This window comes from Vipera ursinii, assembly GCF_947247035.1.
Source record: "Vipera ursinii genome assembly, chromosome: 2".
Classification (NCBI taxonomy): Eukaryota; Metazoa; Chordata; class Lepidosauria; order Squamata; family Viperidae; genus Vipera; species Vipera ursinii.
The window spans coordinates 99,811,084-99,883,172 of record NC_139513.1 but is presented as its reverse complement, the minus strand read 5'-3'; the positions used below and the strand labels follow the sequence as shown (position 1 = coordinate 99,883,172).

At 37.4% G+C, this 72,089-nt stretch overlaps 1 protein-coding gene across 1 annotated transcript; it reads right to left on the bottom strand.

Annotated features, from left to right (window-relative positions):
* Positions 1 to 17,348: 17,348 nt before the first annotated feature.
* LCP2 (lymphocyte cytosolic protein 2) lies at positions 17,349 to 69,293 on the bottom strand. The gene is made up of 21 exons (XM_083351108.1): positions 69,073 to 69,293; positions 62,191 to 62,253; positions 61,749 to 61,795; positions 51,975 to 52,040; positions 49,826 to 49,857; positions 44,683 to 44,720; positions 43,515 to 43,710; positions 41,945 to 42,051; positions 39,117 to 39,183; positions 38,223 to 38,297; positions 36,299 to 36,321; positions 36,179 to 36,198; positions 35,976 to 36,080; positions 33,896 to 33,926; positions 31,605 to 31,617; positions 29,812 to 29,935; positions 25,703 to 25,743; positions 22,553 to 22,674; positions 20,397 to 20,474; positions 19,814 to 19,969; positions 17,349 to 19,436 (listed from the first exon to the last, which is right to left on the bottom strand). The coding sequence occupies exons 1-21, from the start codon at positions 69,148 to 69,150 to the stop codon at positions 19,314 to 19,316; spliced, it is 1,605 nt and encodes a 534-aa protein (XP_083207234.1). The 5' UTR covers positions 69,151 to 69,293; the 3' UTR covers positions 17,349 to 19,313.
* Positions 69,294 to 72,089: the final 2,796 nt, after the last annotated feature.

The window sequence follows — 72,089 nt, the reverse complement described above, 5'->3', positions numbered from 1 at the left end:
GGAAAGGCCCGATCGCTTTGTGTTGAGCTGGTTCAGCTCAGCCGGACTAGGCAGGGCTGCGGCTCCCAGCTGATGCCGCTGCCGCCATCCAAGTCCGGCCGGCAAGAACTTTTTTTCTCCCCGCCCCGCAGTGACGAGTAAAGCGCGACTTACTTCCTCCTCCATGCCCACGTCGCCTTCTCGCCCAACAATCCCAAGTAAGGGGCGGCCTCAGAAAGGGGCTCTAACTTTCCCCTACCGCTCGAACTTATCTTGGAGAGGAAGGCAAAATCGGGAGAGGGAAGAAGAGCGAGGACTGGAGCAGCGCTTGCCCGGCTTCTCTCCCCTGCAGGGAGCGGCGGGGTCGGTTCCGCCTCCACCATGTTCTCTCTCGAGAGCCTTGTCCCACCCGCAAAACGCCAGCGCCGCTGCCGCCGCCCCCTTCCTAGCCAGCCCTCAGCCACTTCACAAGCACCCGTTGCCGGCCCAGTTCTATCAGACCCGCGCGGCGCCGCACGTACTCCGTTTACATGGCCCCTGTACTTCCCCCACACATCCCTTCTCCCGCCTCCTTCCCATAACGGCCTCTACCTACCGGACGGCGCCTCAGCTCCCCGTGTCCGCCGCCGCCGCCGCCGCCACCCTGACCAAACCCTCTCTGCCTGCGTGCGCCCTCCCTCCCTCCCTCCTTCCTCTCTGTCTAAAGCAGCGCGCCGAGTCCCGGCCAAGGCGACGCTTTTGTTCTCCTCGCCTGGATGCGCTTCCAAAAGTGAAAGGAAAGAGGCTTCACCCAAAACTTGCTTCCCGTTTTCCTCCCCCTCCCCCCTTTTCCCTTTCTCCCTCCTCCCAGCGCGGCGCTTTGAGTAGTAGCCCTTCCACTCCCCGGCTCCCATCCCGGGTTCTTGAAAGCCCCGGTTTTCGTCCTTGGGTACGGGAAGAGGACTCCCGGCGCCCACCCGGCCGAATTGCGAGGGGAGATCGTTCTCCGCGCCTGTCAAAGGGGACCCAAACAAAGAGGTGCATTTGCCGGAAACAACGATCGGAGGGATTCTCCTTGCCTCCTCCGCCTCCATGAAGATTTGTTTTTCTGGGAGGCTCACTTAGAGGGAAGTTTTGAACTGGAAGCCAGGGATGAGGCGAAAAAGCAACAGCCTGCGTCCGTCTCTCTCTTTATGTATATTTCTGTATATATCTTATCTCGGGATCTAGACCTTTCGAAGGAGAAGGGGCGGCTGGAGTTCGTGAGTTGCTGTGGGACCCAAGGGTTGGGGGAAGAGAGATGGGAGGGAAAAGGGGAGAAACCTGCCGCTGGCTAGTTCTTTGTCTGATCGGGGAGCCTGAACAAAAGAGGAAACTCGGTTGAACTCTTCATCTCCCTGTCTGCCTTATCTGGTCTTTCAAGAGGAGGGTATTCCTTTCACTTCTTGAACTTTCCCAAAGACTTGCAAACTTTTCCAACCATTACTTCCAAGGATCTTTGATTTTTATTTTTCCCCTTGCAACCTAGAGGAAAAGGAAGGTGAGCTGTTGATCTAAGTTTCTCTCTTCTTCCTTTGTAATTAAACTGGAAGTTTTACGTGTGGAAGGGGTAATCTGATTTTTCCTTCTCCAGGCCTCTGCCGCCCAGAGCGTTGTTTCTCCCCCTCGTGCGTGCGTGTGTGTGTGTGTGTCAGACAGAAACAGGCGGCAGAGGCCTGGAGAAGGAAAAATCGGCCGCAGCCTCAGGGTAGGCTTCTCCAGGGGCGCCGCCGCGATTCTGCAGGGGCCAGGTAGGGAAAACTCGCCGGGGAAAACGGGTGCCGTTGCAGCGCCCGGGGAAGCGTAGCCTGCTTGACCCACGGCCTCTGAAATGTTCAAAATCCAACTTTTCTGCTTTTTGAAACGCACCACCGGCTGCTCCGTCCAGAAGCCCAGATTCGGGAGGGCTGCTTGGCTTCCACTTGAGCCCATCTATGTCCGCGACCCCCCCCCCACTACCCCTAGACCTCAGCCTCGGTCCCCTGTCCGACCCGGAGGAGTATTTTTTTTAAAAAAAACTTCCATCGGGATTTGTTCCTGGAGTTTAAATCCTTGCAGTCCAAAGCAAGAGAGAAAGCCGCGACCTCCTCCTGCGGGAGATTCTCTGCCGGCTCCGAAGAGCTCGACCACCAACGCCGGGGCGGCAGAGGCTTGCAGGGCTGGCGGCAGTCCAGCGTTGTTTCTCCCCCTCGTGCTCCCCCTCGTGCGTGTGTGTGTGTGTGTTTGTGTGTGTGTGTGTGTGTGTGTGTATGTCAGACCCGCAGGAATGGCTAGTAAAGGTGGCGGCAGTCCGGCATTTGCGTTTCTCTGTGTGTCAAGCCCCGTGGGCTCGACACACAGGAAGGGGGGGAATGCCGGAATGCCGCTTCCCTACCAGCCATTCCCATGGGTCTGACACACACACGCACGCACGAGGGGGAGAAACAACGCTGGACTGCCGCCAGCTCTGCAAGGTTCTGCCGCTCCCTTCTCTCAGCAGCCTGTTCCGAACGAAGGGACAGTTCTTTTTTTTTGTTGACTGGAGTATAAGCCGAAGTGGAGTTTTTCAGCCCGAAAAGTGGGCTGAAAAATTCGGCTTATACTCAAGTATATACGGTATCCTCATTTTTGGTGACCTGAAAATCCCCAAGCTATTAACAACATATGCCAATTATTTTTTCCAACTGACCAACCAATTTGAAAACAAAGATGAACTAATCTAGTATGGCACAAGCACTATAGAACAGATGACCAACATTTTACCTTTAAAAACTCATCAACATCTGGAAGGTAGATAGAATAGGGAAAATGGTAAGTTCAGTTATGAAATGTCAGCCCTTCCCAAAGCCCCCCGCCCTCCACGCACACACATAGACACACACACTTATACAAATATGGTTTGAAGCCCTAAGTGTTAAAACATTAAATATGGACAGTGCTACTCAAACACACATGGACAGACATAGGGCTCAATTTGCTGCAGTATATCACACTAGAAGCTTGATAATTTCCCTCTCATACTGTAATATACAAAAGTTAAGGACTGGGTCATCTTGAAATGTGTAGTCAAATAATCCCAAAGTGGAGCTTTCAGAGTTCCAGTCATCAGTCTTTATCTTTCCTTTTATCCTGACGGTACAGTGAAAAAGCTATTTTTTTTATAATGTAGTGATTATGGAGGAAAAGTCTCCCTCTATTACAGGGGTCCCCAACCCCTAGGCTGCAGCCCACTACTGGCCCTTGAGCCATTCAGAATTGGGCCACGGAAGTGGCAGGAGAGCAGGACATGCAACTCCATTTGCATGAGCAGTGGGCGAGCGCATGCCCACGTGCGCCATTTGCAAGAGCAGATACACTCACACTCTATTTGTGTGAGCACAAATGGAGCTACATATGCCCTCTGTTCACCCTGAACCGTCCCCTCTTCCTCCTCCACCACCACCCACCAGGCCACAAAGCTGAAAACTTTGGGGAACTCTGCTCTATTATCACAACATTACCAAAAAAAAAACCAAAACAGTTTGGGTAGGATGGGAACTTCATCAAAGTCAACAGAAATTTGCACACTCTGGCTGTACTGAAAAATAAGCACATAATGTCTTAGAAAAACACGATTGTCTTCCTTCCCATAAGTTTGATTGTCAGTGATATTTTGAAAGCAGAACACAATGATACATCCAGTAAGCAGTGCTTGTACCTAAATCCCTGGTACCGCCTCATGAAAATATGATGTTTGGATTTATATCAGAAGGATACCAGCTCCGTGTTTTCCTAATATCTCTGTCGGGATGAAATTGTGTTTTTGTGCACTGCATTTTTACATGAAATAAAATGTTTTCTCAAAACCATCACTGACATTTAAGAAAACAACTCTTGGAAGAACATCCTCTCTCATTTTAAAATAATCTACTCTGAATCAAAGTGCAGCAAAACTGTAATGTGATCTCATATAAGCTTTGTGTTTACAAGAAACATTGGTTCATGCTTTTATGTGCTTCTAAATGGTAATGCAGCACAGACTATTTTTAAAAAAGAGCCAGAACATACGAACAGTATCAAGCAGAGAGAAAATTTCATCTGAATCTTCGAGATTTTGTAGTTATTTCATTTTCTTTATTTATTCAGTAAATGCTATTTTCATAAACAGTGAAGTAACTTGATCCTTCATTTATTAAAAAGAATTCAGTAGCCCTAGAACAGAAATGATGATATTGACATTGCCAGGATATGCCACAAAATATTTTCTCTCTGTAGGTCTGCATTGTTTAATTTTCTGTCTATATAGAAAATATTCAATAATTCAAAGTTCATTTCTTTTAAGAAACCAAAATATGCCATTTTTAGAAATGAAAATTATTATTGGTAATTCACTGTTTTTTTTCTAATAAACCAACCTGTTATATGAATATATTCAAACTGTGACTAGTTTTGAATTGTATTTTGGCTGATATATCAGAAAAGTTTGAATAATTAATGTTCAGCACTTTGTTTTTCATGTGTTCTTTTCTGTTTTCTTAATTTTCTCTCCTTATTAGCTTTTCTAATTCTATTAAGTACATTGGCATTTTTTGGGACTTTGATTCCTTTCCCAATCTGTGCTACATATTACGTTCTTAATACAGGGGTTTGAAAAAGTTTTCAGAGGCCCGAAAAGAGTTCTGGATTTTTTGCTCTAATTGTTTAGCATATCTTAATGATGTGTAATCACAGAGATTTGTTTGGAAATTTCTTAAGTCGATTGAAAAAAATATGTGTTGAATCAGAATAGAAAACTTTAGAAAAAACCTCTTTAAATTTAATAAATACATGTATTAAATAAATAAATACAATGCTCAAACTGACTTTTTAATTCACTTGAGTGTAGGAGGGAGGAAAAAGAAAATTCAGTCAAGCTTTCAAGGTTATATTAAGGTAAAGTTTCCCCCGCACATGAGTGCTAGTCGTTTCCGACTCTAGGGGCTGGTGCTCATCTCCGTTTCAAAGCCGAAGAGCCAGCGCTTGTCCAAGGACGTCTCCGTGGTCATGTGGCCAGCATGACTAGACGCCAAAGGCACACAGAACGCTGTTACCTTCCCGCCGTAGTGGTCCCTATTTTTCTACTTGCATTTTTACGTGCTTTCGAACTGCTAGGTTGGCAGAAGCTGGGACGAGTAACAGGCGCTCACTCTGTTACACGGCACTCGGGATTCGACCCGCCAAACTGCCGACCTTCTGATCGACAAGCTCAGCGTCCTAACCCACTGAGCCACTGCGTCCCTTTTAAGGTTATATTACTATACTCTATAATCAATAAAGTGTACAGTATTTCCATTCAGACCTGTGGAGTCTATTGCCAGACTTAACCTATCTTCAAGGGCTAACACTATCTCCCTTTAAAAATGATATTTTAATTAAAAGATTTAATGTAATTAAAACACATAGATTCTGATATTTGCCTTTCCAACTGAAAAAAAAAGATTATCTGAGAAAATATCTCCTAATGTAGTAGAATGATTCTGTGCCAATATGTCAAACACCTTATGTTTATATTTTTACACATTAAAAAATGAGCAAACATTTTAAAGTATTTCTTATCTCAACAAATAAAGTACTATCCTTTTTCATTCGAGCTTATGCTGGCACTGAAGCCTGAGTGCTGGTTTTGACCAATTCTTGGAATTTTGGACATCCCAGCACCCTCTAGTCACTTGATCATGATCTGGGTGCTTGACATCCAGCTCATACTTACGGCGGTTGCAACACCCTGCAATCTTCATTTGCAACCTTTCTTGCCGGCTTTCCCAGAAAGTCAATGGAGAAGCTGGCAAGGAATGTGGCAAGTTACTGGGTTATGTCTCCTCGACCTGTACAACCTCCCCATGCCTCCTGCACTCACATGCCAGCCACTCACACACTCATATTGTTCCAGAACCTCTCCTCACCTCTCTTGCATACATCCACACACCTTCCCCAAACCTTGTGCTCCATCTTACACCTACCAGAGTCTGGCCACACCTTGCTCTTACACTCGCACTCTTCCTCATTCAGCAGCAGCCACTTATCTACCTGCCAGCATGCTTGAGAACAACCTGAAACTTGCAACCTCAGAGTCACTTCAGCTGACATGATTGTGGGAGGAAGCTGGCAAGAAGCTGCATTGCCTTGCTTTATGACCGCATTGCTTAGCGACAGAAATTTGTCAAGGTCTATTTGTATTAGCTGCTTGAATGTCATCAGGTTGAGAGCCACCCAGATTCCTGAGAGGATATCATTCTGGAGGACAAGCACCATGCCAGATAAGCCACCCTGGATGCTGCATGATGCTTAATAGATGGCATTCAAAGTGTGCTCACCATGCCCAATCTCACTGGACAGGCAGAAACAATGGAGACAGCTGGTCCCTCAAACAAAGCCCAAGGAAAGATTTTATAGGTGATAACCAGCATCTTGAATTCTATCCAGAAGTTAATGCTAAACAGTGCACTCATGGCACAGTGGGTCTCATGGGTATGCAGTGTTGAAGGAAATAATTATAAATTTCTTAGTAGCTTTCCAACAATTTTTTTTTAAAAAAATCTGGCTTTCAATGTAAAGTAAGTAACTTCTTGTTAATAGTTTGTACTTATATTTTTTAGACTTTTTTGTTGATAGTATTTTTAAAGAAAATACCTTGGGAGTTTCTTTGCAATTAAAAAAGATAGAAGATATTAGAGCTATTAAATAATATTAATTTTTCCTACACCAAAACTTGTACCCAAACTTGATACATTTTGTAAATACCAGAAAGCTGTATGCCTCTGCTGGTTTCTTAAATAACTTTCTAAAAATAAACATAGGTGCATAAGAAAAACTTTTCTGGATCAAACCAAGAATCCATCTAATTCTGCTTGTTCTTCATAACGACAAATCTTTCACATATACTGTATCTACTTCCCAGCAACTGGCATTCATAAAATGTTGTTTTTGAACCAGAAGGCAGCTTATACCCATTATACCTCATTAGATAATGGTTGTATTAATAAAATATGAGTCGGTACTTCATCTTTCTTAAATGCTGCCATAGAGAGTTTTCTCTTTTGTGGACTTCACATAGATACAATATAAGGGAGATTCAATTAAATATTCATAATTGAAGTGAACCTTATGTTGTTACTTTTTTTTGTTCCCTAACAATTTTAAGAAAACATTGCATTTGAAATCATTCACCCATCTGTCCACTTATAATCATCTTTTTCTAAGACTTTACATCCCTATGAGATATGATATGTGATAGTTCGATAATATTACCAAAGCAAAAATAGGCTATAACAATTTTAAGATCTGGGAAGAAAATCTATTTTCTAAGAATAAATCCAGAAATAATTGGCTGCTCCATAATCCCTCCAAACAATAGTAAATAGATAAGCTTTATTCCTATCACAAACAAAATAATATTTTGCAGGCTTTTATATATCCACAATTGTGAGTATAATCCTGTTGGTAAATCTAGCTGGACAATAATGATACAAAAGCTATTCACACATTCAATTATTTGTCTGGGTAAAGACAAGAATGAAGAAAACTACAACTTGTGTATGGTCTCTGATTACCTTAAGGCACATAAATGATAATTTTTTGTGAAGATTTCAGAAATTAAGCATTATAAACTGTCTTTTCTATTGCCAGTAATTAATTAGTAACTGATACTAATGGTTAAATCCAGTGCTTTTTTTGTAAAAGAAAAAGTTGCCGGAACTCACACGTCATACAACCCACCTTGCCTACCCTACAGGGTTCCATCCAAAAAAGGTGCTGGAACTCCTTGGAGCTAAGTTCCATGCAGCTGGATATATTCATATGAAAGGACTGCATGCCTGGATAAGACAACATGGGTATTTTCTTAATACGTGTTCACATAAATCAAAGAGCTAACATATCAAATATTGTTTTCTTAGGGTTCCCACAGTAGCTTTCTGCTCATTCTACATTATATAATGTTTCAATAGTATCCTATTTTATTTTGAAGAAGTGCATTAGACATGATATATTTTCTATAGTGTGCTTATTACTGAAGAAATAAAAGGCATAAATACGTATACAGGACTTTCACATCAGTTTCTGCTTCCTTCAGGTCAGAAGTCTTTCAATCATCATATAGTGCCAGTTCAAGCATGTATCTACACTAGTAAAGTTATCCTTGATACTTTGCTCTCTAGTAACAAATGTCAGCTAATGTTATTCGCCAGCCAACTTATTTACATTAAACTTTAATAGAAAAGGAATATTACAATAAAGGGTGCTCTGATTCTTGTTGGGCATAGTGCATAGTGTAGCATATGCCAATATAATAATGTAAATTTGTCATGTTGTCTCTTAAGGTAGCTATAATCCTGTTACGACCATAAATGGGACTGATGAATTTATTGAACATAAATTCATCCAGAGCTATTGAGACTTAGGCACCATACAAGTTTAATAAATTACTGTTACAAATTAGTATTAACCACTCTGCTAGAAAAAAAAGACACATTTTTTGTATATGAGTTGTTATTGGACCAAACCTATCTTGATTACTTCTTTGCACATAGCAAATACATAATGAATAGTGTGAATGTTGGTTGATGGTAGTGGTAAATCAACACTACCTGTTGACCACTTAGGTCAGGCATGTCAAACTCGCGATGTCACGTGTCACCGCACAACGTATCGTGACTTTTTCCTCATTGCTGGCAATGGGATGGACACGGTTTCGATATGACGCATCTGGCCCATGGGCCAGCAGTTTGACATGCCTGACTTAGACTTTCAAAATATAATTGGCACAAAAATGTGCAAATTATGCTGTAATGCCTAACCAAATTGTCTTTAGATAAGTTTAACTAAGATATAGTTTTATCATCTCCATGAGATAATAAAACAAAGAATGCATTGACTAAACAGAAGGAATATAGCTTTCTTAGGCGGTTTATCTTTTTAATATAAATCCCTACACTAGAAAAGAATATATCAAAAGAAACAGAAACCCAATATCTTCATGCAAAACTGCAATGTAAAACAGTAATCCACCTCTAAGCTAAAACTCTAAGCAGGGAACTCTAAATAATATAAACTAGAACACAAATATTTGCACATGTAAAGTACATTTGAATTTAAGAGGTCATTTTGTTTATATAGATTTAGGTCTTACAGTTATTGGCATCAAGAAGCTGCTGTATTACGCACAAATTAGTAATTAACTTAAAAATGTTCTTACTGGTGCTATTTGTTTTAGTTTAAAAATGGGTTTAATTTAACTTCAAGAACTTCAGGAGCAAGAGTGATTTGAATGTTCCAGCAAATATTGGGGGAGAATAATTTGAGGCAAAATGAACTAATCCTGCTTTGTATTCTTTTCTGTCATGGTCTGATTAAGGCAATATAATGAGTGAGTATGAAGAGGGCTTAAGTACTGCTGTGTGTAAATGATATATCTTATGTATTAACAAGTTGAATTAGATGCTATTAGAATGTGAAAGCACTTATTTAAAAAGGAGAAATATTAACATGCTTTAAGACAAGCTTAAATTTGATTATCTGCTTGCATATGAAAGCAAAGATACAAGGCACCCAATAAAATATATCTCTGACTACATTATACAAATATGGTTGCTTTGACATAATGTGAATGAACTTCTTTGATGCAATTTTCTATGTACTAGAAATGCTTAATGAGAAATACAAAGTTTCATCAAAGGATCAAGTCATTATTAGTGATTTTAAAAATGCATGGAATTTGTAATGTCTTTGCTCTATGATATCTTTGTTTTAAAACGATTGATGTGATTACTGTTGATTTATACTGAGGTGCTTTGAAAACTGTATAGACACTCCAGTGATTCAGAACACAACCCCTTGATTATTAGCTGGTGTGAATATATTAAAACATTCTATGTATTATATGTAAGCCACATTGGTTTTAATCTAGTGCCCAGGTGTAATTCACTCTTCCCTGAAATGTGAAATTCTAATGATTAAGTCCAGATATGTAGCATTCTAATGTAAACTTTTCTGTGTGTCCTGCTCTTCGGATTGTTCCATACCTAAGAAAGGTGAGGAATTCATTTAGTTTGCATTTTATTTTTTATGTTCTTTAAGAAAATTTTTCAATACATTTTCCAATATCTCAAATGTTTAGTATATAGGAAAATAACACATTTCAAATTTTTCAAAATCAGAAAACACATATCAGCAAGTTTACTTGGCATATGGACCCTGATCTAGAAGTATAAACTGCTTTAAGTATTTGGGGTTTGGAATGTAGGGGACTTTCCGCAATACAAAGAGTGGAATGAAAAGTGAAAATCTGGCTCATGTTTGGAGAAATTTTCCCAACTGTTACCTTAATGCAGTTCCACTGAAATGAAATGCAAGTCCAATTGAACTGACATTAAAAAGGGGCATTTATGAAATTACTCTAGAATACAGAGAGTACAGTTTTGGGGATAATCAGAAGCAAGAAGTTTAAGTCGGAGCTGTTCAAGAAACTTGATTTTTTATTAAGGAAGTAAAACAAAAAGATTGCATATTTTCACTAAAGTTTATGTTAAAAAAAGAGACAGAATCAAAGCCAACAAAAATCTGTAGAGGCAGGAAAAAAGAACAAGAAGTTTAAAAAGATAGAGGCAAGAAAGTTGAGAAGACAAAAAAAGTGATTTTTTAAAAAAAAACTTGCTCAAAGCATACAGAAAACTGCAAGAGGGCTGGAGGTGGGGTGGGGGGCTGAGACAGATTAAAAAACTAAATGGAACTTTTGGTATGACTATACCAGATACTGGAAATACTTGTTTTTCTGATTAGCAGAAGGTAGGAGTCTGGGATCTAAGCAGCATATTACAGTATATATTTTAAAAATATTCAAATTTCAGGTTGAAATTATTCTCCATGAAACTATTCTCGATGAAGTGATGAGGTTGTTTTGATTGTATGCTGAAAGTGTTACACATCAATAGATATAAGCTGGTTAGGTGCAGATAAATGGTATGACAAGTAAATGGGTAAAGAGTTGTCTTGAAAATAGCAGTCAGGGTGCTCATCAGTGGTTACCCATAAAACTGAAAAAAGATACTGGAAGTGTTGCTACAAATTCAGTCCTTGGCCCTGTACTTATCGGTAACTTGTTAATGGTTTAGAGATGAGGAGGTAGAGGGAATTCTTATCAAATTTGACGAGAACTTTACTTTAAACTTTGACAACTTTAAAATATATGAATTTAAAAAACATCACAAAATGACAGAGGAATGGTATGAAATAATAGAATGGCTTTTAATCAAGACAAATAAGTTTGCCTCATAGGAAACAGACATCAAAAATGGAATGAATATCTCACACCGCACAAATTAGAATGTAGTTCAAGGGCATTGCAGTGTTGATAACAAGTGGTTATGGCTAGCAATACCTGGAAATATCTAGGTTTTGCTAGTCATGGAATTATATAAAATAGTACCAGAATTATAATAATGTTAATTTATATGTTGCCCATCTCTCAGCAGTTTTAGGCAAAGTAGCATGCCCAACCCATTCAAAATTAATAAAAATTGCAGAAAGCATGGTTGTGAGACTTGTAAGAGAAGCTGAAGAAAACCAAGCACTACAGAGGTAATGGGGTGGAGGAATTAGTCACCTGGTAGAGCACCAGTAGCTTTCCTGCTGAAGATGCTTGGAGAAGATATTAACTAGATTGAGTGAGCCCAGTGGCTTAGCCCTTTCTTTCCCAATCTCAGAGACAGAAAAAGACCAAGGCCTCTGGATCTGCATTGGCAGAAAGACCAAGAGAGATTCTTTAAATTCCAATTAATTGTAGTTTATTTGTACCTCACACACAATAAAATGTATAATAAAATGCTAATAAAATGATAAAGTCTTCAGGGGGATTAAATTTGATGCTGCTGCTAGTCCTCTAGTGCCTAACTCAGTGGTACTAGTTCCTTACTTGTCTGCCCTTGTAAGCGACAACCAGTTCAGGCTCTGGAGCTGGGAACTTTTCTGGCAGAAAAAGGCTGGTCTGCACATCCCCAGAAGCCAGGCAGGGAATGGAAATGGTGGCTGGTGCTTAAGTATCTGTCCTGGCTTCAGACATCTGAGTTTGAGTCCAAGGAATATTTCTGCTGTCAGAGGGGCAGCTTTTGGGGACTACTGAAAGCAAACTGTGTGGTAACTTCACTGGACCCAGTAATGGTTTAAAGCGGGCTTATAGTGCTTATTTTGCCATGGATCAGTGTTTCTGCAACTTTAAGATGCTTGGACTTCAATTCCCAGAATTCCCCAGCAACCACCGGCCAGAGAATTGTGGGAGTTGAACTTTACAGATCTTAAAATGGTTGAGGTTGAGAAACACTGCTTATATAGATAAAGGCAAGCACATACAGACGGATATTTATCTCCTGCATTCCCCAGACATTCTGCTCTTCCTTTTTCTCTCTCTCTCTCTTTCCCTCCATTCGCGTAGTCTCTCCCCCCCCCCCCCCGCCGCCCGTTTCGTCCTTCACCTCATTTCCCCCTTCAGCCTTCCGGCTGTCACTGCTCCTCCTTTCCCCTCGTCGTGGGTCGTCGACTTCGCTTTCTTCTAGGTGGGCCTTGCCTTTCACCCTGTGGTCATAGTCTGACGGCCATTCTGGACATGCACCTATTAAAAGTTTGTTTATTTTACTTTAGGCCAGGGGTCTTCAAACTTGGCCCTTTTATGACTTGTGGACTTCAACTCCCAGAATTCCTCAGCCAGCAAAGCTGGCTGAGGAATTCTGGGAGTTGAAGTCCACAAGTCATAAAAGGGCCAAGTCTGAAGACCCCTGCTTTAGGCATCTGAGGGTCGTGTCCCATTTCACTTATGTGGGTTCGACCTACAGCCTGCGCTCCGCATATAAAGCCTCGGGGAAGTCCTTTCCGGCTGGAATAACGCTTGGTTTTAAGTCGCGTGGTAATACGTAGCTTAATGTCTAACGCAGGGGTAGGCAACCTCGGCTCTTTTATGACTCATGGACTTCAACTCCCAGAATTCCTGAGCCAGCTTGGCTGGCTCAGGAATTCTGGGAGTTGAAGTCCATGAGTCATAAAAGAGCCGAGGTTGCCTACCCCTGGTCTAACGAAAGAATTAGGGATAGATACTCTTCAGGAAGCTTCAAATAGCGCCTTGTTAGGATTTATTTTGCTCTTTCTCCTGTCGCAACCCGCGTTCGACTTTTAGAAAAAGGCGTTCGCTTCGGAACGTTTGCTCGGAACGACCCCGCGTGGCCGAACATTAGAACGAAGCGGAAGAAAGGAAGAAAGGAAAGGAAGAAAAGATTTACGGCAGACTACACGGCTGAGTTCTATTTACCGGTCTTTCTCCTCGCTGTCGCCTTTTAGTATGCAAGCAAAAGGGGCTTCAAATATACCGGGACAGGCGATATATTTGCCCTCGTTTCCATAGCAGATAGAAAAGCGTCCTTTCAGAATTTCTTTCACAAATACTTCATCTCTTCCACGATCTCTAAAATCTGTTCTCTGGCTTTTCTCAATAGTACCAACGAACCGCAAACAGCAAATTTCACCCGCAGCTCTTGCCTTAATTTCTATTACCTACACCAGGGGTTTTCAAACTTGGCTCTTTTGTGACTTGTGGACTTCAATTCCCAGAATTCCTCAGCCAGGCATGCTGGCTGAGGAATTCTGGGAGTTGAAGTCCACAAGTCATAAAAGGGCCAAGTTTGAAGACCCCTGACCTACACGCTCCTCAAAATTTACTTCATAGGATGGTCTGCCGGGATGTGTGTCACTTTGTTCTAAATATATGTATTTTCTACCTAAAATACCACAACTTCCGAGGGCAATGCAGATCACCACCCAATCTGGTATCAAACATAAAATTCGGCCTCCTTAAAACCTAACCCATAACTTAAAATCGGGCTGCTTTTACTTTTCCATCATGTAACATATCTAGTATATTTTTAGATTAACACTATTGTTTACTCCTGACTCATACAGAAGAAAATCGGCAGGATATCTATAACAATTGAATTAATTGAATGCTTTTTCTTCTGAGCAGGACCTGACCCAAAAGAACAGCTTTTGTGGTTTAAAATGTACAAGGGTGTTTACTATTTATCACATGATTCATCTCTTAATAAAACAAGCGTATTTACATTTTGAGTTCCCGTGATGTAGTACAGTAAAATAAAGCTAACGGGATGAATATACTCTAATATCTTAAAATGCCAAAGTCGTCCCCTTGTGGTTAAGGTGATTAAAGCAGTTGCTGCTTTTTTGACGTATATAATACAAACAGAGGGAGGGAGGGGGAGAGAGAAAGATACTATAGGACACAAGTTTATTTGCATATATGGTAAAAGCAATAGATAATGAACTGCCTATTTTCATGATAGGTGCTTTATATGGAGACTGTCATTTCTACTGATCGTTATTCAACTAGCTCAGTTGTGATTGCAGATGCTATTAAATTTTTCAGCCCATTTCCACACAAATAGGTTATTTCAGTTTGTTTAACAAAATTATGTCAAGCAAGAAAGATTTAAACTATATTCAGACAAAAATACTTATATGACTTTTTTCAGTTGTAAATAAAAATATTTATCTTTTGTCTCTGAAATAGCAATATGGGAATTTTACCTGTTGTATTTTTATATTTGCTATTTGTATTTGCAGATAAATTCTGTGTTGTACTGCTAGGTGGCAGACGTTAGCTAATTTTTACCAGTTTTGAAAGAACTGAACAGTACTGAATCTGCTTAGTACTTGATTAGAATGCCAAGGCTGTAGCCTAGACAAAGATTTCCAAACTTTGAAACCTGTTGTTAATATTATAATCCTGTAATCCCTGATAAAGAGAACACTACTTAATTAGTGCAGAGAGCAGGGGGAAATGTACACATAGAAATGAGCTGCTAGCAAAACTAAAAAAACGGCAGTGACCTTTCTTTCTTTCTTTCTTTCTTTCTTTCTTTCTTTCTTTCTTTCTTTCTTTCTTTCTTTCTTTCTTTCTTTCTTTCTTTCTTTCTTTCTTTCTTTCTCTCACAGAACCCCATCAACTTAAGATTCTACAGAACATAATTTGAAAAAAATGTGGTCTAGACTAGGTTATAAGGTTATTTATAAGTTAAAAAATATACACTATAAGAAGCAAAGGCAGTTTCTCTTAAGTTCTGTTCCTTAGAAAATAATCAGGAATCAAACTTAACCACCCTGAAGATCTTATCATTTTATTAGCATTTTATTGTATGTGTGTGAGATATAAATAAACTACCATTATTTGGAGTTTAAAGAACAAACTGTTTCTTAGCTCACGTTTTACCCTAATAAATTCCATTACACTTACACTTACATTTACACTTACACGTAGACTCCTTACTTGTTACCTTCTGGGAGAAGGCTTCATGGTATCCAAAGCAAAACATCCAAATTCAGTCACAGTTTTGCTCCATATAGTATCAGCCTTGTGAACTCTCAAGCTTCCTCTTTCAGCTATGTATTCAAGATGGACAGTGATTATATGTATTTATATGTAGGGTGTAGGTATTTACATATGTATGTATATAGCATGTATGTGTACACTTTTGAGAGCAGGCAACAGAATTTCATTTTTAATGTGTGCCAGTGTGCCCATAGTAAAAAATGACAATAGTTATCTTTCTTTTCAGTTACTAAAATGGTTTGAAGAGTTTTGAGAAAGTTGTTGCTTTTCGTTCTGATTTTTATTTTTATTTTCTTTCAGATGTCCATGAATGAGAAAGATCACTTGCTTGTTATTGATAATACAATCAGAACTTTGAATAAAATATCATCTGAAATGAATACACTTATTGGTAATTTCTAATGCCAAGTCAGAATAAAGATACGAAATGAAGAATGATATGAATATGAATTTTTACTTACTTTAAATTGGAGGTCCCAAAACACTTCAGCTCATTAAACCATTTATTATAAAAATTTAATAAATACTACTACTACTGCTACTACTACTACTACTACTACTAATAATAATAATAATAATAATAATAATAATAATAATAATAATAATAATGGATAATACTGTCAAGTCTTAGGGATTGATACTGATCACTTTGGAGAACTCTGCTCTGAATGTATATTAGTTTTTTTAAAACTACATATTTTTCAAATGTATGAGAGTAGAAGCTGTAGATTATATGTTCTGTTGCTGAAACTGTGCTTTTAAAACTTGCTAAGTCAATATTTTTATATAATGAACACAGTGGTGGGATTCAAATATGTGAACAATCGATTCTCTGTGTGGATACCTCTTCCGGAAGTCCGTTCTGGGCCTGGGCAACAAAAAATTAGCTACCAGTTCTGATGAACTGGTGCAAACTGGCTGAATTCCACCACTGAATGAACACATATAAACACACATACATACACACACACACACACACACACAGAGAGAGAGAGAGAGAGAGAGAGAGAGAGAGAGAGAGAAACAGTTTTAACGCAGTTTATGACGGCATTCTGGTTCTAGATTAGGCTGAGATACACCAATTTTCCAGAAGCTACTGAATTGCTGAATTGTTTCTGTGGTTGAGCAAGGATTTGCATCTAGGCCGCCAATGTCTAGAATCACTGCATCTTGCTTGTGGTTCCAGAAAGGCAGCAGAAAACATTACTTAATGCAAACACTGCTTGCGATGATAGCATTAAGGAATGGGAGAGGGGATGTTTAGTTAAATTTGTCTTCAGCTGCTTCAAAGCATAACTCATATTTGCTGAAATTGTGGGCCCTTCCAGTCCATTTTGCAGCTTAGTGTCAGGAATTTATACATAAATCCTATGATAATGCGCTAAACCATGGCACTGGTGTTGTTAGCACAAATGGTTAATTCTGAAATCAAGAATACTGTATGATCTGTACCCAGTTTGTGTAAATCAAATCAAGACAAAATCAAATGTTGCCTTACAGTAAAAACTGAACTCCTGCTTTGTGATCTTCTTCTGAACTTCAGTCATCCTGTTCAAGCAGATGTTTCAAGAGAAGATGAGGAAAAGAGTCAAGAAGAGTTCAAAAATAAAAACTGACTATCATTTTTGCTAGTATCTCTCCAGTAGTTTTGTTGTCTAAAACATCAATATTTAAAATGTTTAAGCGAAAGGGAATTTTACTGATTTCTTAATGGTCTCGTATCATAATGTCCTTTAAAATATTTCTCTGAATATGTTTCTAATTGAGTATCAGAAGTCAGAAGTAAAGTCTTTAGTTACTAAAATATTGATATATAAGCTAGGATGTTTTTGGCATTTTCTTATTCTTTTTACCAACATTTTACATGAAAGTGAGCGTGTATTGTGTAAGAGCAGAGAAAAAGAGAGAAAAAGATTTTTTTTTTAAAAAAAAGTCTTTATTCCTCGGTTTAAGATATTTCTGTATTGTGAAAAAGACCCAGCATATATTATAGCAAAATATTTTTATGAACATAAAAGCCATGCCTATTTTCAGATTATATAAACAACAGTATACATTTCTTGCATATTTGTTTAAATCTAATAAATATTATATTATTTCAATAAGAATTATAACATATTTTGACTTGTTATATTCTTAACTTGGAATGTTTAGCTGTTAAAACAATTGTGTATTAAATAAAATTGATTTATATAAATGCAGTTGTTGACAGGTAAATTTCATAATTATTTTCCTGGGGGGAAAAAAGCAAACTAGCAACATATAATCAATTTCATCAAAATATTTTCTGCTGGGGCGAAGGGGGCTCACTGATCATTCATTTGAAATATCAGATTATTTCTTGCTTGGGACAACATGTTCAAAGCACTGAAGTCTTGCAATAATGGGTTCCCTTCCCTTTCTTACTCCTTTGCTCAGAATTTTTAATTCTTTTTCCCCCCCAATCATAGCTTAGTATGAGATTGGTTTTAGTCATATTTTATTTAATATACAAAGCTTCAAACTTGCTTTATTCCATAATTAATTTTAATCACATTTAATAGTGATTTTTAAATTTCATCTAAATGAATAAACTGGAGACAAATACCTCCAAACATTGTATCTTAGACACATAAGAACAAGTCTGTGGCTCCTTGTGTTTTTCTGACACCACAGTATGCTTTGGTATGATGTTCAAATGTTTTTGTTTTGGATAAGGTAAGAATATACAAGCTTTACACTGCAGCAGGGAGATCCAACCACTCTTCTATAATCAAAATTTAAAATGTTAATATTCCGCTCCTGTACAAGAAGAATATAATGAACAGTTGTTGACTAAAAGGTTTGCTTAAGTCACTAAAATATTTTTTCATGAAATCTACCCATTCTACTCACTCCACCATCTTTGCATTTTGTAAGATACATTATGAAATTTACACACTAATATTTTGGTGTCATTTCAGCTTCTTTAGTAGTATAAAATATAAGAATAGTTCTTCAGTTTAACTTGGGCACCAAGATATAATATGTTAATGATCAAAAAATACAATCCAGACAAATTGCAATGGCAGTTTAATAGAAGTATACGTCTTGGTAGGTCAGACTGGCAATTATCTAAAATTAGATAATTTTAGATAACAACAGACTGACAGAGTTGGACAGGACTTTGGTGGTCTTCTACTCCAACCTCCTGCTTAGAGGGTTTCCTATACCCAATCTGAATGAAAACCATATTCAGTGATTGGTACAGAAATTAATTTACATTTCATAGTTTCAAGAACAATAAGAAATAAAAAACATTTATATCATATGTACTGTATTATGAGAAATCATAACATACAATAGCTTTGAAAGACACAAATGAAGACTTCAAGAGAAACAATTAGTTCTTTAAAAATGTTTAAGTAGAAAATGACCACACACACACAAAAATCCTTTTGACACTTTCTGACTGCAATTAATTGGTGCCATCATATATGGAACTCAATAAACAAATGTTTTCACTAAGAACAAACATTAGCATACATGCTGGGTTTAATAACATCAGGAAATATCTGTTAAGTTATTCTTGAATGAATCTGTTACTAAATCTTTATATGGAAAAGATATCTAGAACTATTGTTTAGAAGACTTCTTCATCTTGAAGAAAAATATTCAATAATAATATGACACAGTCTACAGAGTATATTTCAATCAACAGATATCACACATAATTTTTTTCAGTGAAAAATGAATGTGATTAATAGCTTTCATACAAAAGGAGGGGGGAAGAGATAATACAATAATAACATTCATAGTGTAATATTAGAAAAAACAAATAAGAAATTATCTCAGTTCATCCAGCACAAATTGGTAACTCCTCTAATCTGAATCTCAGTTCATCCAACACAAATCAATTACTCCTCTAACTTGAAAAGACAAAGTGGAGCTTGAACTTGATCTTCATGCATTCTCTCCTCTAAAGACTACCAGCAGCATATGTTAACATACATTGCTTCTTCGAGCATCGGTCTTTTCCATCTATCAACAAAAGGGGCATCCGTTTGAAGTAATCAACAATGTCAGCCACCGAAGTGAAGTCCTGTGTGATTTGCAAAATACTTTTCAGTTACTTCCTTGACAGAAAAAAGTTCAAACAACTTCATTTTGCCTACTTTGTTATAATTTTATTTTATAGAATTATTTGGTCGAGGACAGATCAATGGATCTTTATTTAGTTACTAATATTTTTATCGAAAGTGTAAGATTGGAAGACCTGGCCCATAGAATGGCCAAGAGTTGGACATGCCTAAATGGATAACATCATTATTTTTATAGATTTGATTCTGCTTAGTTAATATATACAGATTTTGTAGAACATCTAGGGAAGAGCAATTGGACTGACATAGAAAGTCTTACATTTAATAAGCCTCCATAGTGGAAAGATTATGGAGTTAAGAGAATGATGCTACAGCATACCTCATTTCCTTTCAAGCTAGTTCCCAAGAAGTAGACTTGAGTCTCTTGTTGATAACGTATCTGGATATTGTAAACTTTGTTGTGGTAAAGCACCATTAGAACATATGGCTGCTCAACTGATTTTTTGGAGCTGTCTCTTACTAAAAATGCACCATCCTAAAAAAAAGTAACATATTAAAATGTTTTTGAGAAAAGATATCATTACAACAGTTTTAGAAGTTGAATAAATATATAAATAACTGAAATAGATTTGCACTGCATTTTTAAGCATTTAACCATTTTCTTATATACATACAGTATGTCTAGAGTTTCTCAACCTTGGCCACTTTTAAGATGTGTGGATTGCAGCTCCAAGAATGCCCCACCATCATGAAACCCACATATCTTAAATTTGCTGAGGTTGAGAAATACTGATTCATACAGACAATAACATAAATAAATAAACAATAAACAATAAATAAATAAATAAATAAATACAGACAATAACATTAATAATAATAATAATAATAATAATAATAATAATAATAATAATAATAATAAAACAATAAATAAATAAATAAATAAATAACATTCAAATCTTTACCTGGTTTATGTTCCTAAGTGCAACTTCTGCATCTGACCGGGTGATATCAGCAATATACCACTTTCGATTTTGTTGACCCTGATGATCAGTCAGCCAAATGAAAAAAGAAATGGAAAAATATGTTTATGATCATAAACATGTATGTGGAGTTTTGAAATGTATTTAGGAAAGCATACAAATCACTTAAAGACCCGAAAGTATTCATCTACTGGGAATTGATTTTGCATATGTTGCTAAATATTTATGTTTAATGTAAATAAACAAATTATATTACATCTTCTTGAAAAAGTTTTGTTTATCCTTCATGGCTTTTGGATGCTCTTCTAAAATATTTTGTGCCTGCATGTTTTTAGTTTAATAATACTTCCATGCAATTTTCCAAATTCTGTCTTAAGATAGAATTTCCAACTAGTATTTGGAACTTTTCACCCTACCCAGAGATATTTCCTTCATCTCTCCTCTCCCTGCTACATTTTTATCTTTGCTTTCTTTCTTTATTCATGTCAGAAGCATCATGATTAAAGTAAGGCATACTATACAGCATAACATTTAAACTATAAAACACAAGATGAAAATATGTACAAGCTAAACAGATCTTGCCCAGAAATTAGCAACATTAATTGCATTGTGTTGCCATGAGATCCTCAAGTATACACTAATCAGGACACAAAGGACAGCTATACATATGTGTTGTTGTCTGCTTGTCATCACTGTCACAAAGGCAGAAGACACCGGATAGCCCCATTTGTTCAGAGTATCTCTGAATCTTGTTTTGTACACATGGGTTATCTAATCAACAACTTCCATATTTCCCAGCTTTTGCCAGATCTTTGTTTTTGCTTTGCTTTGTCTTTGCTTAAGGGTCTATAAAGAAATTCTGTATATTTTTTTTGTAATACAGATAGTCCTCGACTTACAACAGTTCATTTAGTGACCATTCAAACTTATATCACTGAAAACAAATGACTTATGACTATTTTTCTCACTTACAACCATTACAGCATCCCGTTGGTCACATGATCAAAATCTGGATGTTTGGCAACTGGTTCATATGTATGACAGTTGCAATATTTCAGGGTCACATGATCCCCTTTTGTGACCTTCCGACAAGCAAAGTCAATGGGGAAGCCAGATCCACCGAACAGCCAGGTTACTAACTTAACAGGTGCAGTGATTCACTTAACAACTGTGGCAAGAGAAGTCGTAAAATGGGGCAAAACTCGCTTAACAAATGTTTCACTTAGCAACATAAATTTTGGGCTCAATTGTGGTTGTAAGTCAAGGACTACCTGTATATAATACAATTTATATGATTTATAATACTTCTGCCTTGTAAGGTAATTAGATAGTATTATAACAGCAAAGAAGGAGGTAAGCAGTAGAAACAGTGGGAAAAATCTTAAGTTTAAAGAGGTGTAGTTTAAACCAAGAGAAGTGTTAGTTTGACCTGAGTTTGGATTGTGTATTCTCTTGTGCAGTCCAAACTTCTTTTTCATGTCCCTAGTCCACAATTAGACAAGTCATTCTTGTTAGATTTTTTTGCCTTTTCTAACACCAGTGGCTCCTTTTTATCAAATTTATAGTAGTCTATCAAATCCACTAAGTTAACTACTAACTACTAAGTTAAAATATTATCCAGTTGTTTTTGGATTGCTATCATTCTACACTAGCATGGAATTTGTTGTCCCCATTGCTGATTCCCATTGTCTGTGTTTTAGTCTCCCCCTCCCCGCATGGTGGTGTTTGATAAGCAAAATGAATATGTGACTGGAGGGGCCATGTGCCTTTGGGAGAGGGCAAGTTTTGACGGGTGGCTTAAATGGGACCCTCTTGCAGATCTAGTTCCCACCTCTGCAGGCCACAGATATTATTAAAAGCTCCTACTTTATGTAGAGGAGATCCTATGACAAATCTTTTTACAAGTTTTCCTAAAAAAACATATTTTTTATTTTACTTAAATAATAAAAGTAGATTCCTTCCTGCTGGCCTTTACTGTTTACTGTTCAACTTGCCTTGATCTCTACTTATCTTACCTTATCCTATGTCCATATTACTGCTCTCTTGATTTCGTATGGACCAGCTGGGTCTGAGTTTCTATTAAATAAATCACTTACGTGTTCCACCATTTAACTTTTCTTGATGATATTTGTATATACCTTATATGTTTGTTCCCCTCTTTCATTATCAGCTTTAGGAAATTCTGCATGTGGTTTACTGGGAATTGGTAATGGTGGTCTGCCATCTGCTGGGATCTTGGAAAAAGTTCTGGAGAGGTTACCTTTAGGAACATTAAATGTGTTTAGAAATTAAAATTAGTATACTGAATTCATACTGAGATGTAGTTAAGGAATCTATTTCAAGTGAACTATATGTACTTCATATTGACACCAAGATTTAGATTAATGCTGTTTTGCTGTAGCTTAAATCTGGTATGCAAACTGATTAAAAACAGACTATATCACCCACAAATGTTTACACCCAAATACATTGAAAATTCCCAAAAATTTCCATTTGTAAAATCCACTACAGATATTCTCTTTCACTATAATGTATATAGAGATGTTACTCCTCTAATTGGTGCTAGGAGAGTAGAAGCAACTAAGACAAATAGATGATGATATTCTGTGGTAAATCATGTACAGTACTAACTGGTCATATAGTACATGGTAGGTTATTTGTTGATCTTGGCCTTCACTGGTCCATGTGCATCTCCCTACTTTTATTACTCTACCCTAAATTATGATTCATCATTCTTTATATTTGTAAAATATTCCCCCCACACACATTTTAAAGGGTCACCTTAATTGCTCATATATTTAATATGTATATTTATTACCCTGTATAGTAGTTATATAGGCTTAAACTGAAGAAAGTAGGGAAAAGCACTAGGCCACTCAGGTATGAATTAAATCATATCCCTGTTGAATATACAGTAGAGGTGACAAATAGATTTAAGGTATTAGATCTGATAGACAGAGTGCCTGAAGAACTATGGACAGAGGTTCGCAACATTGTACAAGAGGTAGCAACCAAAACCATCCCAAAGAAAAAGAAATGCAAGAAAGCAAAATGGCTGTCTGAGGAAGCTTTGCAAATAGCTGAGGAAAGGAGGGAAGCCAAAGGCACGGGAGAAAAAGAAAGATACGCCCAATTGAATGCAGAATTCCAGAGAATAGCTAGAAGAGATAAGAATGCCTTCTTAAATGAACAGTGCAAAGAAATAGAAGAAAACAATAGAATAGGGAGGAGCAGAGATCTTTTCAAATTGGAGAGATGAAGGGAACGTTTCATGCAAAAATGGGCATGATAAAGGACAAAAATGGCAGGGACCTAACAGAGGCAGAAGAGATCAAGAAGAGGTGGCAAAATTACCCAGAAGAACTATACAAGAATGAGCTTAATGTCCCTGATAATCACAATGAGGTGGTCACTGACCTTGAGCCAGACATCCTAGAATGTGAAGTGAAGTGGGCCTTAGAAAAGCTGAGCAACAACAAAGCTAGTGGAAGTGACAGTATTCCAGCTGAGCTATTCAAAATCTTAAAAGACAATGCAGTAAAAGTGCTACACTCAATTTGCCAGCAAATTTGGAAAACTCAACAGTGGCCACAGAATTGGAAAAGATCAGTTTACATTCCAATTCCAAAGAAAGGCAGTGCCAAAGAATGTTCAAACTATCGCACCATTGCACTCATTTCTCATGCTAGTAAAGTCATGCTTAGAATCCTACAAGCTAGACTTCAGCAGTATGTGGATCGAGAACTACCAGAAGTACAGGCAGGATTTCGAAGAGGCAGAGGGACTAGAGATCAAATTGCCAACATACGCTGGATCATGGAGAAAGCTAGAGAGTTCCAGAAAAACATCTACTTCTGCTTCATTGACTATGCTAAAGCCTTTGATTGTGTGGATCATAACAAACTGTGGCAAGTTCTTAAAGAGATGGGAATACCAGACCATCTTATTTGTCTCTTGAGAAACCTATATGTGGGCCAAGAAGCAACAGTGAGAACTGGACACGGAACCACTGATTGGTTCAAAATTGAGAAAGGAGTCCGGCAAGGCTGTATACTGTCGCCCTGCCTATTTAACTTATATGCAGAGCACATCATGAGAAAGGCAGGGCTAGATGAATCAAAAGTTGGAATTAAGATTGCCGGGAGAAATATCAACAACCTAAGATATGCAGATGATACCACTCTAATGGCAGAAAGTGAAGAAGAAATAAAGAGCCTCTTGTTGTGGGTGAAGAAGGAGAGTGCAAAACTTGGGTTGAAACTTAACATTAAGAAAACCAAGATCATGGCATCCGGCCCTCTCAATTCCTGGCAAATAGATGGGGAAGAAATGGAGGTAGTGACAGATTTTATTTTCCTAGGCTCCAAGATCACTGCAGATGGGGACTGTAGCCAAGAAATTAAAAGACGCTTGCTCCTAGGGAGGAAAGCCATGGCAAATCTAGACAGCACACTAAAAAGCAGAGACATCACCCTGTCAACAAAAGTGCGTATAGTCAAGGCTATGGTCTTCCCAGTTGCAATGTATGGCAGTGAAAGTTGGACCATAAGAAAGGCTGAGCGCCAAAGAATCGAGGCCTTTGAACTATGGTGCTGGAGAAGACTCCTGTGAGTCCCTTGGACTGCAAGGCGATCAAACCGGTCAGTCCTAGAGGAGATCAACCCTGACTGCTCTTTAGAAGGCCAGATCCTGAAGCTAAAACTCAAATACTTTGGCCACCTAATGAGAAGGAAGGACTCACTGGAGAAGAGTCTAATGCTGGGAAAGATTGAGGGCAATAGAAGAAGGGGACGATAGAGAATGAGGTGGCTGGATGGAGTCACTGAAGCAGTAGGTGTGAGCTTAAATGGACTCCAGAAGATGGAAGGCCTGGAGGAACATTGTCCATAGGGTCGTGATGGGTCGGACATGACTTTGCAGCTAACAACAACAACAACAACATAGTAGTTATACATATCTCCATCTCTTTATAGTTATATCACTAGTTCAAATCTAGAACAAAAGGAAATATATGAAGTTGTGCCTGATTTGCAAGTATGGGAAACTACAAAAAAGAATGGTGAACAATGTTGCGTAAGTTTTACATTTCTCTTTTTATTTCATGTCTTTAATTTATTGGTCATATTCCTTTGTAGTGACACACAGATCATTGATGCTTTGATGCTTTATAAATTTGCTTTAACACAAATACATTATGGTTCTCCAACTGATAAGATTTAATGAGATACTAGATTTCAATATCAGTAGAAATACAAGCTCAAGAAATAAAGTATTTCTAAAATACATACTTGGCAGAAGACGGGGTGGTAATGATGCACTTGAGGGAATGCTATAATGAAAACAAAGACTGATTAGGATACACGAATGAATACTGATAGTCTCTTAATCTCCAGCTATATAAGCAGTAGTGTTATCAAGAAGTTAACTTTTGCTGCCCCCTTTTTTATAGTCTTCATTATATGTAAACCAGAGATTGCCTTTATTCTAATCCTTTATTCTAGAATTCTTGCCAGTAACAATATTTACAATACTTCTATAAAAATAATGTAGCTTTAGAATAATCTAAAGCAAATTCTAATGCTGATAGTACCTTAGGAGCTTTACATGGGTCTGCAGCATGTCAAAAAGATAAGTGATGTTTTAATGGAATACATTACCACTTCAGTTTTAGGTAATACACATTCCTCTTATAATAACTGAAATAACTTAGAGACTTGATTGGCAATCAGTTGGTTAAGCTTTTTTAAACTCATTCATTTATCCAATTTCCTGAGGAACTGTGCAAAGCCAGGCACAGCATAAAGGCCTTTCCAATCTACCAACATTGACTGAAGTGACCTCAGAAGAAAGAGGAGAATTGCCACAACATTGTGTCCCCAATCCCAACCCACTTAGAAAGATATCATGATTAATAGTACCAAAGGTCCCTGAAAGTTCAGAAGGGTCATCCTGTTCTTAGTAGAGATCATCCAGAAATACAATAAATTCTGCTTCAATACTATATCTAAATATGAAATCCAACTGAAATGGGTTCAGATATATCCTGAACTCTCTGAAGCTATGTCCTGAACTTTTCCTAAAAATCAACGATTTTCCCTAAATGGGCAGGTTGAGCACATGACCAAAATTGCCCAATTTCTGGTCCAAAGATTGGGTCCAGCATTGGTTTCTTAAGCAGAGAATGAAGATGAACCATTGCTACCTTCTTAAGCAAAGATGGGATCACCATTTTACTGGAATAGAATAGAATAGAATAGAATAGAATAGAATAGAATAGAATAGAATAGAATAGAATAGAATAGAATAGAATAGAATAGAATAGAATAGAATAGAATAGAATAGAATAGAATAGAATAGAATAGAATAGAATAGAATAGAATAGAATAGAATAGGGCCTTGGAGGTCTACTAGTCCAGCCCCCTGCTCAAGCAGGAGAATTTTACCATTCCAGACAAGTGGCTGTCCAGTCTCCTCTTAAAAGCCTCCAGTGATGGAGTGCCCATGATCTCTGAAGACAAGCCGTTCCACTGGTTAATTGTCTTGATTTTATTTCCAAAATAAGGATATAGCCTCTATTTTTCAAATTGCTATTGTTCCAGAGAGAACATTTATAATGCGAATAAATATTAAAATTATACTTCCATTAGACACTTGTCAAATGTGCTCTGATGTTTTTAATAAAGAAGTACAGTAGATCTATGTCTAAAACAAGCATCAAACCTTTCCATAAAAACATAGAGGGAGGCTGTATCTTCCTTTCCTGCTCCTATTCCTATTCCTCCTATTCTTCCTCTATGTTCTTTATAGAAACAAGGACATAATTAGCAGTCTCAGACTGATGCTAAAATATTTTAATTTGCTTGTTAATTTTATAAACATATAATAAATTATTATAAACTTATCTATTTGCCTGTTGGATTTCCATTGCAGTGAAACATCTTTAGATTAAAAATATTAAATATGTTATTATGAAAGTTTCTTTTTTCAAGTTTTATTAATTTTTTAATATTTACATTCAAATATTTGTGAAGCAATATGGTGGTTGGGTAATCAAAAGTAAACAATATCAAATAACAAGTTATTTGTAAATAGCTCAGGTTACATCAACAAGGATTCCCTCTCCAATTCCCTTAGTTATAACATAGTCAAATTAGTCAAATTAATACGTTTCTAATTGTGACCTAGTCAATTAAAAGAATTTTCAATATATTTTCACTAATACATATCAATATCCCGCTTTTAGGTTTTACCTAATTGCAATACAGTAAAATAATCTAGAGTAGCCTATGATAAATGGAAGAAAACTTACTTTTTGGGTAACCCACATTTTCCTATTTCAATAAAGAGTAATTATCCTGTCTACAAAACTTACATTGTTCATTTCAAAACATTCTTATTTTTTTACCAATAACGTCAATTTATCATCTTAACAATTCACCAATTATAGCGAAATATCTTATATTATACCTTTCCAAATTCTATAATATGTATCGATTCCAATAGCCAACTTTCCTTTAAAAGTTAAATACAAGATGAGTTTTTGTCTATATCATTACAACTAATATATTCTATATGTCATTTTAACCCTTTATTAATTGTTAAAATACTATCTTTTGTTATATCATTCCAAATTCTATAATATAGTTCAGAGTTATATGCTAGAAGCTTAATTTTGTTTTCCCTTACAGATCTAAAACCTAAATGTAAAATCAGTTATATTTTTTAGAGATTCCCCTTAATCCATTAAAAGATATTTTAAAACTCTACCCTTAGGAATCCCTAAAAAGAGACAAGTTCGATTCTTTAAATCTAACTCTTGCCTTCCTTTTGTGCCAATCAGGCTTCCCTTTTGGCATCTTTAAATTCTCAAATGTATCTCTCTTTCTTCCTACACCCCTTATTTGAATCCAGGGAGACCATCCAAATAACAATTTTGCAAAGAAAGTGTCCCCTTTGTAACCATTAAAATTTTGCTTTAATAGTTCAGTTTTTGATGTTTGATGTAATATAGTTGTCTTTTTCTTCTTCCAATTCCATCTGGGTTAGATAGAAAATAGTAGTTGGTGTTATGGTTGTCATTTGATTAGCTGAATCCTCAACATAGTGTATTTGAAGGCCTTTAATATCTTCACTCCTAATGTTGCTTTCTTTGGGTGCTATTGCTTTTTGAGTTGTAAGTTTTGTAGTTGATGTTGAAATTTGGACTTTAAGGTTCTCTGTAGGTTGCATTTGTTGTTCTTTGAAATCTCCTATTTTAGTGTTAGTTTCTACTTCTTCTGTTTGCTTTTGGATTGTCAGTTCCTCGTTTAAGGTCAGATTTTGATTTGGTGGCTTTAAGTTGTCAGATTTATCTTGCAGTTTGGCTTTAATTTGCTCTGTCATTGCCAAAATCATGTTCAGTATCAGTTTGTAATTAAGTGGTGGGATATATTCATCCATTTCATTGTTGTTTACAGCTAAATATTCCATGGAGGCTATTTTAATAAGAGTCAATGATTTTCCATCTCCAAAAGAATTGTTTTCAGTGCCAGGTGTTCCCACACTTATCTTTGAAAGTAATGTCAAGGACAGCTCTGTTATTCAGTTAGCTCTCACAATAGGAAAAAGGTTTTCTTGCTGTACCAAGTTTCGCCAGAAGATGTTATCAATAGCATATAAAATGAAATGTAAATTTTCCCCCCAAATTAATGTAAAACTTTTGTAGTATTAGTCCATTCTTTTTTTCATTAATTCACAGCTTGAAGAGAAAATCGGGTAGTAGATCCCCACCAAAAAGTAGGAGCTTTTTAGTAAGTAGAAATAAGATTGCTTAATTTCTTTGCTGAGTTACTTGATTTTTTTTAAGGCTTTAAGGCTTTAAAAGTTATTCCCCAAGTATATAATCGCTGTTCTTTCAAAAAAAATGGGGAGGAAATTTTCAGAAGAGTCCCACAAAAAGATGATTAGGGGAATAAGAAAGGTAAAGTCTCACCCAGGTCCTCCAGATTGCTTCTTAGTGCTAGGTAGTGCTTTTGGCTTTCGGCAGGGAGGGGCTTAATGATCGGCCAACTTCATGGCCGGTCTCTTCTTCAGGCCAAAGGAGCTGCTCCGGATTCAAGTGGAGGGCTGCTGCCCTTCCGCAATCACAGGGATGGCCTCCTCACAGTGGTCGCTCCTCCAGGACGACTTTCGACCCTTTACAGGGTCCTCCAAGGAAGAAAGATCAGACGGCAGGGAGCAGACTCTTCCTGAACGTCCGGAAGCGCCATGCGCTTCTTAACTATTAAAATGAATACTAATATAGAGTACTAGCATACTATGTCATTATTAAGAGAATATTATTCATAGAATTAAATGATGAATAATAATTGCAGCATAATTAATTGTATACTTTGGGCTTACAGTTCATTCAACCAACCTTTCTGTGTGTAGATCAGGCTTCATTTTGGGTGGAAAAGGAATTATATTAGACTTAGTTGTTCTGGAAGGAAAGGTGTTGAAGGGCTGAGCTGATGGCTGTGGAACTGGCCTTTGGAGAATATCTACAAAGAACAGCAAAAACAAACAATTGACAAAAACATTTCACTGGCTGTGAAAAAGGCCAATTTCATGCTAAGGATCACTGGGAAAGGGGATTGAAAATAAAAATGCTAACACTGTAATGCTCTTATCAAATCTGTAGTACATCTTTGCTTAGAATACTGCTTATGGGCCTGGTAGTCTGGTAGCCATCTTTGGCTACTGAGAAGGGCAACCAAAATTATCTGAGAGCTCAAAGACCTCCTCTATAAGAAAAGGCTACAACATGTGGGACTTTTTAGCTTGGAACATAGGCAGCTGAGAGGAGACACAAGTTTATTTATTTATTTTATTTTATTTTAATTCCATTTATATCCCGCCCTTCTCCGAAGACTCAGGGCGGCTTACAAGCTTAGCAGTAGCCTTCATTCTATGTATATGCCTGCTTGTTAGGGCTTTCACACACACCCCAAGCAGCATCATTACAAAGTCAGCTTATTGCCCCCAACAATCTGGGTCCTCATTTTACCTACCTCGGAAGGATGGAAGGCTGAGTCAACCTTGAGCCTGGTGGGACTCGAACCTGCACTGATTGCAGGCAGCTGGTGTCACTTAAGGAGGCATTAGCCCACTGCTCCACCAAGTTAGGGATATAAAGTCCAACAGCATGGAGAATCTGAATAGGGAAGTTTTGTCACTACCACAAAACATTTGTCCCAAACCCATAAAATAGAGCTGATTGAAAGAAGATTTAAAACACCCAAAATGAAGTACTTTTTTTACATCAGGCACAGTTAACTTGTGGAATGAATAACCGCAAATATAGAAATCGCCTTTCTTTGAATGGTCTTAAAAAGAAATTGGAAAAATTATTGGAGGACAGGTTTATTAGGAGCTATTGGTCTAGGAAGGTTCAAGTTTAACTGTCTCTTAGGGACAGCCTGCCTCCAAATAGAATTTGCAGGGGAACAGTGGTAAGAGCGAGGAATATATCCACCTCCTGCTGTTGAGCACCCTAAAGCAGAGGTCCCCAACCTTTTGGGCACCAGGGACCAGTTCTGTGAAGAGAAGTTTTTCTGCAGACCGGAGGGGGCATGGTTTTGTGTGCTGCCTGCATCCTCTGGATAGGGCTTTCCTTGTTTCTGTGGACTGGTTGCTGGCATGCCGCGGCCAGGTACTGGTCCACAGACCAAGGATTGTGGACCCCTGCCTTAAAGATATCAGGTTCATTACTGTGAAAAACAAAATGCTGAACTAAGCTGGGTTTGCCCTGATCCAGCAGGACTCTTTTTTTACATTCTTATGCATTCACAGTAGCTATATTATATACTGTAGCAAAATAATTGTGCAAGGACAGTAAGTCCTATTCACGTCTTCCATCTAATAAGATTTCTAATAAGTTGAGTCCCTATTGCATAGCCACCACTCACTTCAAATTTGCTCATTAATTTCAAACCAAGTTGAGTTGGCTAGCATTCTTAGCATATACTATTGTTAGCAATGTAATGGCTAACCAATGAAAGTGGTTCAGTGCAAATTGCTTATTTCCCATAGAAAGTTTTTTCAACACCTTCTCCAGAGCTCTTTTTTTTTCTTGAAAAGTGGTTGGTCTCATTCTTTACTGTTAATTTTTAACATAAAATAGATTCACTGGGTATGACAATAGTAAAGTAAATATAAAACATTACGTACTGTCAGATTCCATCTGAAAGAAATATAACATAAATTAACATTAGTGTTGCCAGTTTTTTATTGATTAACTGCATTGGTTTATTCAGAATATCAACATAATCTGTACAAAACTTACAGAAATCAAAAGAATGTAACATAGGTACAGTATATATGTGTGCATATACATACATTGCATACATACACACATACATACGAATGACATAATAGGAATTATCTTAAAAGAGATAAGAAATCTTTTAAGGTAGTAATATTTGTCTCTCCTTGTCCTACTCCTACTACTCCTCTTCCTTCCTCCCTCCCTCAGTAATTATCATAATAACCAACAATTTGCCAGAAATGAGACATCAATTCAATAAATCATCGCATCTGTAATTAAAACTATATAAAGTAATTTAATGAAGCATAGTTTTAGGTCTAGCTATGTTTTACTAAAGGTGATTTTTGAAAAGTTTTATTTAGGGACTAAGAAAGAATAGATATCTAAGATCAGTCTTCCTCTTTTTAAAACCCTTTTGGCATCCAATTGATTGGGATGTCATTGTTTTCAAAAGTTAACTGGAGAATGAACAAACACAGTGACCCAAAGTTATTCTGCCGAGAAACTATTTCTGTGGCAATATAAGAGAAGATACTTCCAAACAGACACCAGCTTTGCCCCAACATGCTCTGAAGCATTTCTGTTGCCCATTTCACTGACCTCTATTGTCCCATTTAGCCAACCATCATTCCCTCCAACTAGCCCAGGTGGCAGCATGAAAAATGGCAGCCAGACAACCATCTGCTCCCATTCTCACTCTTCCCTCATTGCATCTGTTTATAGTGGGGGGACGGGGGGGAGGAAAAAGGTGTCTCCTATGCATGGTAGCAGCAGAGTCACCCCAGAAGACTCAGGAACTTGAGAGAAAATCACCAAGGTGCTAATGGAGCCTTGACTGCAGTGTGGAGGAGCAATCCTGAGTAGCAGGAAGATGGGAATCCCTGCCAATTGGAACCCATCTGTCAAAGAAACACCACAAAGCTGTCTTTTGTAGGATTTTCCTTTGTAGAGAGCCAAGGAGAGGGGCCTGATACAAATACAGTATTCAGAAGCTGTTGACTAAAGGATGGAAGAGTTCCTTAAATCCTGGGATGAGAGATAGTATACAGGTAGTCCTCAACTTATAACAGTTTATTTAGTGACCATTCAAAGTTACAACAGCACTGGGGGGAAAAAGTGACATGACCATTTTCACAGTTACAACCTTTGCCACCACCCCATGATTATGTGATCAAAATTCAGATGCTGGGCAACTGGTTCATACTTATGATCGTTGCACCATACTGGGGGGGGGTGTGAGAATGTCACCTGATCACCTTTTGCAACCTCCTGACCAGCAAAGTCAATGGGGAAGCCAGATTCACTTAACAATCAGGTTACTGACTTATCAGCTACAGTGATTCACTTAACAACTGTGGCAAGAAATGTGAAATGAGGCAAAATTCTCTTAACAAATGTCTCACTTAACAACAGAATTTTTGGGGCTCAGTTGTGGCTGTAAGTCGAGGACTACCCCTATTAAGTGGAGTCTCAGGATAATTCCTCTCTGACTGAGGAAGATGAGGGAGGGAAGGAGAAGCACAATCAGACTTGCAAGATACTCTTATTTCAGCCATGAAAGGATCACTCTAGTCCAGGGCTTTTTGGGTCATCAAGTTTTTGACACCTTGCTAGGCGACTGGTGGTAGTCGGATGTTGCCATATTCTAAAAGTGGTACAATGGGTGAAAAGGTTGAAAAGCCTTGCTCTACTCTTCCTGGGGAGTTGGTTTCCTGATCTACTCAGTAATTGCCTTAGCTTGCAATTACATAGGCATTTCCCCCATTGGTGTGGATCTCAGTCAGACTAGATTTCCACCTGCATGTGGAAGGAGCCGAATTTTTACCAGTTCAACCAAAACATTTCTGTCATCTTCTGGGATGACTACTTTCTTCTACTCTCTACTCTGCCAATTGGCAGCATAATTTTGGGAGGCTCTGTTTTTAAATCCTCCACTATTTGGGTAGGAAGCATGTATTAAACTTATTGTAAAAAGAACCCAACCAGGTTCTTAAATGCACTGCTACTAATTTATCCCTTAAGTTAAAGATATTTGAACATGGTATATCAAGACAGCAAAGGGATGCTATAAACGAGTTCAAGGATTAGTGAGACTCAAATTAGAAAAAGTAAAAAAAAAGTGTTAAGAAGTTAAATTGAGAACATGCTACAAATAACATCATTGAAGAGAGAGATTATATACAGATATACTTACTTCTGTCTGTCTTTCAAGCATCTGATTGCTCCTAGAAAACAAGTAAAATTAATAATACTTTCTGCTAGTATTATTTAATAAAAACTGTTAATCTGTTAAAAAAATAAAATAAAAAATAAATCTCAAGTAATGGAATTGCATGATCAGTAAACAAGATGGCTTGATTCCAGCTAATTTGCTGTTGTTGTAAACAGGAAAATGGAAGTATAAAATCTTTACTTAGTACCTCTGTTTATGCAACCAAATTTAATTATACAATTACATCAAAATCAACCAAAGCAATTAAGGTTTAATATACAGTATGAAGTGGGCATTGTGTTTTGCAAACTATGGTTTATAACTTTGTGATTGTTAATTAAATAGAATATGGTAAAACAAACCATGCTTTAATATGTTATGCATACTCAACTTTTGCCTATACATTAGTGTGTATACAAGTAGCCAGTCCAACATTGTAAATTAATTTTTAAGTATATACCAGAGGAATCCCTATACAGGTAGTCCTTGACTTACAACACTTTGTTTAGTGACCATTCAAAGTTACAACTGCACTGAAAAAAGTGACTTATGACCATTTTTCACATGACTGTTATAACACCCCCATGGTCACATGATCAAAATTCAGACACTTCGCAACTAAATCATCTTTATGACGGTTGCAGTGTCCTGGGGTCTTGTGACCTTTTGACAAGCAGAGTCAATGGGAAAGCCAGATTCACTTAACAACTGTATGACTAATTTAACAACTGCAGTGATTCACTTAATAGCTGTGTCAAGAAAAGTTGTAAAATGGGTGAAAACTCGCTTAACAAATGTCTCACTTAGCAACAGAAACTTGATGCTCAATTCTGGTCATAAGTCCAGGACTAGCTGTATATTCCTCCTCTTGACAGGTGAATTGCAGAGAAATCTAAACACGCAAGGAGACTTAAAGGGCAGCACTGATTGCAAAGACTAGATGTTGAACTTTTGTCCTCTCTGAACTCAAGAGTTGCTTCAAATTATGTGATGAGTGGCATATAAATTTAACATTAATAATAAATGATACATTACGTTCCCGAAGTTGTTTTAATTGTAATAGTGCTTATAACCTAAAAGAAACATAAGGAACTTAGAAGCCAAAACAGGTAGTCCTTGTTTAGCCACTGCCTCATACAGTGACCATTCATAGTTACTAGGATAATGGAAAAGTAATTTTGAGACCAATCCTTGCATTGACTTCAGTAGATCATAAGTCTATGGAGATTCTTGGTCATCCAGATCATGGTTGTCCCGAAGGTGCTTTTTCAGAAGGAAACTGGACTTTATTGTTTTTTCTTTGAAGACTTTTTGCTTCTCATGCAAGAAGCTTCTTCAGCTCTGACTGGATGGTGGGGAATGGAAGGATTTATATTTCTTACAGACAGCTGGTCAATCCTTCCATTCCCCACCATCCAGTCAGAGGTGAAGAAGCTTCTTGGATGAGAAGCGAAACATCTTCAAAGAAAAAAACAAGTAAGTCCAGTGGCCTCCTGAAAAAGCACCTTTGGGATAAAGATCATAAGCATAGTTATGGTTTCCTTTAGCAACTGCTTTGTTTAATGACAGAGTTCCTGTGTCAATTGAGGTCACTAAACAAGGACTACTAGCATTAGGAGGCAATGACAATAGTTGAGGGAAACAGCTCAGGAATGAATTTCTATGCGGATCATTTATGTCCCCGTTTTTAGAATGGAGATAACATTTCAAGTGGGCTAATGAAAATACAGATTTGCATTTCAGTCACGTGACCTTCTGCTACATTTATGTTACAGCTTGAAAATGAAAACAGGGTACTCAGAGCATGTTCAAAACAACATTGGAAGATACTTTGCTAAGAATAAGTGCACAGAGTTGTTTCCAGAGATGTAGTTCATCGGTGCACAGCACTTGTCTAAGCCAGGGGCAGGCAACCTTGGCTCTTTTATGACTCGTGGACTTCAACTCATGGCTGACTCAGGAATTCTGGGAGTTGAAGTACACAAGTCATAAAAGAGCCAAGGTTGCCTACCCCTGACTCTAGACTAATGATAAATTATTTATATTTTACAGATATAGTTACTTTGTGGGTGGCGGCCTTCTTCTAGAGGAAGGACTGTTTTTTTCAAATCTCTCAGTTGGTGGCAGAGGAGGCTTCTGTATCTTTGCCAAGTCTTCTGCCAGAGACCTAAGAGAGAAAGAGAGAGGATTTGAAAGAGAATTTCTTCACATTGTGTTTCTTTGGCTAATTCTGATGGTTTATTTTACAGAAAATTAAATGGTTACCTGAGCTTTGGTGTCAGACCCTGGAAAGAAGGAAGGAAAAGCAAGGGTACATTAAAAAAACTAGGAAAAAAAACAAGCTAAAATATTGCAAGAGTTCACTAGAATAAAGCCATCTCTTACCATTTCAGGAAAAACTCGTTTGCCTTAATTAAGAAAAAAAAGGGAAGAACAGTTAATTACTCATCACTGGATTTAGAAAACTAGACAGTGCTGTAAGGTTATGTTAACTTTAAGAGAAAGTTGAAGGGTATTACCATGTCATTGTAAAGAAAATAAAAATCTAATAATCCCTTTCCTTCTTATAGAATGTGTTAAAATATTTGTGTTTTATTTGCCTGTAGAGCACTCCCATCTTGCTCTGTGGACAGCTTGCATGTTGCATCCCTAACTAGGCCTTAAAAAGAGATTCTCTTAAAGGAATTTCTTGTTATAAGCAACAATTGGATAGTGGAGTGCCTTGTGTCCTGTACTTGAGGACTTGGAATCAGCATAACTGAGGGATTCGGGATTAAGAATAGAACCATCAGTGTAGTGTGCTGTTTCTGCAACCCTTTACAGCCCTGTTCACATTTGATTTTGTGTGAATGGGGCTGTCACCCTGCACAGTCCTAGTGGACAATCACTTCAATATGAGCCAGCAGTGTGCTGCAGCTGCCAAAAAAGCCAACACAGTGCTAGGCTACATTAACAGAGGGATAGAATCAAGATCAAGTGAAGTACTAATACCACTTTACAATGCTTTGGTAAGGCCACACCTGGAATACTGCATCCAGTTTTGATCACCATGATGTAAAAAAGATTTCGAGACTCTAGAAAGGGCACAGAGAAGAGCAACAAAGATGATTGGGGGACTGGAGGCTAAAACACATAGGGAACGGTTGCTGGAATTGGGTATGTGTAGTTTATTGAAGAGAAGAGTGAGGGGTAACATGATAGCAGTGTTCCAATATCTCAGGGGCTGCCACAAAGAAAAGGGAGTCAAGCTATTCTCCAAAGCACCTGAAAGCAGGACAAGAAGCAACGGATGGAAACTAGTCAAGGAGAGAAGCAACCTAGAACTAAGGAGAAACTTCCTGACAGTTAGAACAATTAACCAGTGGAACAACCTGCCTCCAGAAGTGGTGAATGATCCACCACTGGAAGTTTTTAAGAAGAGACTGGACAGCCACTTGTCTGAAATGGTATAGGGTTTCCTGCCTGAGCAAGGGGTTGGACTAGATGACCTCCAAGATCCCTTCCAACTTTATTATTATTATTATTATTATTATTATTATTATTATTATTATTATTATTATTATTACAATAACTCTGTAGAAATGCTTTACATCATAATTATACTGATGACAATGTAGAAGTAAATAAAACTGAAATTTGGCCGGTTTGAGATAAGTACTTTATCTTATCACAACCTGTTTCCTTCTTTGTAGGTATATATGATACAATATTCTTCATAAAGGCATCAATAACATTTCAAAGTCATACTTTCAAACTTGCACTTCTAAATGTAAAGAATGTTCAGACTGAAATTAGAAATGTTCTCTTACTGGAATGCCAAAGAAATTATAGTTCCCTTTGAGAAACTGCTTTACTGTTAAAGTCCATTAAAGGTGCATTAAACATGGTGTCTTTCTTATTCCTTTATTTGCTAGATCAATCAACTAAACTCTTTAAGGGAGCTCTCTCTTCCTTGTTAAAAACCAAATTATGGCATCCCATTTAAAATGTTCTTGCAAAGACATAACACTTTTTATCTTCAGCTTTATACACCCACTCTAAATTTGTTTTCTGACCTTTATCCAATTTTTCTGTGGTATGAAACATGTGCTACAAAAACCTCTGATATTTCTAACAATGTTCCTGAAGACTCATCAGAATTATAGCTTGGTTGAAAAAAAAATCTCCTGCTATTGCTTGACCATTGTGTTCTTCTGAAGCTATACATTTTATCTCATCACCATCTATTTTCTAATAATTTGTCTAGTGCCCTCTCTGACCCTGAACAAAGGCCAGAATTAAAAAATGATGGTCATAAATACATGCTCACCAGTTCCAAGGCTTTCTCTCTCAAAGGTTGGCCCAGGTCGGTCCATTGGTGGTTTTTTGCTTCGATCGACTGGTGCTGGAGTGAAATCCAAAAAAGTATATTGGATCAGATAGTGTGCTAGTATTTTTATGTGTTATTTCCATAACTCAAAGTCATCTTACTTATTTTTAGAATTCTAGAAACAACTTTCATTCAAAAATTGGTTAAACTTAAAGAATAGCTTTAACCATCTGGGTGGAGTAGCACTATTTGGGGTACTAGTGATATCCCCTTTTTTCCTCATAAATAAATCAAAAACCCTTTACAAAATAAAGTTAATTTAAAAACTCAACATGCTATCATTTAAGAAAAAATCAAATTCAAATTAGAATTGTGAAAAAGTTGGGAAGGCAGGAGGAATATTTAATGGTTTTTTTTTATTAAAGAGTTTTACAAAAAAAGCTTTTACAATACATATCCCCAAAACCCACCCACCCCAAACCACCCCCCTTCCCCCCCCCACTTCCCAGAGCTAAATACAGGGTTATAGATATAATAATCATATTCTAACTAAAAATTATCCATAAAATTAACCAAATTCATAATGTGCTTTAACTCCCCTTTAACATAGATACATACAAAGTACTAACACTGAAATTAATAACAATATCCCTCTAAAATCTACTCATAAGCTAAATGGAACTTTTTAGTCCCATATTTATTCTGAATATAATCTATCCATCTCCTCCAAACTGAAATATATCTTTCCTGTGAATGATCCTTCAAATAAGCAGAAATCTTAGACATTTCTGCAAGATTCGATACTTTAAACACCCATTCTTCTATAGTAGGCAAACTATTTAATAGTTTTGAATAGGGGAAATCCATTAAATGAAAGAAAGTAAGCACACTTACGTTTAAAGAGATTTGCACTTTTGTCTCTGTAACTGTCATTATTGCTTGAAGGAGAACTGAAAGGTGTCTGCCAAAAGAACACATTAATATAAACAAATAAATAAACAGGAGTACATTCAATAGTATGGTACTGTATTTTCTGGCGTATAAGACTACTTTTTAACCCATGAAAATCTTCTCAAAAGTCAGGGGTCGTCTTATACGCCGGGTGCTGAAAATTTAGGGACAGGGCTGGCTGAAAAACCTGGAGCGGATCTCCCATTTAGTCTGCGCAGGGAAAGCAGGACCAATTGGAGAAGAAGCTGCAGTCTGTGATTTTTTACAGGGTTTATAGGGTTTCCTGCCTTAGCAAGGGGTTGGACTAGATGACCTCCAAGGTCCCCTCCAACTTATTATTATTATTATTATTATTATTATTATTATTATTATTATTATTATTATTATTATTATTATTATTTAATCCACTTGCACTGTTTTATGTTTACATGTTTGATGACAAACAGCCTTATGTTTATAAGTGACAGTTTTCCTACTAAGCACCTGCATGTCATAAGCATTTGAATTAAAATTACCATATTAAAATCAAATCTGATGTTTTTTAATTTTTATTTAGTGTGCGTTGGAAGAGGGGTAGTCTTATACGGCGAGTATAGCCCAAACCCTATAATTTAACAGGAAATGTAGGGGGTCGTCTTATATGCCCAGTCGTCTTATACGCCGGAAAATACAGTACTTAACTTGATTTTAATTTGCTTAAATAATTTTAGGTCCCCCCACAGAGGTGCCAACAAAGTATAAGAATGAGCAAGTAAAATACATCTGTCCCTCCTACTTTCTACAATTATTTTTTATGTATGAGTGCATATTGAAGTAGGCTAAGCTATAATGAAAAACTGTCCTTTAAGTGAAGATTGAATCCCGTTGACTTTCTAGACATACTTATTTAGGGGTTTTGACAATAACATGTAAAAAAATTCCCTTTGCCTTCTTGCACACTTTTTTTTACAACCCAATCTAAACCATGGGCCTGCTAGTTTCCCAACAAATATTAGCCAGGCCTAGCCCTACTATATTTTTCAAGATTAACCAAGGTTGGGTAGGGATGGTAGAGCTACTATATACTGTATTTAAGGGATGTCTCTACATTTTTTTATACTTTAGAATACCTTTAGTGAAGAATGCCTCATCAACTCTGAGATGCAGATTATACCTAAAGCACACTCAAAGCCAACAGTTCAAGACAGCATGATTAAGTGATGTGAGGAAGAATATGCAGACATTGGTATACAGCATTTCCTCATGACACTGAAGTAGGTAGCTTTCATCCTTCAAATAAATAACGTATTTTCCGGCGTATAAGACGACTGGGCGTATAAGACGACCCCCTACATTTCCTGCTAAATTATAGGGTTTGGGCTATACTCGCCGTATAAGACTACCCCTCTTCCAATGCACACGAAATAAAAATTTAAAAACATCAGATTTGATTTTAATATGGTAATTTTAATTCAAATGCTTATGACATGCAGGTGCTTAGTAGGAAAACTGTCACTTATAAACATAAGGCTGTTTGTCATCAAACATGTAAACATAAAACAGTGCAAGTGGATTAAACAACAACAACAACAACAACAACAACAACAACAATAATAATAATAATAATAATAATAATAATAATAATAATAATAATAATAATAATAAGTTGGAGGGGACCTTGGAGGTCATCTAGTCCAACCCCCTGCTAAGGCAAGAAACCCTATACCATTTCAGACAAATGGCTGGCCAGTCTCTTCTTAAAAACTTCCAGTGTTGGAGCATTCACCACTTCTGGAGGCAGGTTGTTCCACTGGTTAATTGTTCTAACTGTCAGGAAGTTTCTCCTTAGTTCTAGGTTGCTTCTCTCCTTGACTAGTTTCCATCCATTGCTTCTTGTCCTGATTTCAGGTGCTTTGGAGAATAGCTTGGCTCCCTCTTCTTTGTGGCAGCCCCTGAGATATTGGATCCCTGCTATCATGTCACCCCTCACCCTTCTCTTCGTTAAACTACACATACCCAATTCCAGCAACCGTTCCCTATTTTCCTAATTCACTTTTTCACTTTTCCTAATTCACTCTAAAGCTTTCCCTGCGCAGAGCCTTAAGTAAAACCAGCTGCCTGCAATTAGTGCAGGTTCGCATCCCACCAGGCTCAAGGTTGACTCAGCTTTCCATCCTTCCAAGGTAGGTAAAATAAGGACCCAGATTGTTGGGGGCAATAAGCTGACTTTGTAATAATGCTGCTTGGGGGGGGGGGGTGAAAGCCCTAATAAACAGGCATATACACAGAATGAAGGCTATTGCTAAGCACATTGATTTGTGCTTTAAATTGTAAGCCACCCTCAGTCTTCGGAGAAGGGCAGGATATAAATGGGATTTTAAAAAAAAGACCAAATAGGAGATCCGCTCCAGGTTTTCCAGCCAGCCCGCCCAGTTCCTGAATCAAATGTGTCCTTAGAGCTAAGCCGCTGCTCTGGCTGCTGCCTTCCCCACCTGCCTTTCAAGTTGGGATATACTACAGCTGCTCTTCAACTTTAGAAGGAAAGATGCCCAGACCCCAGCCTGTAAAAAATCACAGACTGCAGCTTCTTCTCCAATTGGTCCCGCTTTCCCTGCGCAGACTAAATGGTAGATCCGCTCCAGGTTTTCCAGCCAGCCCTGTCCCTAAATTTTCAGCACCGGCGTATAAGACGACCCCTGACTTTTGAGAAGATTTTCATGGGTTAAAAAGTAGTCTTATACGCCGGAAACTACGGTATCAAAATAAACTATTTGAACTTCAAAGAAACATACCTCACGGATTCTGGTTCGAGATGCTCCTGGTGTGGGACTGGGGATAGGCCTCTGTGGGGGAATAGGAGGCTGGAGAGTTGGTTTACCTCTCTCTGTTGCAGGTCTGTCTAACAAAGGCAAGGACATTTACAGAATATATTCAGCCCTTTTTGTTCTGTGAGCTATGTATTTTCTAACATATTTCTACATTGCCACAATAAACATGGTTCTTGGTGGCTTCCATGCGGGAGGGGAAATGTAAAAAAAAGCATCCAATATAAAAATGAAAACATACCACAATTCAAACAACATAAAAATAAAAACAGTACAATGCCACAGTATTAAAAAATAGAATAAAATGATAGCAATATCAAAATCAATCAGGGGAAGGGTGTCTAAAACAGTGTTTCTTCCTATTAGATTTAGAATCAGGCCAAACTGATTGGAGACAGCAATTCTATAGATTTATGAGCCATGAAGGGCTTTAGAGTTCAAAACCAAGACCTTAAGTTGGATCCAAAAGGCAACCAATGCAAAGCTCTCAAAACTGGTGATATGTACTGCCAATGTTGAGAAGCCATACAGCATACAGGCTGGTGCATTTTGGACCACATGAAACTTCTGAATATCCTTTATGAGCTGGCCCCAAGTAGAGTGGATTATAGTAATCTAGATAATTTTAATTTAATTTAATTTAATTTAATAATATTTATATACCGCCCTTCTCCCTGAGGACTCAGGGCGGTTCACAGGGCAGAATAAAATACTAAATACAAACGTTAAAACAAGATTAAATAATTGCCCATATTAAAACAGTTGGAATCAAGTTCTAATACACCAAATTAAAATTAAAACACAAGAATAAAAACCCCACCAATCCCCATCAGGCTAGGCCGGCTTGAGATCGCGACGAAAGGAGCGAAGATCGGGCGCCATCCGGAGCTCTACTGGTAGCTGATTCCACAGCTCCGGAGCGCCCACAGAGAAGGATCTCCCCCTGGGGACCACCAATCGACATTCTCTGATCGGTGGCACCCTGAGGAGGCCCTCTCTGTGGGAACGCACAGGGCGCAGGGAGCTTGATGCCGGCAGCAGATGTTCCCTAAGGTACTCCGGCCCCATGCCATGAAGGGCTTTAAACACTGTTACCAGTACCTTGAATCTCACCCGGAAGACAACTGGCAACCAATGCAGCTCACGGAGCAGCGGTGTAACGTGGGAGTATCGGGAGACTCCCAACACAACTCTCGCGGCTGCATTCTGTACCAGTTGTGGTACAGAATGATAAGAAGTGGTCAGGATGCATAAATGTCTAAAGACATTTTATTTTACTTTTATATTTATATTTAGGTTGTCTTTTCAGAAATCCATCAATGAATTCCATAATGCAGCTTGACAGAGTGTGCAAACATTTTTAAAAAGTGAATTTAAAAAAACAAATTAGAAAGAATTATTTTAAGGAATCAGAAAATTGTTGCTATTATTATTATTCAATGGAAAAAGTTCTCCACATCTCTTCTGCAAAATACCACATCTCCCCTTACAATTATTTGAAGAATGAGGTGCTTGAAATCAGATTTTAAATAGTTACCTATGTAATCAGAAATGGTCGGAATCGGTTTTGGAGGAAATATAGCATTGCGGGGGGTGTCCTCATCATTTGATGGAGGAGGTTCATAATCTGCCTCATTTTCATCCTCAAACCCTTCTTGATCATTGGGTGTTTCATAATCTACAGCATCTCCCCTCTGATAGTCATCTGGGCTTTCATAACCATCACTTTCATCCTGTCAAAACAGATGTGTCCTTTTGCCAAAACAATCTATCATCTTAAGATTACCTTTCAAGATACAGAATGAATTCTATCACAAGCCACAACCAAGAGTAATATTTAATACACAAATATATACACACACTTCAGGAGCTAAGACCTCTATTTATAGTGATTACTCTGATAAGGTGATAGAAAATCTAACTATGTAGTCCTTAATTTTCAAGAATTATGCTAACTGCTGTGGCATTACATTTTTTCCCCCCAAAAAAATGTGATATTTAGATACTGCTGTCTCCCCAATGACTGATTTGAAAGGCGGCTTCATTTAGCCTTGTCAGGGAAATATGTTGCTTAGAGAATTTGTGACAATAGAAATTTAGTAACTTAAACTAAATTCACTTTCTTCAAACATATTTATCTGTTCTCAAACCTGCATAATAGGTTTCATTAGAAAGTTGAATTACTTTTGATACTTCGGGCTTTTTTAAACAAAATAATGTTCTTGAAAAAACTGATTTATAATTTTAATTTATATGACTGTCCATTCATGTATAACTCTATGGCTGTTCATTCATGCACAACTCTGAATGGTTTACAAAGATTAAAAACAATATTACAATATACACATTGTCACATTTTAGTAGCAGCTTCAACCCCAAACTGTAGGCCAAGTAAAACAGTAGAGTATAGTAGCAGTCTTGTCATATTGGCTATAATTACATTTCTTTCAAGCATATCTATTGTGGTATTTAAAACCAAGATTTAAGTGCACCATCTAGAGCTTCTTCAAATTTTACCACTGAGTAACAGTCATCATTTTCATAGCTACAGAAATGGGTATTTTTTTCCTATTTAACCCTATATTAATTTGTAAATTAAAGTAAATTAAATTAATATACATTTTCACTTAACCAGCTTTATTTCTTTGCCTGGGTATTCTTTAAAACATATGCAACTCTTGCCTCAAATCCCAAAATATACTTACAAAGGAGGACCAGCCATCCTCTTCCTCTTGTTTATATTCTGTGGAAAAACAGTAAAAATAATATATTTATTAATACACAGAAGAATATAAATAACCAAGTGAGTTGGTTACCCAGTTAACTGTTAATGCATAGTTAGCAGAGCATGGTAGAGAAACCAGAGTTAATAAAGTAATGTATATATTATCTGATAGGTCACGATAATCCCTCAACAATATTATTTGGCTGCATCAGTTGAATATTTAAATGTATTCCACTGAAAATGATAGAGCATGAAATGTCAAGAGCCCTGTTTTGACATTTCATGTATCAGGTTACGGCCATTTCCCCATCAATGATTTACAGCACCATTTGGTTTCACCTTGTCATTGCTAAGTCAATGTTAAGGTTGTCCTGTTACATCAGCTCAATCATGGTTAGATAATACAAAAACCCCAAACCCGCCCACTTCCCCCCCACTTCCCAGAGCTAAATACAGGATTATAGTTACAATAATCATATTCTAAATAAAAATTATGCATAATATACAATTAACCAAATTCATAATGTGCTTTAACTCCCCTTTAACATAACTACAAACAAAGTAACAATAACAATATCCCACTAAAATCTACTCATAAGCTAAATGGAACTTTTTAGTCCCATATTTGTTCTGAATATAATTTATCCATCTCCTCCAAACTGAAATATATCTTTCCTGTGAATGATCTTTCAAATAAGCAGAAATCTTAGACATTTCTGAAAGATTCAAAACTTTAAACACCCATTCTTCTATAGTGGGCAAACTATCCTTCTTCCAATATTGTCCCACCAGTAACCGTGCTGCTGTTATCATGTTCAACATCAAGTTAGTTTCTTTAACATCACAATCTACAACAATACCCAATAAAAACAATTGCGGAGAAAACTTTATCTTTCTCTTAAAAATCTTTTGAATGTTCCACCAAATTTTGATCCAAAAAGCTTTTATATTTCTACAAGTCCACCACATGTGAAAATAGGTAGCTTCTAAACTACCACATCTCCAACATTTAGACTGTAAATTAGGATACATGTTGGACAACTTCTTGGGATCTAGATGCCATCTATAAAACATTTTATAAAAATTTTCTCTTAGGTTTTGAGCCTGAGTAAATTTAACGAAATTGGTTCCTGAATATTTTGTGCCCACTTTACAGTGTTTAACCAGTTCCATTTCCGAATCCAATTCAATTAAAGCATTATATATCCTCTTTATATGTGCACAATTTAGATCTCTAATTTGTTTTACTAAATTTTGATCTGTAATTGTGATGCCAACCTTTTGATCTGACTTCCACCTAGCTTTCAATTGGGTATATTGAAACCAAGAGTAACTTATGTTTTCTTGTCTTTACACCTCTAATGATTTAAGTTGCCAATCATTCCCTTGCAATCTAAGTAGTTCCTTATAAGAAACCATATCCATACTCACTCCCATAGATATGCTCTCTATCGTGTGTCCAGGAATTCCCCAAATCGGTATTTTATAATTTAACTTATAATAATACTTTTTCCAGACACGCAGTAAAGCACTTCTAAGAATATGGGATTTAAAAGCCCTGTCCACCTTCTTATCGTAAAGCAAATATGCATGCCATCCATATACCAAATCCCATCCCTCAAGATGAAGTATTCTCTTGTTAGTTAAATTAAGCCAATCACTAACCCACGTCAAGGCAACCGCATCATAATACAATTTCAAATTCGGCGCCTTGAGTCCCCCTCTTTCCCTGGCATCTTGTAAAATCTTAAATTTAACTCTTGGTTTTTTCCCCGCCCAAATAAATTTGTTAATACCCTTCTGCCATTGATCAAGGTTGGCATCCTTTTTCAATATAGGTATCATTTGAAACAAAAAGAGAAACTTTGGTAGAACATTCATTTTAACAACTGCAATTCTTCCCAGTAATGATAATTGTAATTTTTTCCAATTATTTAAGTCCCTTTGTACCTTCAACCATAGTGTTTCATAATTATTCTTCTTCAGCAAAGAACTCCAACCAAACAGGACTATGGTCAGACATTGTCCTAGGAAAAATCTTAACGTTCTTAACCGAAGAAGAAAGATCAGTAGTAATCAAAATAAAGTCAATCCTGGAGAAAGATTTATGTCTATCTGAAAAAAAAGTAAAATCTCTGTCTCTCATATTCCTTTCCCGCCATACATCTCTTAATTCCAGATCTTCCTTCAAATAAAAAAAGCTTTAGGCAATTTTGAATTAAAAAAGTTTTTAGAAGATCCCTTCTTGTCTTCAGATGGCACCAAAACTCCATTCCAGTCCCCCATCATAATAACAGATTTGTAATCCAGTTCAATTAGTCTCTGATGTAAAAATTTAAAATTTTTTTGCTGTTGTTGATTTGGAGCATATAATCCAATAAGAACTTTCTTTCCTTATAGTGTTAATTCAATACTAACATATCTCTCTTGTTTATCCGATTCAATCAATCTTGCCGAAAAGTCTTTTCTTAAGTAAATAACCACTCTAGCCTTCTTGTCCAAAGCAAAAGATGCAAAATGTGTTCCCAATCGGGAATTAATCAAATATTTTTGATCTTTTAATGCAATATGTGTCTCTTGTAAGCAAACAATGTCACTTTTGTGTTGTTTCAGATAAAAAATACTTTCTTTCTTTTCTGTGGTGAATTTAACCCATTAACATTCCATGTCAGGAACTTCACCATCTCTGGTGACCATGAGCCTTTGGAACATGGCCTGAAGATCAGCTGTTGCTCTCTTAGGACGTGCTCCTCCCACAGGCTCTTAAACGGCCGCATCTTGCGTAGCTGGACCAGTTACAGGCTTTTGTTTTTGCTCTTTTTCCATACTCTTATATGCAGCTCTTGTCATCCTCTGTTCTTTTGGATCTTCCTTTAATGCCAAACTCTGCTCCATGGCCTCCGCCTTCTGCATCTCCTCAAGAGGCAATGACATTGCCCCTTCACTCAATTGTTTATCATCTTGTCTTGCTTCTATTCTTTTAATTCGGGGAGATGGTGGTAAACCTGCTTTCAGGACCTTAGTGTAGAAATCTTTTGCTTTTAAAATTGTATCCAATCTGTATCTGGTCCCTGCATAATTTACCACAATTCCAATAGGTATTTCCCATCTGAACTGGATTTGTCGCTTCTTAAGCTCATCAGACAAAAAGGCAAAGTCTTTCCTCTTTCTAAGAATTTTTGAAGGTATCGCCTTTAAAATCATAATATCTTGGCCTGCAATCTGAAATTTTTCCCAATAAAAAGCCTGGATAATAGAATTTCTGGTTGATCTCCTGGAAAAATAAATCACTACATCTCTAGGTAGACTTTTTGCCTAGCAATCCAGGAGTTAACCCTAAATGTCTTATCCATTTCCTTAAGTAGTTCTTCAGGTTCACATTTCAAAACAGGAGCCACTGCTCGTGCTATTTCCCATTCCAAATCTTCTTTAGGATTCTCTTTGAGGCCTCTGATACGCAAAGCAAACTCCATGTTCTTGTATTCTGATATAGTAACCTCGTCTTCTGTTCTGTCAATCTTGGCCTCTGCTCTATCAATCTTCTGTTCAGCATCAATAATTTTATTTTCCAAATTCTCCACATACTCCATAACTGCGGGCCGGCAGTTTGACATGCCTGATCTAAATGGTTAAAATATGTGAAACACACAGAAAGACTCCAGGAAGACTAAGATAGGAAGATGAGAAATCCTGCTGACTATGTAACTTATAAAGAGAACTAAAATTGATCAGCTGTTGGGCAACTATTTCCATTACTCTCCCAGGACTGGGGGGAAGCAATCGAAATGGACTGATATAGGGTAACGATAAATGAAAATCCGGCTTATTGTCCTTCATAATTTTCTGGACACTCAATGAGGAAAACAGAGCTATTGCCTCTTCAGTTAAATACATTTCAAAATATTATTAAAGCAGAAGAAAGCTAAAGTGATCCCTCTGACTCTTTAAATAAAATAGTGGAAGTCTGTTCTACTCTCATATCTCTAGCTGAAAGCCCGGAGAGTAGTTGTTGCCGTAAATAGACAAAGTTCAAAGGAACTTGTTGAATGCTAATGAAAAGGGTCAACATTGGGCAAGAGATGACTATAGTTGAGGTGACTTAATAACCAGGAGAAAGGGACTATGTAATATCTCTCCACAATTCACAAACTACCTTCTATCATACTCTCTATTGTACATCTAACTTTGCCTCTAAGTAATAAGTTGCAAAGCATAACAGATTTTACACACCTTGATTCTATTGTTGAATTATATTCTAATTGTATGTTTTTACTGATATAGTTAAACATGACTTACAGTTGTCTCATTGGGTTAGAGGTAGGGATTTTAGAGCAAAATCATTTGGTTAAGGGAGAAAGTTGACACTGAAGTGAAAACATAGCCTATGATTAATCAGTATTGAAACAAAATACGATACTAAGCCTCTTAGATAAGTTTGTTTTGATTCTGGGTAGCCATAGTTTCAAAAGATCAAATAACAAATACAGCACCAAGTTGTGACTTCCACCCCTTCTGAATGTGTGCTGTGGCATCGCACCCAAGTATGAAAGAGGTGGAGTTTTGCATTGCAATTATGCAATGCTGTTTTCATCTTTTGTGAATGAAAGCCTTCAACCCTGGGCTTGCCAATAAAAATGAATAGAAGGGAGAGATACGTCTGACCCATGAGCAAGATGCAAGTTTTGTAAACAGTCCAGCTTTATTTATCAGTGCAATTTACATGGCTTTGGTGGAAACACAAAATGGGTTTACAAATGCAAAATGGTAATCCAATTCTTTCTTTTAGTATAGCATCAGAAGTACAAGTAGGAAAAATGTTTCTATGCTTATGCTAAATTTTATTTCATGTTTCCACTCTTCAACTTTCATTGTTTTAAAAGCCATTATTATGTATCAAACTGTTGACTCCAAGGTAAATTGATTTCATTTATTTCTCTTGGAAATCATTTAAATTAAACATCATGTTTAATATTTCACATTGATTTCTGTAACACTGAAGTATAACCAACATAGCCTAAAGCTATGCCACAGTAGGAATATTTTAAAAAAACACAACAACACTGGCTACCAGCATGAATTCTGAATATTGGTATACAGTGAATAGGCATAACAAATATTTTTACCTGTATTTTCAGGAGATTTCTGCCTCTGTGTTCTGTAAATTAGGAAATAAGCAAATTAGTGTTTTAGATGATGACAATGATAAGAAACTTGGGTTATGTGGTGAGATCTCCAGCTAAACTGGAGGGAGACAGCTAAGAGTGGGCAGAGCTTAGAGTCCTTCTACTGCAGACAGCAGCACAGGCTTGACTTCCACCAGAATTCCTGAAGCCTTGTCTGATCATTCCAAGGGAATGCACTCAGTCTGGGGAGATCCTTGTAACATATTTGCCTAACAATAAAGTTTCTGCTTGAGATAATTCATGACTAGTTCTGGCTGCTTGCACCTGACAAGTTGATTCAAATGTCCTGATTGCTCTGGCTTAGCATTTGTGGACACTGTAGACACATATGTGACACTGTCCCCAATCGAGCCCTGGCCAAAAGGCAGTTCCATCTCTCTCTTTTTGCATCAAAAAATGGTACCTTTTCCAACTTTTGCCAGCACAACCCATTCTAAACACTCCTAGGTAGTGTGTGCTTTTGTGGATACACCTCCTCCTTTTTGGGCAGCTGTACAAGTTGTGCTATGTGCAGATATACTGTTCAGATTCTGTGCAGTTTCTGTCTCTTCCAGACTAAATATTCAGATGCTTTTTTTAAAAAAACACACCACTCTCTCAACCTGAGGTTTCTTTAAAGAGTTTTCTTGCTCTCTTCTTAGTGCTAACCATTGGAATCAGCTGTGAAGCTAATGAGACTAAAAGCCTGAGGCACTGAAATTAATGACACTTATTTCAAGAAATGTGCTCAGTGCTAGAGTCAGGATGGAGTTGCTGCAAATGGAGGGCTGTATTATTTCTGCCTTAAGTCCTTTGCCCTTGAAAGATCTACTAATTAGCAATAAAATATATTGCATGACACCACTAGATTGTGAAACTCCCTAACACTTCATTCCAATCGCTGGGTGCTGTCTGCAGAGGCAAAAAAAAAATCCCTCAGAAGCATTCTGAGTGTTGCATTACATTTTGCAAAGAAGCATGTACCGCTGACTTTCAGTGCCTACTTCCTGAATCCAAGCTCTTGGTGTAAAATAAATTCACAGAAGAAAATAGTTCACAACTGAGCCTTCTCAATTGCAGCTACATAATATTAATGTCAGATCTGCTCCGGTTAGATCCCTTAGAAAATAAAGACCCTCGACTCCATTTGATTGAAATGATAGGTTCTTTTACTAAAGGTTGTTGGCTGCAGTAAATTCAGGCTAGAACTAAGGTTCCCCGGGGCAAAAGGTTACAATTTTTTTTTTGCCCCTCAACCCAGGCCTTCCTACTTGACCAATTCATCTTCAGCCAACGGAGAGCCACATAGGTCGTGTAAGAATTGCTTGGATGTTTGGAGCAATCCACATTCCATTCCCAGACCGCTCGGCATTGTGGCCTTGAAGCCTGGCACAAGCTGGTTCCAGGCATCTTGGTCTTCCTCGTGATGTCAAACCCCTCTCCCTACATCTCACTATTTCCCCATACAGGTTTAATGTCCATTTGTCCCCCCCCCTCGCTCCCTTCTCTCCCCCCCCAGCATTTGATGGCAGGATGTCAGCAGGACACCAGGCCGAAGACGGCAGAACTGACAAATAGATTGGAAAGGAAGGTTCTCTCCAATGTGGATGAAGAAGTTTCTGTTTTAGAATCTGCTGCTGAATCTGAAAATATTAAAGTTTTTCAGAGGGAGTTTCAGATTAACTAATTCAGGGCGCTAACCAAGAATGAAAGTACTGGTAATTTCTCCCTATAAATAATAGTAGTACAGCTGAATTGGGTGAACAAATCTAGCATCTATTCAAGGGAATGTAAGTGCCAAGTCATTAACACAATCACTTCTGCTGGTGTTTAATAGAATGTGTTCTGTTGCAATGCCAGTCGTATGCAGTTTTAAATTTTGATCTCTTGATCCATGCTGGATGAATTGAGCTTAAGTAAGTTTGCTTTTGCTATTCCTTCCTTGGATGTGGTTTGGCAATTAACACTGTATCAAGCGAACACAGCTGAAAGCCATTCCATTCATCCTAACAGTTGGATGTGCATCCTCTCCTGCCCTCTAATGGCAGCAACTAACTGGAAAGTTTTCATTTACTATTGTTATAACAGAAATATACTAAATTCTTCCTACCTTTTAGGAAAGATGCTTCTTTTTTCTTCATGTCGGTTTATTTCCTGACTTAGTTTGGTTAGAATGCTGAGATGAGAAAAGAAACTATTAATAAAACAATCATTATACTAAAAAGGATATAGTATGTTAAATTAGCTTATGGTTTAAATGGGAGTTCAAGGTGCTCATTGTCAACTGGATTTATTCCATTATTTTTTATTTTATTTTTTTGCATACAGTATTGAACAGAATGATTACATCATGAGTTCTAAGAAAAGAGTACAAGACAAAGTCAATACGCTGTTTATATATATATATATATATATATATATATATATATATATATCCACAACCCTGTTGCTAAATGGAGTTATAGTAAAGGATTGGATGAATTTTAAATCACCTGCATACCATGCAATTATAATACTTACTGAAAGGTAAGGCAAGCTTATTGCTTTAATGCAATAAGAAGGAAAGGAAATAAATAAGAGTAAATAATCTTGTAATCATAGAACTTTTAGTGATATGTATGAAGCAAGACATATTTTGTTGAGGTATAAAATAATTTACTGATAGTACTGGAGGTCAAAACAGGCTTAACAAGAGGAGAGGTTATAGTATTTCTTAGATTAGATTAGTGTAAATTAAAATATATATGCTCCTTGCTTAGCAACTGCCTCATTCGGTGACCATTCCAAGTTATGATGTTGCAGAAAAAATAACTTTAGCACCAATGCCCACATTCATGACCTTTGCAGCCTCCTTCAATCATACGATTGCCATTAGTCAGTACAAATTGTCTTGTGTTGGACTTTTTTCTTTTTTTCCTCTTGCAGAGAGGGAAGATTGGAGATGAAGGGATTACAAGAGAGTAACAGGCACACATATACATCAAAAAGAATGTGGTGGCATATGTGATTAGACATAGCAGCCAGGTATTTCATTGTATTTCACATGCCTAGTGAGATCAGTGAGTCTGTTAGGATATAACTATGGTATAATAGGGCAGTAGAACCACAAAGAGTTGTGCAGGAGCTAAGAGGCAGAGTCCTTTTCTCAGCATATTAGCAAACCTTGGACTTCTGAATTTTTAACAACTAAATTAACAGAGGTTTTCCCCCACAATTAACTGTTATATGATGCCGATAATACATTACATAATACAAATATTAGTTGAGAACAGTGGTATTTATGCAGTATAAACTATTTGTATGTTTAAATGTTTAAACCATGATGAATTTAGATAAGAAACCTTTAAAGATGAGAAGAAAGGCATTTATGTCAGTGTTAATATGGGTTCTACTAAGGTCTTCACTTTGTGCATGTGTGTCTGTGTGTGTCTGTGAAAATACAGAGTGAAAATCTATATTTTTATGCCTATATGGAAAAGTAGAAAAGTTATATTTTGTTGGTTCCTCCTTCTTTATCCTACAACCAATATTTAGTATTTATAAACTGCTAAGCACATTGATTTGTGCTTCTTAGATTGTAAGCCGCCCTGAGTCTTCGGAGAAGGGCGGGATATAAATGGGATTAATATAAATAAATAAATAAATAAACATTTAGACTCCCTGAGAAAGCTTATTTGTATTTGCTACATGATGTATTGCATATATGAAATCAATTATTGCTTGGATTTGGTTAAACTGCTGTTATGGACCTACAGTATGTGGTTTAATTATGCCATTGCTGCATATCTCCTATTTTAAGTTCCCAGATAAAATGTCTGCTGTATCTTTCTTCAATATTCAGCAAAGTTCTTTCTCATAGCTGTGAATGTTCATCTCAGTATATTAGATATTAAATCTGAAGTGAAATCATATTTTAACTAGATATAATTCTAGAATGCATTAACAAGACACATTGTATTTACTGATATAACAGTTTTAATTTCCTTGGAAAACTGTTTTTTGATTTTGACTTTTTGACTCCACAATGACATATTTGTGCTTTGTTTTCCCTAGGAAGATATTTGGATTAGAGGTTTTTAATTCCCACCGCCCAACAATGTCCTGCAAAATCTACCCTCATAAATGTATATAGATCATATTTAATGCAATAAAAGCTGTTGATTTTGCTTTGAAAAATAAGCCAGGTTTCTTTGGAGGATTGTGTTTGGATATGATCTTGGCTTGTAAAGAGAGTAACAAGCAAGGATCTATAGTTGGAATTAGATGGTAAGCCTTCAATCTCCAGTAAATTAAATAAAAATAAATAAAAAGAGGCAGAGGCAGCTGTAATTTAAAGGTCAACCCTCCTACATTCTCACTGTATATATGAAATTGAGCATTAAACTATTTCAAAAACCACTGTCACCTTTTTTTAAAAAAAAAACTCTCCGATTTTGGTTTAATTTTATTTTTGCGTAGGAAAAGGTTAGTCAAAATGCAAGTGTTAAGTAATCTTTTAAATTAAATTAAATTAAAAAATATTTTTATAAAGAAGGAACTGGTAAGACCAAATTTCTCTTTCAATGTTTTCTTCCCTTTTAGCTTTTTAATGGTTTATAAAGTGGTCATAAATGCAGAACTATACATTTATGCATGAAGTATTATTGCATCATGACCGATCAAGAGGTTATTGTTTGTATAGTGCAGTTTTTACCAATGCAGCATATTTCAGATTTTTTTAAAAAAATCACTAAAGCTTAGGAGATGCACAGGAAGCACAAAACTTCCTACCCTTGTCTTCACTGTAGTTCACTGCCACTTCCCTCTCTTAAGCTTCTTTTGAAGTTAGACTCCAGAAAATAGACTTGTCCAGATTCATGTAGAAATAGCCTGAATAGAGGGATTTGAACCTGGATTAATTCTTCTTATGACAAGTGTTTGCATTTATCAACTTAAATTTTGACTTAAACTGAGTTTTATTGGGGAATCCTTTAGCTAATTGATTTTGCAACCTACAGCCTCATAAAGATACATGTTACTGTAGCTTTTCAAGCTAATTTTTGCTAGCAATCTAGATTCAGGCCTCCTTAAAAAAAGGAAAGGAAAGAACTCAAGCAACTTCTGCAAGACTTGATGGATTGGAGATTCATAAAATCTATTCATTCTGTCAAAGTACCCATGTGACTATGAATTTAAACTGTTGTGTACTGGGTTCGTTGCACAGGAATGAAGACGAGGCGAGTGAGTTCAGCAAAGAGCATGGTTTATTTCTTGCAGGATCTGAACTAGAGAACAGGGCTGCAGCTGCAGCAATTTATACCTTGGCCCCTAGGCGGCTGCCTATTGGTTTGAAGCAACCTATTGCCGCCTAGGGGCAACCAATAGCAGTGCTGGAGACGGGTTGTCTGAGATGCTGAAAGTGTTAGCTAGCTCCCTGCTCTAGCAACCTACCAGCCATTACCACGTGGTGTTAACAAGCAAGCCCAATACATTACACCCCTCCCCCCCTTAGAACGAACAACACTATAGCAACAATAGAAAGCAATTACAGCAATACAAAGACTTAACACTGGTGTGAATAGGTTCCACTTAGCAGCACAATAAAGTACTTAAAACATTATAGCTCCATTGTCCATTACAATCTTGTAGGTCAGCATTAAATACAAGGTACATACAACATTATAGCTTTATTATTACAGAACAAAATCTTTCAGAAAAGCAGGTTTGCATGGCCTTGTGGAATGCCTGGGGGAGCCAGGCACGTCCTGGCCTACCAGCTTGCCCACTGGGCTGGGTAGAGCCTCCTTGCTAGCACTTCTGTGGATTCTCTGGCAATAAGCACGTCGTCAAAGTAGGGGCAAACTCCTGGAATTCCTTTGAGTGTGCGTTCCATGATTCCCTGAAAAATGCCCAGGGCTACCCTGACCCCAAATTGCAAGCGCTTTACTCTGAAAGCCCCCCTGTGGGTCACAATTGTCTATGCTGCAGCCGTGGCCTCATCAACAGGTAGTTGCTGATAGGCCTGCGCCAAATCTAATTTTGCAAAAGTGGTGCCACCCTGATTGATTGATTGATTGATTGATCGATTTGATTCATTTGTTCATCCGTTTATTCATTTGTTTGTTCATTCAATCATTTACATCTCACCTTTATTTTATTTATGTATACTCTTCAACATCTTCATAAATGGTTTAGAAAAAGGGATAGAAGGGGAACTCATCAAATTTGCAGACGACACCAATCTGGGGGGAATACCCAATACTTTAGAACATAGGGTCAATATGTTAACAGGCTTGATCACTGAGCACTATCCAACAAAATGCCATTCAGTGTTGAGAAAAACAAGGTTTTACACTTAAACAAACAAAAAAGGCACAGGAATAGAACTGGTGGTGCCTGGTTCAACAGCAGTAACTGTGAGAGGGACCTAGGAGGTTTAGTTCACAATCACTTAAGTATGAGCCAGCACTATGTCACAGCTGCCAAAAAGACCAATACAGTCCTAGGCTGCATCAACAGAGTCAGAGCATCAAGATCACACAAAGTGTTAATATCCCTTTACACTGCTTTGGTAAGACACACTTGGAATACTTTGTCTAGCTTTGGTCACATGATGGGGATCCTGTGATCATAGTATAAATGGCCCAGTAAGGTGGCAATGGAAAGCAGTTTCCTACTAGCAGTATGAAAAGGTTGAATGAACTTTGAGGCTAGATGACTAACAAACATACAAGCCACAAAAGAGCAGAGGGAGAGAGGGAATTAAAATTAAAAACCTACACACCCACTGCATCCTGTTCTTACCAGGTGGGCAACCTTGCTATCTTCTGCTCTTACCTGAAAGAAAGCCATCATCCAACAGCGTATCAAACAAGAGTCAGGTAATGTAGAATTCATATTAATGGGCCCTCACCCAATCAGCAAGACAATGTGGTTATGCAAAAGGAAACCTGTGTTGTTTCTCCTTGCATTTCCTGCCTTGCACCGAAGCTTTTTAAAAAGAGAAAAGATTTTTGAGACTGATGACAAGCAACAACTTTAGGAAATTGCCTCCGCTAGGGTTACGAGAGCCCAGAAATGTGAGGAATCCAGATCAAGGGTTTATATCAGAAGAATGGCAAAGGAAGGATGTGCTTTTGATTTTCCTGGCCCTGAAAAAAAATGAAGATCAGCCAAGGAAAGTATTTTCCAGTGAGAGAGAAACAACATAATCTCTCCTCTAGCAAGATTTAGAGTGACCACATTCTTTTCCCACAACCCTTTCCATCCCTTTTCTTTTACTTTGTGACTCTCAGACTCTGAACCTGTGGAGGAATGGATTTCAATTCTCAACATCTGTACTGCCCTGACCGGGGGAGGGGGGGAGGCTAGGAGATGGATAACATGATAGCTTAGATCATGCCCAGCTGCTCTGTGTTTTTGTATTTTTTTATATTATGTGTTTTATGTTTTTATTTGCTTTATTGTAAGCCACCTGGTGTCATCCAAAAGTGAGATGGGTGGCTATATAAATTAGGTAAGCAAACACACAATATAAAGCAAATGCTAAGAGGTTGTTTTTTCCCCCCAACAGGGCACATTTCATAAATCACTATCAATCAAGGCAGACCTGATAGCACCATAGCAATGGCTGGATGATGTTGTAAATTGATATAAATCCCTGGTGAGGAAGCTGCCAAGATCAACCACATACTGAATCCAAGCAGAAGTTGTCTAAATTTTTTGAAAGGCTGGATAAGCTTCAGTGGTCTAATGAAAGAGCCCACCATGCTTTTTGAACCGTTCAGTAGCTTTTTCTCAGAACCTTAATACTCACACTTCAAAACAGCAGAATTTTAGAGTCAGCAGATTTAAAGAGGCAATTGACTTAACATTCTTAAGTTAAAACACACAGAAATGCTCAATGGAGAAGTTCCTCTTCTCCCTTCCTCCAGTTCCTCTATTCTCTACTTCCTTTCTTTTTCTATGTCTACATATCTTGGTATGAGGATAAGGAATGAGGATAAGGAAAGAATGAGGATAAGGAAACAAAGGCTCAACTGTTTATATCCTAACTGTGCTATCACTTACAGTATTGGTATAATAAAGACTTTATTTATTTAATCAGATGTATATAGCCATCTTACAACAGGTGACTCAGCACATAAACATTTATTAAACAGCCATTATAAAAACAGGTAAAAAATATAAAAAGCGACAGTAATAAACCTCATAAAAACAAAAGTACTAACTATAGGCAAGGCGAAGATTAAAAATGACCACCTTAGCAATGGAGCCATCAAGACAAATCTCTGGTTCCTGGGAGCCCCAGGCCTAGAAGCATAACTAGTTTTTTGAAAAATCAAAAGAGACGGGACAAGTCTAGTTTCAGAGGAAAGGATGTTCCAAAAGGCAGGCACCACAGCAAAGAAGGGACATCTTCTGGGACCTACCAAATTTAGGTTCCCTAGCTGATGGTACCCATAGCATGCCTTCTTTATGGACAGAAGTTTCAGATTCTAGCTCTTGGATTAGTAGCTATTCAGTTCCTAGTTCTCCATGTCCCCAGACTTGCAATTATTTGTTTTCCTGCCCTCCAGATGATTTTGGAATTTCATTCCCCAAGAGAAGTTGGGAGAAACATATATATAGTAGTTGCCAGCCATCCAGCTATTCAGCAGTTTCTCAGTAGATAAACTAAGGCATCCTAAGTCAACATCAATATCCTCACTTGGGCTTGGGAACTAAGTAGGAACAGTGATCACTAGAGAACTTCAGAACTGGAGGCAAAACCATGAAGTTGAGAAAGATCTTGAGAAAGATCCCAAATAAACCAATGTTGAAAACAAGGGTTCATGAACATCAACCAGCAGTTAAAATGGCATGACCACTAATCCCTGATCTCAAACCACATTGATAATAAAAAAAAACACCAGTTTGATTGGGAAGGAACAAAAATCATTGGGCATGCCAACACCTGCCACACAGGTGAATTTATTGAGTCCTGGCATTCCACCAAAGGAGCAGTTACAACCATATTGATCTAGATCCAGCATATGAATACATAAGGAAGCAGACCATTCAAATGATCAGTCAACAAGAGAACCAATCAGCTGCTCAAAATTTAAATATAGCTCCAAAGAAACAACCAATGACATGACCAACTGACCACACTGGGATGCAAGAGTTTTATAAGCTAAGGAGAATAGGACAGGAAAATCCTGCTGATGATATTACCTAGACTGGTAACAAAATATTCAGAAAATAAATTGAAATAAGCTTGGAGAGCAAATCACTGCCAAAATCTAAAACCCGAGCTACAAGTATTTTCTATTATTTTAAAGCAACATAGTTTTTATATTTAGCAACCTGAAAGAGCAACAGCAACACTATTTGTAAGGCCACATGCAATGCACTCTTTTGCATTTGTCAATCTGCCTGCAAAACACGACGTATTTTATGCATCTGGCAATCTGCCAGAATAAAGCAAAACATGAACAGAGAACAAATAGGGACCACAATGTAATAATACAGAACATGAGTTCACATGATTTATGCCATGCCATGTATGTACAGGGCTTCAAAACCTCATGCAATAAACAGGTTTCTTGCAGGTCTCCTGTCATTTCTATTTGACCTAGTTCATACATGTTAATCAAATCCCACAGAATATTTGTGGCACAAGTATGATTCTCATGTTCTGTGTTATTCTATTACGGGCAGACACCAACAAAGCTTTCCCAGAGCATTTTCCATTATCTAAAGCAAAGTCAATCTGAACCTCTGATTGGTCAGTCTGAATACTTCCTGAATAAGGCCAATGAAAAACAGTAATTCTTTCTCAGTTACATTCTTCCTCCTACTGTTAACATGGCCACTGTCAAGATGGTTGAGACAAAAAGCAAAAGAACTATAAATGGGGAGGAAGAGAACCAATATGTGGGCGGTAATAAAAGAAGATGATATTGTGTGTTGCAAAACATGTGATCTTGAAGCTATTTTAGATGGTAAAGCTGAGACAGGAAAACACATGCCACTGAAAGGAAAAACAATATCAAAATATTGCAGAAATGATCAAGCAAGCGTTCATGTACTACACCACTCCACATCCTGGAGCCCTTAATATATATTGATACTAAAATTTTCAGAATTCTCATCCAGAAATGGTTTTGCCTAGGATGCCTGAACAGTTCTGGGATATATTCGGAGCAACCAGGGACAGTTATGACATACAGTATTTCAGAAATTGGAATTTTACAGAGTGTTGCGTTTGTACCAGAAGATTATTTATATTCCCTAAATGTACCGAAACAACCTCAATAAATTGTTGTGTGAATTTGCAAAGATCCCATAGCGATAATTTAGGTTTTTTTTAAAAAATGCATGTAGCAGAACTTCAGTATAACTACACCACTTCTGAAACAATTAAACAAGGACAATAATAGTGTCAGAATGATTTATTTTTATTTTTTTAAAAAGCCATTAAGCCTATGAGTCAAAATATCAGTGGATAATGCCATTTATATATTCATGCCAATTGCCTACCATAGAAGACAGGAGTGAATGTTTTTTGCTCGATAACAATTAAATTTTAGACATGCATTCTTACAAACCCAACGTGTTGTTCCCTTTTGGGGTAATAAGCAGTGTTATGCATAGACCAGAAGAAAGAAGTAGTAAACAAAACATATTAAACGAAGTGGATAAGAAAAGGAAGCATAGCTAAATCGAGTTTATACCAACACAGTTGATTGCTCTCCATGCATTTTTATCCTTCCCTGATGTGAAAAGTAAAAAAAAAAAATTGTGAAAGTTTTAGATGTTCCTGACATTTCTTGTAATATAATTGAAATTGGAGCTTTATGGCCAGCTTTATACAAGGAAGAAAAAAGGACACTATATTTGGCTATAAAAATTTGAAGTTATTTTTTTCACCTTATCATTATTTCTATTTTTTTTACTCCATAATAAATGTTAGACAATGATAATGGCATCAATGGCATCTAAGTCCACTGCTTTAAAGGTAATTTGTACAAAAAGGTGTCCATGACTTATTCTTACTCACTTGAATAAAATCTGAATGCAATTCAACTTAGATTCTACCCAAGTTCTTTATTTTAGGTATACTTATTTATAAATAAATAAACTTAGTTTGGAGTCTGACCATCTGCTGCCGGGAACAAATTCCCATCGTCCAGTACGCTCACACAGAGAAGGCCTCCTCAGGGTACCGTCAGCTAGTTAATGTCGGCTGGCGACCCCCAGGGGGAGGGCCTTCTCTGTGGGAGCGCCAACCCTATGGAATCAGCTCCCCCCTGAGCTTCGGATGGCCCAAAACCTCCAATCCTTTCGCCGCGGCCTCAAAACACACCTGTTCCACCAGGCTGACCTAGACTTACAGGCATTTTAATTAATTTATATTTAGTATTTTTAATTCATTTTTTAAATTCTCTAATTTTTTATTGCACTGATGTTCTCAATTTCATTTTATCTTGATTTATGTACTTATTATATGTTTTGTTGTTAGCCGCCCTGAGTCCTTCGGGAGATAGGGCGGGATATAAATCCCATCAATAAATAAATAAATAAATAAATAAATAATACAATGTTTTATTGGTTGTATCTATTTCTCATGTAGATTCCAATCATATTTCCTTTTTGGGCCAACATTTGCTGTATCTTTCAGAAGTAGTTTTCTGCCCCTCATCTCTTCATCTTTATTGAAAGGAAATTAATTTTATCTGATCCAGGGCAAGACAATTTGAGTGGGGGAGGGGGAGGGAAGCATCTAGAGAGCATGAGTAGAACTTGTGTTCAAGGAATTAGTTTTCTTTTTAATTGGATTGTGATGGTTTTCTTTTCCACATATTTAGCATCAAATTACTGGTGACAGAATCAGATTTTAAAATAGATGTGATTTACTTACGGAACTTTTAGCTTTGGAAACTTCTGAATATCATTTTCAGACAAGTTCTGAAACAAAAATGCAGACTGCTATAATTAGGCATGTGACATAGTTTTGGTTACTTATTATAAAATAGAAATAGAATTGCAATGGTCACATGAGAGTGATATTTGCTTAAATGTAACTTGTAACACATGCTATTTCCTCATCCCTTCATCTTCTTCCCTAAGTATTCACCAATACCTCTTTGTTTTTATTAGCTTACTTACTATTCATCAGTAACAGTTGATTGATTAACTGATTGCCTAGCCAAAGAAGTTAAATCTTTTGAAATATCTTTCTGAAAATTTGTAACCAGATTTAAATGGTGTTCCTGAACTTTCTAGAGAATTTGATTAAATAATCCTTATGTCCATTTCCAACTTTATATTCTGTAAGTCTATAAAAGTATTGAAAAGCTTACCAGAAATCTTTGTCCAGTTATGTTAAGTTTCCGAACAACTTTCTCACAGTCCTTGAAGTTTAACTGCAAATGAAAATTAACATTGTTAATGATAAATAACTGTTAGCCTGCCATCCTCTACTCATACTTTTGGGGAGTAAATACCATCAAACTCAGACGTTATGCACAATTTTACATTGTTAAGCTTGTACTGTTAATAATTACAAGCATATTTGTAACCAGATTTAAAATGTCTGAATAAAGCATAATTGATTTATGGCTGCAAATTAGATGTGCTTCTTCAGAAATAATACTAACTTCAATGGGAGTTATGATTGCATAATTTCTTTCTATAATGTTAGTAGTCAGACAGTAGTATTCAAGGCTGTTTCATCATTGTGAACTGAAAGGCTAAAGACGCAATTTGTCAAAGCTTTCAAATACTGATCTAATCTGATAGAGTTTTTTAATTTTAAAAATAAACCTTAATTGCAGAAGAGATCATGTAATTTTAGCTCTAATATCGTAACTACTCACAGTGAGAAGAGTGCTATGTGATTTTTTTTCTTTTTTATTGCTGTTTAAGTAGCAGTTCATCTTCTACAGTTTCATAATTTGTACGGTTTCACAACTGATTTAGCCTTAGAAAATCCCTATTAATATATCTGCTTTTCTATTTGATTGGTTTGTTTTCTTTTAAAAGAGCAGGTTGAAGGGGGCTTTTCCCAACTTTGGCTAATGTTCAGTCCGGATGTTCTAACAAAGATAACTTGCACCTTGAACAGTACACATCTGGATTACTGCAAGGTGTTCTATCTGGATCTGCCTTTGGAGACAACTCACATCTGGTGCAGAATGCAACTGCTAAACTTCTGACAGAGCCAGCTTGCTACTGCAGAGTTGTTAAAGTATCACTTATAACACTGCAAATGGCATAACATATCCAGATATATCAGGAACCACCTTGCCAATATGAGTCTACCCATCATGTCTGAATATCTAGTGAAAGCTTGCTGAGGTTCCTACACCCTTAAAAGGTACACCCAATGTGGGTCAGGAAGCAGGTTTTTTCAGTACTCTCTCTAAAGCAGTATTTTTCAAACTCAGCAACTTTCAGGTGTATGGACTTCAACTCCCAGAATTCCTTAGCTAGCATTTGGCTCCATCCTTCCTGGTTCTCCCTAAGGCAGGGATGTCAAACTGCTGGCCCGCGGGCCAGATGCGTCATGGCGAAACCGCGCCTACCCCATTGCCGGCAATGGAAAAAAATCATGATATGTAACGTGATGTTGCGAGTTTGACACCCCTGCCCTAAGGCAATTGATAACTGTTCTATTCTATCATGCCTATGGCTTTGAATAATAGTGAGATTCATTATATTAATTAGTATACTAATTCATATTCTGTAATTGCTTTAGTTTGAGTTGTCTTGTTTGCTTTGCTGTATACTATCCAGAGTTTGATTGCAAAAGTGTAGAAATATTGATAATATTTTTAATGGTTTCTCCTGTGTATAGCCATTATCTGACCAACTAAAAGCAAATCTGAGTGCAGAACAATCTCATTAGGCCTTTGCTAGTGACTGTGATCTCAAGCTGAGGAGGTGTGTCACACTACAGAGGCAACATAATTCTTCTCACTGAACTGAAGAAGTAACTAAGGTAGTTATTACTTTATATTGTCTTAATGCTTTCTCCAGGATACCCACAAGCAAAAAGTGTATTTTGCACATGCATCAAGAGACTGATGTTCATCCACAAAAATTTCTTCCAACAATGGGAACTGCTGGATGATGGTTTGAATTGAAACCATGTAGCTACTTAAGTTTGGTTAAGAAAGGGCTTCTCACAAATCGTGCTGGGGAAAAAAAAATCCCTCTCGTAAACTTTGAAGACCTTTTGTTCTCATTATGCTAACTGGATATGTTAAGACTTAAGCTCAGACAAACTGTGCATACAGTAAACCAAGATATAAAAACGATGTTCTGTTTTTTTTTCTAAATTTAAACTCAGTTTTCAATGAATTCAGTAAATTTATTACAGCTTACATTACAATCATTACAGCGAACACTGAATTCATTAAAGATTCCTGACTGACGAAAATTTCTCTCTTCTTGAACCAAAACACAGAGCATCTCATTCATATCCTTGCTGAAATTTGTTTCCAGAAGCATAAATCTTAGCCAGAGGGATAAAATGGATCCCTGCTTAGAGATCATAAATGCATACAATAATTCTCAATACAAAATCAGAGTCCCGCCCTCTAGCAAGACAGTAACTAAAGCATAATAGCAATAACACTTAGACTTACAGTATGTACCACTCCATAGTGCTTTACAGCACTTTACAATAAGTATAGCACTCACACAAACTCATGGCCTAGAAAGGTTTTTCTGTTCTCAATGCTATTATAAAAATAATAGACTAAGAGAAGTCCCCCCATGACACAAGTCACAACAGGACCAAGATAGGTATGGCATAGGTCAATCAAGCAGTTTATCTCTCAAAATTATTTTAGACACTAACTGGGGAAAATACAAAAATAATAAATATCTTGATATTCCTAAAGAATATCATTTAGGAATCAAGTAATGTTGATACTACCCATCAAAGGGTCTTGTCTATGACTGGTAAATTTGACACAGGCTGGTAATCCAAAACAATTAGACCAAAGACAGCTTTTATATTTTAATTTGAGGCAATAAGAAAATCAGTCAGGATTAGGCACAGGAAGTGATTGACCTTTGTCTGTAAGGACTGAGCATGTTGCTTAAGGTGAAAAGTACTGATAGGACCAAAAAAAAGAACATCGAAGGAAACTACTTCATTACAGTTACTCAAGAGGTGATCTAATACTAGAAAAGAAAAGACTAAGATGGGCTTGCAGCAGCGTTTCACATTGCTGATTGCACGATTGATCACTAAGTTGGAAATGTGGCAAGTTAAAGCTGCAGGAAGGTCCAAAAGTTGAATAGGATTTTGCAAAGCAACCTATTGCTGATCAATTCAGTTCAGAATTTTCTAATGCATTAAACATCAATGTACTGAAAAGTTCAGTCCCTAATTTGGCCTGATGCTAAATGTGTCCCGGTAGCATGGATGGCATTCGGGCAACCCACATTCAGAAATATCTGAACTACAAGATTTGCACCTCACAACAAGCAACTGCTCTATTTCTAGCAATCCACGCTGCTAAAAAGTAGAAGGTACATCCACAGAAATAAAATTTCTTACATTAACCATCTGGGAGACAAGGCCTCCAGTCATACTTTACATTCCCACTAGGAAAAGAGTGAGAATCCAGATGCACAAAGTTATAGATGCAGAAAGGATTCCACCGAGGCAGAGCCACTTGGTGGAATTAGCCCAAGGGACACAAGAAGAAGGTTTTTGTTTATGAAGTACAAGACAGTGTTGTCACAAAAGAAGTGCACAATGGGGCTTTAAAAAGTGTTGCAACAGAGCACTAGAAATAAAATAGTCGAATGCCTGTGTAATTTTGGTTTTGGAACCACATTTATGGTATTTACTGATAGAAAAATAAAGCTCTTTCTTCAGATAATTATTTACAAATTCAGGAAGGGAGGGGAAGGTGTTGAGATCATCCTACATTCTGCTGAAGACAATACTGTAGTTCAGACATGTCAAACACAAGGCCCGGGGGCCAGATCCGGCCCGTGAAGTGGTTTCATGCGGCCCGCAAAGCCATCCTGGAAACAGTGAAGGAACGGCCCCCACTGCCTTGGCCCTGGCCCAGAGACCCTCCTTTTGCCAGAGACCCTCAGATCTGTCCCACTCCTGTCCAGGCCCCCATAAGCACCCTTGATGTGAACGATGTAGAGCTGGCCACGCCCACCCAGTAGGCCATATGCACTCTAGCCACGCCCACCCAATAGGCTACGCCCACCTTGGCCATACTCACCTGGCCCCTTGAGGGCAACCACAATACTGATGCGGCCCTCAATGAAATTGAGTTTGACACCCCTGCTGTAGTTGAAGAATCTGTTCCAAACAAAGGAACAGCCAAGTGCAGATGACAACAGAGTCTAACTCTGAAAAACTGGCAAACTGAAAAATTAGCAAATCACCAGTTAACGTTAGTAAACAGCGATACAAGGCTTCCTTCTTTCCTTTATCCAATTTTCTTCCATTTTTCTCTTTCCATCCGAGCAGAGATATCCTTTCTCCATCCTATTCTACCTTGTTCCTTCCTTTTTATTATTTCTTTTGGAAGAGAATATAAGACTCTCTCTCTCTCTCTCTCTCTCTCTCTCTCTCTCTCTCTGTGTGTGTGTGTGTGTGTGTGTATGCACTTTTGTGCTTCTGTGTGAGACAGCAATTTGTATACACAGAAGGGCTGGCAGACTGAGGATCAATTAATTTTATAAATATGGTATTTTACTGTATAGGCAGTTAATTTTAATTTATATCATATGTATATATTAATTCAACATACTAGCCTTTCCATGCCAGTTATAGATACTCACACATATATGTATTCACCTAGATAAGGGTTTGCATACAAATGTTTATTGTATGTTCCTTTATGAAGGAGAAATCTTCAGCTGGAATGGTCAAGTTGGAGAAATCTGGTACTGTGTAAGATTTTTGTCTTTGCTTATCTGTTTCTTTCTCATTTATTTATTTCTATTTATATAGCCACCAATGTCTTTGAGTGGCTTACAGCGATTTTTTTTACTCTTATTTTAAAAAGAACACTACTTTTATCTGAATCCTTGGTGTATTTTGGATACAGTGACCAGATGCCCTTTATTAGAAACGACAATCCTATATTTCAGGTTTTAGATTTCTTTATTTTTTTATTTTCTTGATCTTGCTCTTAGACTGTCTGTTGTAAGGCAAAGTTACAAATATATACATTTGATTTTTTTTTATCCTTATGAATCTCTTTCAGATTTGTGCCCTTTTTAGATTTGTCCTTCGTTTATTCCAAGAAAATATGGTTAGCATAATTTTGGAGGAAGCTAGTGGAATGAATGCTACATTCAAAAGTTTGCAAGTTCAGCCCCCACCACCTCCACTTAAAGAAACAGGTAAGAGCTGAGAAGAAAGACGATCACTATTAATACTCTAAACTCATGCTGTAATGGAGAACCACGTGAAAGAAATTTGGCTTTTAAGATGCAAAGGGCATGAAAATCAAGCTCTTTCAGCAACCCCAATATTTTGTGGCGTTGTGCAATATTTTGTGTGCAATATTTTGTGCAAAAGTTGATGGTGCAAGACCAGATATTTTAGGCAAAACCTGGTTGTCTGCTGATATTTTTCATAAAAAGAGTATAGATCACAACTCTGTAAAGGCAGTGCAAGAAGGGCATACTAAAGCAGTTAGTTAAAAAAAAAAAGAACAAGAAATCTATCTTCCAGTTTGACAAAGGGCTTAATCTGTACATTCATTGGAACTACAGAGAGTTGTAGTCTGTTGCTGGGCCATTGCAAAGTTGTCACTGGAGCTTGATTTATTCTTGACTGTTGCCTGGGGGTATAATAAAGCTGAAAGAGACTAATTGAATCTGTCAAAGCTAGAAGACCTGTAAGTCCAAGGTAGTGTAATTGCAAGTTTTCCTGCTGTCTCTACTCTTCTCTAATGAAGTCTGCCACTTGGTTTAACTTCTGTGTGACTGCTAGCTAACATGATATTCATCTGCGAAAGCACATTGCTATGAGTTGTAGGAAAAATAAATTAAGTTGTCGTAGCCACATAGTGGAGTTCAAGGCAGGAAGCACTGTGTCTCCTGAAAACTTCATCAAGCTGAGCCTGTGTGGCTGTGTGGCTACTATTTGGGGTGTCTATGTAGCACCTACTCACTTATCATACTTAACATGATTTTAAAGAGAGAAGAGTGATTGACATAAAGGGATGGAGGAATAGGAGGAAATTTAGTGAGACCACAAACTATTTCTGGAGTTAAACTGTTTTTAATGCTGCCCAGTATTGGCTATGTTCAAAGCTCTGCAGTATACGACACAATCTATGCACACTCTTAATTCAATTTGGTGGAAGGAGAGATGGCATTTTACGAGAAACATAAGCAGCATTACACTGAAAGGAGAGCACCAATGTGTGATTGTATATGTGTCCTCTCCTTAGCACAGCAATAGCTCTTTACAATTTGATTCATATCCTTCTTCCAATAGTAAAAAAGCTAAAACACCAGGCTATGCAAGAAAGCCTTCTCAAAGAACTTGACAAAGCACAACCAGATACCTCTTTTTCTGGGCAAGTATTAATCCCCATGGAGAATGGTGAGAAATGTGTCTTTTGCTTTAAAGCCTTTAACTGTGGACATTCAAATCAAAAGTCAGCTAAGCCTCAAGCTTTGCTTTGAGGCCGAAATGCTGCCTCTCTCTGTAGAATGTGTAGGCCAAGAGAGAGAGAGAAAAAAAAAAGAATTAGCCTTGCCATTAAGGCCAAGATAGATTCAGATTATGATACAGATTGGATGTAAATAATCTGGCCACTTGTAACTTTGAATCTGGAATGGTAGTCGTTCACTCTAATTATACAGAGAAGCCATGTGGCTTTATTGCCAATCGGTAGAATTCTAGGCTCTTATTACAAATAAGTGGAGAGAGTGTAACAGATAATAATGATAATGATAATGATAATGATAATGATGATAATAATAATAATAATAATAATAATAATAATAATAATAATAATAATAATAATAATAATAAATCTGTGTCTCCCTAGATGCAAGCTAAGAGGTGGAATTCTTCGGGAAGGATTATTTTGGAAAGCTGAAATTACATAAAATATATATGTATGGAAAAATGTGGAGGAGGAAAACAGACAGAAACTCAGACTTTCCGATTAAGAAAATTGGGAACCCAATTGGAAATGGTAAGGTTGAAACTGTTCAACTAAAATGAAACTTACCCTCCTAAAGTAGTCTGCCAAGTCACTGGGCGACCAGTGGGCCACTTCAGAACGATAGGGCGTGCTTCGTAAATCCATTTCTGTTTCTGGTTAGTCAGTTAGGAAGCAAAACATGTTAACCTTTGGCTGTGACACACCATAGGATATCTTCCCAGCAGCAACAGAGAGAAAAAAATACAGCAGATCCACAGAATTAATTTAAAATTAAAATTGAACTCCTAGGTTTGGGCTTTCCTCCAAAGTGTGCTGCAACTGAAGACGGCAAAGCTTCCGGTATGAGCGAACTGTCTCTTTCTCAGAAAACCTCTCATCAAGTAGCTCAGCTTCACCACTTCCTTTTTTGAAGCTAAATTCATAAATAAGGAAATAAGGTGGTTCAATTCCATTGTTGCAAAAGAAGTCCTGAAAATCATGTTACCCTTGAGAAAAGACATTGTTCTGCTCAAATGCAAGAAGCTAGGAATTGAGGCTGCAGAATTCTTTTTGAATTCATTATTTTTTTTTTAAAAAAAGGGAGGGGGGGAAATCAGATATAAATAGGAAATAAAGAAGCCAGAATCTGTTTTCATCTATTCCTCTCTCAGAATCATTTGAATGAAATTTATTGTGTATGTGAAATAGCATTTCAAAATTTGATACTTGTCTTGTAATTAATATAACCATCCTGCTCTGGGTGACAAGACAGTTTGTAAATATCTCCAGTCCTCTTTAGCAAAGGAAAGACAGCCAAAAAATAAAAAAAAATAAAGTAAGATAATGCTGAAAGATTATGTTGACCCACTGTATGAAGCCTAGGCTTGTTTATTCAAGCTTTATTGCCACAATTGTGTGGCTTCAAAGTAACAATAACCAATAAAACAAATAAAACTAAACTAGAAAGTGTGATTTCTAAATAAAGATCCTGGATTCAGATAACACCCAGCTCATTTTGATTCAGTATAATGGATAAGTCTAATTAAAGATACTGTAAACTTGAATGTATTTGGGTCAATATAAATTGGGGAAAAATGACATTGCCATAGGTGTATACTATAGGCTGCCCAACCAAGCAGAGGAAATAGATGAACTTTTTGCTAGTCAGTTAACTAAGGTATGTAGGAAGCGCATCACAATAGTAATGGGGGACTTTAATTACCCTGATATCAACTGGGAGACAAATTCTGCAGCAAGTGGAACATCTAACAGATTCCTGACAAACCTAGCAGACAACTTTCTCTCCCAAAAAGTAGAGAAGGGAACTAGGGGATTAGCCATATTGGATTTAATTCTCACTAACAGAGATGAAATGATAGAAAGTGTTGAAGCCACAGGAACCTTGGGGGGAAGTGATCATGCAATATTGAAATTCAACATTATGGAAGCACAAGCAATAGAATACAGCCAAACTAGAGTCTTGGACTTTAAAAGAGCTAATTTCAATAAACTTAGAGAGACCTTGGGAAGAATTCCATGGATGAGAATCCTAAAGAAGAAAACAACTCAAGAAGCTTGGGAAATTTTGAAAAGTGAAATAATAAAGGCCCAATCTAGCACAATACCAACAAAGAAAAAAAAACAGCTTTCAAAAGAAACCAGCATGGCTGCATAAAGACCTCTCTGATAAATTGAAAGATAAAAAGGACAAGTATAAGAAGTGGAAAGAGGGGCATATAACTAAGGCAGAATGTCAGCAAACAGCCCATGCCTACAAAGATGAAGTGAGAGAAGCTAAGGCTCAAAATGAACTAAGGCTTGCGACCAAAATCAAAAATAACAAAAAAAAAAGCTTCTTTCAACATATAAGAAACAAGAAAAAAGTTAAGGAAATGATTGGTCCATTAGTGGGGGAAAGTGGCAAGAAGGTGACAAGCAACAGGGAGAAAGCAGAACTATTTAACTCATTTTTTGCATCTGTCTTTACACAAAGGGAAAAAACAGTCCAACCTACCAAAACCAGTGCCATAAAAAACAGAATAGAAACGCAAGCTAAGATAGGCAAGAAAATGGTAAGTGAGCACCTGTCCAGCCTAGACGAGTTCAAATCACCAGGACCAGATGGATTACACCCCAAGGTTCTCAAGGAACTGGCAGACGTGATCTCAGAACCACTGAACTATATTTTTCAAAGATCCTGGAGCACTGGGGAACTACCAGAGGACTGGAAGAGAGCTGATGTAGTTCCCATCTTCAAAAAAGGGAAAAAATAGATCCAGGAAACTACAGACCTATCAGCTTGACCTCAATACCTGGGAAGATTCTGGAAAAGATAATCAAACAACAAATCAGCGAACACCTTGATGCGAACAAAGTTATCACTAAAAGCCAACTTGGGTTTGTCAAAAACAGATCATGCCAGACAAATCTTATTGCATTCTTTGACCAAGTGACAAACTAGTGGACCAAAGGAATGCTGTAGATATAATTTACTTGGACTTCAGTAAGGCATTTGATAAAGTAGATCACAACCTACTATTTGATAAGATAGAAAAATGTGGGTTAGATAGCATCACCACCAGATGGATTCGTAGCTGGCTGACAGGCCGTACTCAGCATGTGGTCCTCAATGGAACTGCATCTACATGGAAGGAAGTGTGTAGTAGGGTGCCCCAGGGCTCTGTTCTGGGCCCAGTGCTCTTCAACATCATCATCAACGATTTGGATGAGGGGATAGATGGGGAACTCATCAAATCTGCAGACGACACCAAGCTGGGAGGAATAGCCAATACTCCAGAAGATAGGCTTAAGATACAGGAGGATCTGGACAGACTCGAACACTGGGCACTATCTAACAAAATGAAATTCAATGGTGAAAAAAGTAAGGTTCTACATTTAGGCAGGAAAAATCAAACGCACAGGTATAGTATAGGTGGTACCTTGCTCAATAGTAGCAACTGTGAGAGAGATCTCGGAGTCCTAGTGGACAATCACTTCAATATGAGCCAGCAGTGTGCTGCAGCTGCCAAAAAAGCCAACACAGTGCTAGGCTGCATTAACAGAGGGATAGAATCAAGATCGTGTGAAGTACTAATACCACTTTA

Coding starts and splice junctions, on each gene's coding strand:
- LCP2 (XM_083351108.1), bottom strand. CDS start 69,150: ATGGATTTACGAAGCACGCCCTATCGTTCTGAAGTGGCCCACTGGTCG. Junction 42,052..43,514: donor GACCATTTCTGATTACATAG/GTAACTATTTAA, acceptor TGCCTTTGTTAG/ACAGACCTGCAACAGAGAGA. Junction 19,970..20,396: donor CACTTAGGAACATAAACCAG/GTAAAGATTTGA, acceptor ACTTTTTTTTAG/GATGGTGCATTTTTAGTAAG.